The 71,621-nt window shown below is 33.8% G+C and overlaps 6 protein-coding genes across 16 annotated transcripts; 1 reads left to right on the plus strand and 5 right to left on the minus strand.

The window, feature by feature from the left end:
- Positions 1-10,573: 10,573 nt before the first annotated feature.
- On the minus strand, positions 10,574-16,820 carry LOC130966391 (uncharacterized). Of its 3 annotated transcripts, none has more exons than XM_057891187.1 (9): positions 16,412-16,820; positions 16,083-16,198; positions 15,899-15,965; positions 14,173-14,391; positions 13,782-13,846; positions 13,659-13,688; positions 12,592-13,567; positions 12,111-12,377; positions 10,574-11,161 (listed from the first exon to the last, which is right to left on the minus strand). In XM_057891187.1, exons 4-9 carry the CDS (start codon positions 14,233-14,235, stop codon positions 11,093-11,095), a joined length of 1,470 nt encoding a protein of 489 aa, XP_057747170.1. In that variant the 5' UTR covers positions 14,236-14,391; positions 15,899-15,965; positions 16,083-16,198; positions 16,412-16,820; the 3' UTR covers positions 10,574-11,092. The 3 variants fall into 3 exon arrangements, with proteins under 3 accessions (XP_057747170.1, XP_057747169.1, XP_057747171.1); XM_057891186.1 differs by having other exon boundaries at positions 16,409-16,820; XM_057891188.1 differs by lacking the exon at positions 14,173-14,391 and having other exon boundaries at positions 16,409-16,820.
- Positions 16,821-17,630: 810 nt separating this feature from the next.
- On the minus strand, positions 17,631-22,024 carry LOC130968920 (uncharacterized). Its single transcript, XM_057894423.1, has 6 exons — positions 21,711-22,024; positions 20,636-20,875; positions 19,605-19,716; positions 19,329-19,503; positions 18,588-18,828; positions 17,631-18,367 (listed from the first exon to the last, which is right to left on the minus strand). Exons 1-6 carry the CDS (start codon positions 21,892-21,894, stop codon positions 18,087-18,089), a joined length of 1,233 nt encoding a protein of 410 aa, XP_057750406.1. The 5' UTR covers positions 21,895-22,024; the 3' UTR covers positions 17,631-18,086.
- Positions 22,025-32,582: 10,558 nt separating this feature from the next.
- Positions 32,583-41,119, minus strand: LOC130969625 (pentatricopeptide repeat-containing protein At4g14820). Of its 7 annotated transcripts, none has more exons than XM_057895445.1 (6): positions 40,787-41,119; positions 39,323-39,462; positions 38,871-38,908; positions 38,424-38,546; positions 34,347-34,974; positions 32,583-34,246 (listed from the first exon to the last, which is right to left on the minus strand). In XM_057895445.1, the coding sequence occupies exons 5-6, from the start codon at positions 34,970-34,972 to the stop codon at positions 32,650-32,652; spliced, it is 2,223 nt and encodes a 740-aa protein (XP_057751428.1). In that variant the 5' UTR covers positions 34,973-34,974; positions 38,424-38,546; positions 38,871-38,908; positions 39,323-39,462; positions 40,787-41,119; the 3' UTR covers positions 32,583-32,649. The 7 variants fall into 7 exon arrangements, with proteins under 7 accessions (XP_057751428.1, XP_057751427.1, XP_057751426.1 ...); XM_057895444.1 differs by having other exon boundaries at positions 38,871-38,957; XM_057895443.1 differs by having other exon boundaries at positions 39,323-39,520.
- A 2,984-nt stretch (positions 41,120-44,103) lies between these two features.
- LOC130969222 (chlorophyll a-b binding protein 13, chloroplastic) lies at positions 44,104-45,114 on the plus strand. Its single transcript, XM_057894864.1, has one exon. The coding sequence runs from the start codon at positions 44,237-44,239 to the stop codon at positions 45,044-45,046; it is 810 nt and encodes a 269-aa protein (XP_057750847.1). The 5' UTR covers positions 44,104-44,236; the 3' UTR covers positions 45,047-45,114.
- A 623-nt stretch (positions 45,115-45,737) lies between these two features.
- Positions 45,738-57,182, minus strand: LOC130968272 (myosin-2-like). Of its 3 annotated transcripts, none has more exons than XM_057893455.1 (24): positions 56,257-57,182; positions 55,653-55,751; positions 55,398-55,541; positions 55,152-55,302; positions 55,022-55,049; positions 54,722-54,890; positions 54,451-54,514; positions 54,305-54,318; positions 54,130-54,214; positions 53,156-53,259; positions 52,909-53,047; positions 52,487-52,605; positions 52,243-52,395; positions 52,051-52,140; positions 51,481-51,558; positions 51,139-51,297; positions 50,321-50,518; positions 49,880-50,085; positions 49,670-49,805; positions 49,131-49,260; positions 48,687-48,794; positions 48,482-48,594; positions 47,541-47,735; positions 45,738-46,628 (listed from the first exon to the last, which is right to left on the minus strand). In XM_057893455.1, exons 1-24 carry the CDS (start codon positions 56,647-56,649, stop codon positions 46,167-46,169), a joined length of 3,537 nt encoding a protein of 1,178 aa, XP_057749438.1. In that variant the 5' UTR covers positions 56,650-57,182; the 3' UTR covers positions 45,738-46,166. The 3 variants fall into 3 exon arrangements, with proteins under 3 accessions (XP_057749438.1, XP_057749436.1, XP_057749437.1); XM_057893453.1 differs by having other exon boundaries at positions 55,653-55,754; positions 56,257-57,180; XM_057893454.1 differs by having other exon boundaries at positions 47,541-47,732; positions 55,653-55,754; positions 56,257-57,173.
- Positions 57,183-64,809: 7,627 nt separating this feature from the next.
- On the minus strand, positions 64,810-65,616 carry LOC130967901 (uncharacterized). The gene is made up of 4 exons (XM_057892944.1): positions 65,540-65,616; positions 65,325-65,381; positions 65,128-65,244; positions 64,810-65,047 (listed from the first exon to the last, which is right to left on the minus strand). Exons 1-4 carry the CDS (start codon positions 65,612-65,614, stop codon positions 64,868-64,870), a joined length of 429 nt encoding a protein of 142 aa, XP_057748927.1. The 5' UTR covers positions 65,615-65,616; the 3' UTR covers positions 64,810-64,867.
- Positions 65,617-71,621: the final 6,005 nt, after the last annotated feature.

Raw genomic sequence — 71,621 nt, forward strand, 5'->3', positions numbered from 1 at the left:
TACGGTCACAAGACTGAGGACTGTATTGATTTAAAAGATGGCTTGGAGCAAGCAATCCAGGATGGAAAACTTCCTAAATTCATCCAACACGTATGACCGCCAAGACGGCATAACGAGGACGAAGATCAGGAAACAAGAAACCCAATGAGCTCAAGGCCTTCAGAGCGTACAGAAGGCATGACTCAAGTTGTAGTCAATGTGGTGGTTGGGAGGAATGGATTGCCGAGATCCAACAATATTGTTAAAAGGGACGTTAAATCTGTGACCTCCGAAGTTCTCAAAGTAACCAGTATCCCGGCAGTCCAGTTCACAGTGGAAGACTTCCGAATTGCCACATCGGATAAGGTTGAACCCTTGGTTATCACAGCCAGGTTGGGTAATGGCATTGTAAAGAGGATTCTCATCGACACCGGCGCGGACTCGAACCTTCTCTTTAGAAATGCATTCGATGATTTGGGGTTGAAGGATCAACATTTGAAACCCAATTTCCCGAGGGTTGTTGGCCTGGGAGATCACTATATCAAACCAGATGGGGCTGTGGACCTCCTTTTCACTATAGGGGAAGATATGAACATAAGGGCAGTATAGACCGAGTTTGTTGTCCTTCAAAATTCTATAGCCTACAATGTAATTCTGGAGAGGAAGACACTCAATGATTTGTGCGCATTCATCTCGACCAACTTTTTGTTCATGAAGTTCCTGATAGTGAAAAATCGAGTTGGAACGATTCAAGAAAATCGGGTGTCTGCAGTAAAATACAATAAATCTAGTCTTACACTCCGAGATAAGCACAAAGAGTCCATCGGAATCTTTCTTGTTGACTTAGACTCCCAAATTCAAGAGAACATGAGGCCAAAACCTAACAGAGAACTTGAAAATTTTCAGATTGGGAACAAGCCAGAGAAATACACCTTAATCAATAAAGAACTGCCTTAACCCTTGAAATTGGAGTTCAGAATTTCTTGAGAGGTAACGTATATTTATTTTCTTCGGAACCTGTCGATATGCCTAGAATAGACCCTACATTCATGTCCCATCAATTGGCTATTAAGCCCGACTTCAAGCCAGTTGCGCAGCGACATAGGAAGATGTCGCTCGACTGGGCAGCCGAGGTCAAAAGTCAAGTACAAGGACTATTGGATGTCGGGTTTATCCGAGAATTAACTTATTCCACTTGGTTGTCGAATGTGGTAATAGTGAAAAAGACTAATGGGAAGTGGCGAATGTGTGTAGACTACACTGGTTTGAAAAAAGCCTGTCCAAAGAACTATTTTCCTTTGCCTAACATAGATAACATGATTGACTCCTCCTCGAAATATCGGATACTAAGTTTCTTGGATGCTTACAGTGGTTATTATAACCAGATACCGATGCACAAAGCTGATGAAGATAAAACAACTTTCATTATTCCTGAGAAAATTTACTATTATACGACGTTAATGCATGTTGGTTTAAAAAATGTGGGGGCAACATACCAAAGGCTAATGGCAAAGGTTTTCAAGCAACAGATTTGAGAAGAATATGGAAGTATACATTGATGATATGCTAATAAAAACCAACAAAGATTCTAATTTGATCAAAGACCTCAAGAAAGTATTTGACTGCCTCTGACTTCACAGATGAGGTTGAATCCAGTGAAGTGTGACTTTAGAGTTTAGGGAGGTAAATTTGTAGGGTTCATGGTTACCCAAAGAGGCATAAAAGCCAACCCTGAGAAATGCCAGGCAATCTTAGACATGTCGAGTCCTCAGAATCTTCAAAAGGTTCAGAGGCTCACAGGTCGGTTGGCTGCCATATCAAGGTTCTTGGTGGCTTCCTCCACTAAAGCTAAACCATTTTTTAATTTAATGAAAAAAGGTGTTGACTTTTCTTGGATAGAGGAATGTGAGGCTACTTTTCAGCACTTGAAAAACTTACTCTCATCTTCTCATATTTTGGAAAAACCCAAACATGACTAGCCTCTATACCTATATTTATCCGTGACTGAGGAGACCATGGCCTCAACCTTTAGTCTTAGAAGATCAAGATAAGCATCAACGTCCAATGTATTTTTTTATCAAGGTTTTTCAAGGACTTGAGCTACGTTACTCAAAAATTGAAAAACTTGCTTTTACGTCGCTCATGTCAGCATGTCGGTTACACCAATATTTTCAAAGCTACTTAATAATTGTGCGAACCGACCAACCGATCAAGAAGGTTTTGCAAAAACCGGCCTAGCAGGTCGGATGATGAACTAGTCCATTGAGTTGTCCTAATTTGATGTGCGTTATGAACCACGCTCAGCCATCAATGCTCAAGCGATGGTCAACTTCCTGGCTGAGATGATGCACACAGATTCCGACATACCAGTATGAGAGCTTTACGTGGATGGAGCTTCCAATGTCCGATATGGGGAGCATGCCTCATCTTAACCAAAGGATAAGACGTGGTGATTGAGGCCTCTATAAAATTTGATTTCTCTGTTTCAAACAATCAAGCTGAGTATTGAGGCTTTGCTTGTAGGATTAGCACTAGCTCAGGATGTTGGAGCAATGGAGGTGACCATGTTTAGTGATTCACAGCTGGTGATCTCTCAAGTTAACGGGGAGTACCAAGCATGTGATTCATTATTACAACAGTTCTTGAAAAAAGTACAAGAGGAAGTTCATGAAAGTTGCTGTGGACATCACTTAGGGAGAAATCGCTGGCACAGAAAGTCGTCAGAGTCAGATACTACTAGCTAACACTCATCAAAGATGTCATGGAATACGTGAAAAATGTGATAAGTGTCAACAACACAGCAACCTCCATGAAGTGCCTCCCCATATTGGGACCTTTCTCACAAGGACCCGGACAGGTAAAATATCTTATAGTTGCAATAGGTTATTTTACCAAATGGATCAAAGTTGCACCATTGTCTAGCATCAGCTCCGCCCAATGTCAGAAATTTGTCTGGAAAGAAATAATAGTGAGGTTTGGAATTTCTAAGTCCATTGTCATAGATAATGGGACCCAATTTATAAACTCAAGATTTTGAGAATTGTTGTCCGACCTAGGGATCCAGAAGATATTTGCCTCGGCGGAACATCCGTAGGCAAATGGGCAAGCCAAAGCTATGAACAAGATAATTTTAAATGGATTAAAGAAGAGATTGGATGAACATCTTGATTCTTGGGCTGACAAGGTGTGGCTCGGTGCTGCGGTCATACTGAACTACAATGCACTCCACCACCAATAAACTCCATTCAGACACACATACGGTGAAGAAGCAATAATCCCAGTAGAACTCGGAGAGCCAAGCCCAAGAATGCTTTTAAGGACATCGTCAATCCATGAAAGCTTGGATTTAATTGACGAAGTCAGGGGTATGGCTAACCTAATAGAGTAAGTTCTGAAACAAAGGGTTGCCAAGAGATATAACACAAAAGTCCGGCCTAGGAGTTTTAAGCAGGGGACTTGGTTCTAAGGCAACCTAATGCCGAGGTACTGGGAACACGGGATAAGCTGGCTCCAACTTGGAAAGGACCCTTTAGAGTGAAGGAAACGTTGGGGAAAAGAGCATACAAGCTAGAAATCTTGAATGGCACCGAGAATCTGGAATGCAGCACATTTAAAGAGGTACTTTTCTTAGGAGATGATAGCACATGTGAGTAACTTTCTTTTACTTTGTCAAATAAAAGGCACTCTTTTCCTAGAGAACTAGGTTTTTGACGAGGCCTCACTTGTATTATTCAAAAAATTTTTTTTGCAATCTTCTACTTAATATTTGAATTATTAAAAGGTCTTTTTTATGAATCCGATGTTGCGCGTGAAAAACATCACTTTATTCGTCTGAAATCGAAATCGAGCTAAAATTAAAGCTCGAAGTAGAACAATCTAACGAAGAAAAAGGACATATGATGAGTGGTCATAAAAAAAATAAAATGCTAAGTATTCAATGAGTAATCCCAAACATAATGGGAATAAATAAACGATAAGCCCCGAATATAACGGGAAAGATACTGTAAAAATGTCACAAATCCTGAAGCACCAACTTCAAAAAACTTAGAAAAATAAGTTAAGTAAATTGTATATGCAAAATTACAATATAGAAACAACCTTCCCATCAACAATCTTTTTGAAGGCATTGACTTCGAAGACGTCCAAGTCGGGAGCCTTCAATTTGATTTGTTCTAAAATATTTCTCTTGGCATAAAAAACGCCATTAATGGCAGCTTGCTCGGCCCTTCTCACTGAAAGTTCAAATTTTTCAACTTTCTTCATCAGCTCGAAAACCTGCTTCTTCAAATCCCCTTCCCTTGAGTCGGAAGTAGGTTGAGCTGACTTAAAAATTTTCACTTCATTTTCCAAAGAAGTTTGCTTGCCTTGAAGACCAATAACCAAGTTATTGAGATTTTGGATTTGAGAGGTGACCTCAGCAATCATCTTGTCCTTAGTAAGGAATTTCAAGCGGAGACTCGTGATCTCCACATCTGTGTCCTAGACATAAGTCGCAGAACGCAGGAGCATCCTCTGAACTCGGGGAAGAGTATCCTCCAAAGGCATCTTAGTAAGAACATCCTTGGTGTCTTCATCCATAAAATGTTTATCCACAAATTCAGGAGCGCGGAATTTCTTGTCCAAGACATGCCTGAAAGTTGAGGGAAGAGAAACAGCAGCATCATCTTGGTCAACATTCTTGGGCTGTTTCCTGGACGGGAAATTGGCAGGAGAATCCTCCCTCACAATGTGAATCTCGAGACCTTGTCCCTTTCCAATCCCTTTGACCCCCCGAGTTTGTGGCTGACGACTAACAGTGGCAGAAGAAGAAGCCCTATCACCACCAACGGTGATAGAAGGTTGGGTTGCTAGCCTCCTCTTTATCTCGGCGATAGCTGTGAGTCCCCCATCCATGTCAACTGGGAAACAAAGACAGAAATTAACTCATGAGATGAAGAAGTCGAAAATAAAATGAAGATGCAAAGAATTAAAAGCTTACAGATGGCATTTCGAGCAGCTTGCTCGTTTATCAAGATGTCCCTCAGGATTAGTGGATGCTCATTCCACAACATCATTAACAAATTGATACCGAGAAGTTCATTGGCATTCACATTGGAAAGTCGGATTTTCGGCAAAAAATATTATAATTCTAGTAGAGATTACATCTCTTAGCACCCTCCAAAGTCAAGAAAAAGGGAGTGGTTTCCTCCACCCCCTCGATCTTAAAAAATTTTTCTTTGAATTCATGATAGCATTCCTTAAACAAAGTAAAAGATCTTCTATTCGGGACACCTCGAAAAGAGAGGAACTCATGATCTTGAGACCTAAACGGAACGGTTAAAGTAAAAAAGTAGAAAAAGACCCTAAGAGTAGGTTCGATATCCAGGAACGAGCACATAAGTTCAAAACTTCAGATAATCACCCAAGTATTAGGGTGAAGCTGCAAAGGAGCACACCCGGTGTGAGTCAAAATACTCGCTTGAAAATAAAAAAAGGGCAAACGAATCCCAATCCTGGAAAACAAAGTTTCATACATCCATCGCAAATCCGGGACAGTACCGGCATGCTCTTTTATATGGCACAAACGGTCCTCGAATTTCGGCACAGAAAAAACATACAAATTACTAATGTCGGAATAAAAAATAATCTGAGCTTCTCACAGCTTATCAAACTCTTCTTGGATAATAGTGGAAGGTGTGGTCTGAATCTCCTTGGACACCCGTGTATAGATGTCCACCTCGAGTTTGCTATTCATCCTTTGAATAGGAGTAGGTTGGGGCCTTGGCAAATTGGCACCGCCACGCCTGCGAGTCGCAATAACCTTTTTTCTAGCCATCACCTACAGGGATACCACCACTACGTCACTACCACTACCAGGAAGCAAAAATCCTAAACACTATAAAATCTTGGCCAACTTAAAAATGCAAAACAAATCCAGGAAGCACAAACAGTGGGGACAAACAAAATCATCGGTTATTTGGAAAAAAAACTCAAACAGTGGTTCCCCAACTACATTTGGCATAATCAAAAGAAAACGAACAAAAGTAAATGCAACAGAAACTTCAAACGGCATCAATGAACCATACAAAAAGAATGCGTAAAAGATTCAAGCACAGAAGAAAAACTTCGAAAAAGGAAAAACTACATGCAAGAACAGAAGAGTACCGAGATCACTAACCTCAAAAATGGTGTCAATGCTGATAGAAGGAGTATCGATGACAAGAACTTCGATAGAGAAGAAGTGTAAACAAAGGAGAAACGCACTGAGAAAAGGGAAGAAACTGTTTGTGTATGGAGAGAGAAGAGATTGTTCGCGTGTGGGAGAGTTTTGGTAAAAGATGGAAATAAAAGGTAAAGTAAAAAAACTATTTAATTTTAAACTATTGTTACATTTAATGCAGAGAAGAGTAGAACTGACGATTTGTGGAATGAGAGAATTATAACCGTTTTGAAATTAAAGAAAACTGTTCAATTTCCTTCAATGAACCCCTCGAAATTCCTATTTAAAATGGACCTGACTTCATAAACTCGAATGCCCCTGACCCAAGGACTCAGGTCCAGGAATCCAAATTGGAGACACTGTTCTGGACAAAAAGAACATAACTGATGAAGCAATTTAGGCCATAACCGATTTTTACGAAATAATGGCCAGATACTACAACGACTATGTTGCCGAATCCTGTAACTGCAAATCTCGAAAATAATGTGCTACAGTAAATTCTAAATGCCGAAAAAATAGTAGTCTCACAAGGCAAAGCTAAAAAAAAAAAGCTACCAATAGATAAAACACACGAAAAAATAATTTTATTACTTAGCACCTTACTAACTTTAGTATTAGAATATCTTATAAATTACTCTTTCAATCTGATTCTTCACTTGATAAAATTAGAATTTTCTATCTCTACCTGTTTAGGTCGTGATCTCGTTCCGGATACTAACACCATCATTATTGTAGTATAATCATGCTAAAATGATGTTAACAAAATAGACGAGTTTTGGTTTATAAATTACAACATACCTATCTTATTTGTACTAGTATTTCAATTCAATGCACCACTAACCGTATATATAAATGTAGTAGTTAAGGATAAGAAAGAAATATCTATTATCTATCGTTGTCCGAATTCGCGAAAGATATGATTATTCGAAGCAGGAGAATAATCATTGGTTGATTTATGTTTGACGTCAAATAATTTTTTAGGATAAGAAGTCAGAGGTATGTTAATACTACTTGGCTTCGAATTCCTAAGTGGCCACACTGGCCATACATAACCATGTCACGCCGCTAGTGTAAGTAGTCATTATGAAAATTAACAAATTAAGAAAAATATTATTTAGCCAAAAACTTTTCAAGCTAACCTGATTCAATTGGGGGTTAAAAAACTTAGTTTAACTAAACTGAGCTGAAATTAAACTAACCCATTTTAAATAAATCAATTTGTTTAGTGAAAAAATTAAAATAAAATTGTTTTGAATTATTTTTCTAAGCCTATTATTTTTAAAAACTAAATTTAAAAATATCTAAAATCTAAAAAAATCAATTTGATAATTATGTGTTGTCTCAAATTTTAAGATGTTACACTTTAAACGAATAAATCACAATAATAATTTTTTAGCAATCTATTTAAATTTTTATCGCTCAACTCTGAATTTAATAGTAATATTATAATTATTATTCCTTTTTTAAAGAGAAAATTACAATATTAATTATCTATAGACTTAAGAGCATCATATGAAGAGGAGATGTTACAATAAGTTATCAAACATAAAATAACTCATAAGAAAAATAATTCATTTTCTTAGATCAACTAAACCTAAAAGACCATTTATAGTCAGAGAATGACATAAATAAATAAGTTCATAACATCATATTCTTGCGATATATACACTATTTTAAGTACGTGCATTCAGGTACGATATCTAACTTAGTGTTCTTCATGATTCATCCTAATAACTTGAGCATCGAAATCTTTACAAGTATACTCAACTATTGAAGATTTAAAATAGAAAGAAAGTAATTTTATAAATATTGTTTAAGTAATTTCTAAATTACGAGGAATAAAATATACTTTTAATACAACTTGTATTTTTTTTTTTATAAAAGCTAGTTTATTAAAAATCGATTTTTTATAGATTGACTTAGAATCAAATAAAACTAATTTTGTTAAATAGTATTTTTTTTCTCTTAAATCATTAGGGTTGACGACTTCATCGACCTAGCTAACCGTTCTGACAAATCATGTACGGCTGATCCCACCAATTATTCGAGCTGATTGTCAAGTTATAACTGGTTATTTATATATAAATCAGTTAAAATTATTTTATATTATAAAAAAAATATTTTTTATACAAACGAGTTTGAATTGATTTTTTACATTAAAACAATTTTATTATTATGAATTGAAGTAAATTGGTACACCAAATTGACTAATTTCTTTTAATATGAGGTTGACATGTGAGTTATGCTGAGTTATGGAGTATTGGGGAGAATATATATATATACGGTTGTGACGGCGTTCAATTTTTTGTTTTAGTGGGAAGAAATCAGACCGTCCAATTTCATTGCAAAGAGAGACACACAAATCGGACCCAGGATTTTCTGAAATCGGACTCAGGATTTTCATTGCAGAATTTCGTGGATATTGAAATCGAACCCAGATTTTCTGCCAGTACACAAATCGGACTCAATATTTTCTGCCAATACACAAATCGGACCCAGAATTTTCAGTACCTCTAATTGAACGGTTCGATTTCTCTTGAACAGCCATCATACGCTAGTAAATCACCATACACCCCATAACCCAGTTATACACCATTCCTTTCATCATATTAAAAATAAAAAAGTTCCATCAAATTATGAAATGGTTTAAAACCATGAATACTCCTACATCTTTATACACACCTCCTAGTATATAATTAGGCAATTCATGATAAACGCTTGATAGTTATCAAAATGTCCCAATTAAAATCACACAGTTGGCTCAATAAATTTGTCAAATAGCATAAATGATTTATTTAACAAACTTATATGTCAAATTGCCAAAAATAGAGTTTAATAAGAGGTTAGGACGCCGTTCTGACGGAAATACAATCTGCCCCTTACATATTACGTGCATGTGCAGCACACGTCTTATGACCCTTAACCTGTGACTTGCGCTGCAGCTAGTATTTACATTTTCTCTCTTTCTCTCACTTTTAATTCAAAAATTCTCTCTTCCATAATATCTCAACTCTCCTTCTTTTTCTCTTTTGAAATTTAAAATCCAAACCACTCTTCCAAAAACTCATCTTTAGTACTACCATCTTTATTTTTGTCTCCATTAACATTACAAATTTCATTTAACATATAAGTATATTTTTTAATATTAGCTTTTTACTTAATTAAGTTGTTTAATATCGGTAGACAAAAATTATGTTAGATTTTTTTTTTGTAAAATTAATGTGTCAATTAATTAATTGATAGTAATAAAAATGTTAAACTTAGTATTACTTAGTTACATAGTATTAGTTAGATTAAGGTATTACTAAGTTATATTTTGAGTTTGTGAAAAAAAATAATACTAAATATATATCTTGTTCAAATATGTTAAATATAGTTTATATATATATTATTATAAATATATTTAAATACAAATATGTATATTTAAATATGTATGAATATATCTTAAAAATTTAAACATATATAAATATATTTATAATTTTAACATACGTATAGATTTTCTCTAAAATTGAAATATGTTTAAATTCAATATATTTAAATATATATTTTATGTATTACTTAAATATATATTTTATATAATATAACTCGATAACTATTAACTTGTATTCGTGTTTACTAGTAGATCAAAAGCATTTCTTGCATACTTGTTTCATCAATTACATACATTATTTAAAATTGAACAAAACCACTAAATACTAACACGGACTATCTATAAAAAATATTTATGACTCTATTTAATACTTAATTATCAACATATTAACAAAATATATTCTTAATTTTTTTATATGCTACTACAAAAGAAATAACATCACATAGATTTTCACATACAAAACTTCTCCTCTAAAAGAAAAAACATTCTCACACTCAACCTAACAAATCTGTTCTTCGTTTAATAATACCTTAGTTATATTTTTTTAATCAAAAAATTACAATACGTCCTCATATAATGTCAATATATCCCATGTATTGACAACATGCCACCTGTATATTGTATATTTAATATTAAAATATAGAATATGTGCTTTAAATACGTGCTTTAAATATTAAGGATACAATATACCCCTGCATATTCAAAACAAAAAAAAATAGTTCTGCTATTGCAATTCATCTTCTGCAAATTATTTTATTCTAAAATTTTAAAAAATACCATAAAATTCAATAATTGAGTAGTATACCAAAATTTGGTCAATATCTAAAAAAATCAGCCCTTAAAACACATTTTGGCTAAATCTAATAAGATAAATGCTAGAAGATCATTAAAATTCATTCTTTTTGGCAATCATATTTAGTCATTAATTTAATTCTTTTAATTTAATATTCAACAATATACTTTAGTCTAATATTTTTAAATATTAATAGCTAAATTGATGACAAAAAACAATAAATTCTGATAGTTGTCTAATATTTCTCATCCAATAATATATACTGTTCTAAAATTTCACGGAATGCGTGTTTTGCTTAGGCGCCTCGCAGGCAGCACACGAAAAAAAAATATACGAGGTGCTAACTTGGCAAAGCGATGGCACCTCGGTAAATTAAAAACGATGGTATATTGGAAAAAATGCAGTTTATGTAGGAGCACCTGGGTGCATTATATGGTATAATGAAAGTGCTACTACAAAAAAGAATATTGCAAGAATCACGGAATGACTGTAAGCAGCACCAAAATGTATACCATGTCACTAAAATAAGAAATGGTGCCAGCTTTGCTGCATAGACATGATACTAACAGTAGCTTCTTCATGCTTTATATACAAAAGTTACCACATACCACGGTAAGGCCTTTCTTGATCCCTTTTTAATGACACGAAGTAATAAAGGCTTCATGAACATGAAAAAATTTTCTGTCCCTAAAAAGAAATTTGAGAGAGACAGAGAGATTATGCGGAGGATTAGCATGAAGCTTTAACTCACTTATCGTAGGTAAATCCTTCGAACTAGATTAGTTCGATTCTTTGCTTCAGGTAGATCATTGTCTTTTCCCTGCAGTATTGAATCTAATTAGAGTAAGGTTTGATAAACTTGAAGCGGAAAAGAAATCCAAAAGAGAGAAGAAAATGCACTTCCACTCTAATATGCTCATATTAATAACATAGAACCTTCCCCATAATCTTAATTTTTGCTTATCGATTATGAGGTTGTAATATTCAGAATTGCATTATGATCACTTGATTGTATAAGATTGTCATTAGCACATGGGAAATTCACATTGTTAACACTCAACCAGAACCTTAAAGAGTTATACACTCCCTATTAAATCATAATGAAAAATCTACAATATTATTTCAACAGCACGTTTTAGAAAAATATAATGTAGTACACTACAGTTATTACGCTCCCTATTCACATTCTTGTTTGCAGTGCTTTAACCCTTTATGGTACTTCCTCACCCATTCTAAGATATATTAACACCGTATTCAACTCCCTGTTGGAGTTGAATTTCCATTCCATAAAGTGAACCACAATGGATCCAAGTATCCAACTGACACCTCCGTATCAAATACTCTAGTGTTATCACCCTCTATATTCTGGTTTCGACCAAATTAAATGATTTGAATGTTCTTTTCTAATATCAAAACTATCTACATTCACAATCTGTGAAAGTTCATATGCCACCTGGGGGTCATCCCTCCCAGATTTTAATCACCTAAAGACAAGATTTAATCACTCCTTGGCAAACAATTTTAATCATGTGATTGGTTATGATTACTTCGGCTAGTAGGTCTGAGAATAAATCCCATTGTTCTTTGCTTCTGTTAGGTTAACAGGGGCACTAGAGAAAGGATTGGGATATTAGAGATTCAGAAAGTTCATTTGTTCATAATAGTAGGCTGTAAACAAAATATTGACGTGGTGGCGTGAGAAACAAGTGTGTGAGGGTAAGGATGAGAGAAACAAAATAAGAGTGAACCAAATCAGTTGATTATAATACCAGTTTATTTGCCATAGCAGCTGAGCCTGTGTTGCCCTTCTGCAGATGACAGCGTTCCGTAGTTCTAAGATCTTTTAACATGCGCCCACTAGTAACACCTTTTTCAATGCACTTTGGATTTGAGGTCACAGTATTTGCAACATTCTCTTTTCCCTTGCCTGTCAAACTATTTATCTTTCCAAGTTTCTTCTTAGCACCAGTACAAGCATCTTCTTTGTTGCCGTTAACAGGCATCAAAGATGTCTGACGTATTGACCGATATTGGACCTGCAAAAATGTTAAATCGCCTAATTGACATTATAATCTCTGAGCATTGTTAATTATGTGAAAGGGAATAGCAGGGGGAAAAAACAGCCTATGGGAACATGCATCGATGCATCCATAATCATGTGGTGATAAACATTTCTTGTATGGATCAGAATGGCAGAAAATAAGAATTTTCATACAACACAGGTGACTTGAGGACAGTGCAGCTTCTTACCAATGATTTTGTATTTCTAAGGCATGCTGGTTTTGCACAATTGACACTATTTCCCTGCTTGTTACTTGATTTTGCTCCCTTAACCGTAGATGTCTGCCTCTGGGATACATTAGCAGGCTTCCAATTATTCTTATCTGCAAGATTCATTGTAACGGCATCATTCCCATCTGCAATTTCCTTTCTGATGTGTTTTGATACAAATTTAACTTCATAACCAGGGATTGAAGATGATCCAACACTAGAGTTCCCATAAGAAGATTTACGACCCCTTGATTGCATTATATCACCAGCAACCTCCATTCTGGAGGTTCTTCTAGTAACACAACTTTTACCAAGACAAACACTTGCAGCCGACGAACTTCCACTTTTACAAGGTTGACTAGATACCTCCATTGATTTCTGTTGTTGCTGAACTATCGAGGCTCTGTCTGTTATACAACTTTTCCTAAGACCAACACCCCTATCTGACAAACTTCTACCATTTTTATCACAAGGCTGAGTAGGTTCCACTTTACATTTCTGCTGTTGATGAGTGTCCTCCGACGTGATTGTGCTTCTTGTACTGCTTTCACCACTCCTTTTATCAACAAAATTTGTTCCAATCACAGGCTTACTGCAACTGGCCGAAGACTTAGCTTTTCCTCTTGCCTTGCTTTCAAAGTTCGGTCCTAAATTTTCACTCAACATTCCTTTTGGGTGGCCAACATTAGATTTTGTTTTGGGCTTCACCTCATTACCAAAACTGGAACTTGCTTGGAAGCATCTCTTACTCAAACCCTGTTGCTTGTCTAACAAATTGTTCAGATTCATAACTCCCCATTTCTTGCTATTGTAGTGTTTGCCCCTCGACCTTGAGACTGAAGAAGGAACCTGCTGCGAGTCTTGTCCATCTGAGTCAACTACTTCTGATGTCAATTTCTCCTGTCCAGGATGAGAGAACTTAGCCTTCAGCTGCCGAGCAGACCACTGGTGGAACCTAACAATGATTTAACAAGTGACACCAATGTCACATTCGTACATGGTTTTCAAAATGAACAATCCTAATATTGAAAACCTGAGGTTCTTACGGGTGGCTTGTGTTGAACCAGTCATCATTTCTGCAACACAACATATAACAAAATAAAAACGTGCTGGTGGTGAATGTAATTTAAAAATTAAAATGAAACACAGAATTTTATTGGAAAACTCACATATCTTCACTAAAAGAGTTAGCTTCAATAGTCAAATCTACCCACATAGGTGCTTCAATATGTTCCTGTATATCACCATATCAGCACACACCAAAAGAAAAATCAAAATCAGAAACAAATGAACAACACTTTCAATACCATAAGAAAACTATCAGAAAAAGCATAATAACCGATTATGCCTCATCATGATTCTGGACTTCAAAAAAACGATTGATGTTATCTTAAGAATCATCAAACTCGATTGAACCTCAAATGCAAGAAAAAAAAATCAAAGAAACCGACATAGAGAATATGAGAAAATGACAAGAATTCAACATCTGCACGCCGGAACCCTAAATTTGATGAAAATGAATCGAATCAATGACTAAACGAGATTAAAAAGGATGATTACCAAAAAAGTCCAGTGATTGTTGGCCTCCTTGATGATAATCTCATTCTTTTTCGAAGCTTCCATGATCGCGAAAGAGTAAAGAGCTAACCTCTGAGAACGCTCTGAATCTTTCGGAGTGTTGATGATTCAGTGGGAGAACGCCCAGAGCGGAAGGGTACGGTGCTCTACGTTGGGTGGAATTATGGAGAACGCAGATAAGTGGGGGCATGGCGCGCTAAACTAAAAAAAAAAGAAGAGGGTTGTTCAAATACGACGGCGTTTCAGGTTTGTGCTCCTATCTTATTCAACATGAGATTTAGCCCCGTTGGATGATATAAGGGAGCCCTAGTGTACGATCGAGATCGTTCGTTTGGATGGTATGGAATATTTGACCGTTGGCGTAGCATTCAAAATAGAATTGAAAAGACATTTTAACTTGTTAACGAATGCCCTTTTCAATTAAAATATGGGTTAAAACTAAAATTTCAGGTTAAAAGATCATTTATTTTTAAATTAATTTTTAATTAAAGTAGCTATAATAGTTCTTAAAATAGTTAAATTAATTTTTTTATCATTTATATAATAATATATCACATTAAGTATTACATGATTTTATAATATAATAGATTAATTTTCACGTATCACAAAATAATTTGGTTGAGGTGAGGAATTATTGATACATGGTATGACAAGTATTATCTAGCTTGTCATAACATTATTTACAGTTAAATTAATCTCTTAAAATATTTTCGTTTCTAAAATTAAAAAAAAATAATCAAATCATTTTTTATATAAATTTTTTTTATTATTTTCATAATATTAAATTTTTAATATTTTTTAATCTTATTAATTTTAATCTCATTTTTTACACTTTAATAAACAAAAATATTCTTCACATAGAATAGTAAACATAATTAAATTATTACAAAATAGTTTTTTATTCATATTTTTAAATTTTTTTTGTAGTGAATTCTTTTATTTAAATTATTTTATCAAACTATTATAATTATATACTAAAAAATGTAATTTTTTAAATTTTTAAATTTTAATATTTTAGATCTCACCCAAAATTTAATCCAAACTATCACTAGTAGTCCATTTTCATCTTTTTGTATTCGTTTTGGTTTAAAATTCTTTTCAAGAAATTCAGACTCACCTCTTTAGAAGGAACTTATCAAACTATGACCCATGTTTAAGGAGCACTCAATTAACTTCATAGGAAATGGGCTTAACACCATTTTTGGGCTTGATCCCTGGGTAAATGATACTAGAAACCTACTGGAATTAAATACCAAAAAAAAAAAGAAACCTACTGGAATTTGCAATCCAAACAATAATAGATTGTGAGTTCAGTCTGAGAATGGACTAATACTACCTACGAGAAGACTATGTGTTGAAGATTCTAGCTTCACCAGCACTATCACATGAAAGAGAAGAAGACAGAATTGGTTGGAGACAAACAGAAGCTGAAAATTTTTCTATAGGAGCCACATAAAACCCATTCCACTTTTACCCGCAGATAGTAAAAAGTTAAATCTTTAAGTCGTTTTCACGAGGTATTTGCCTCTATAATTATTAAAATCTAATAAATAAAATTAAATTTTAAAATTTATATAATCATAATTACATATATAACATAAATTAAAATAAAAATTTAAATATGATACAATAATATTAATTCTTTACATATATTATATATTAAAATTATATATATACTGGATTGAGTTTATCCGCCCCAAGTACTTACCCTGCTAAAAACTCGCCCCGAGCTCTGCAACCAATTTGGAAGTGTTGTCATCCCTACATATAAAGCTCTGCAACATTGGACAAAACCCAATCAAAATCATTTGACAAAAATTTGGAAGTAGAAGGGAGCCCAAAAATCCAAAACGGTCATCTGTAGAATTATGCATGGGAGAATTTTAACTTACCAAAGAAGAGTTTGTCTATTTGGGGGTAGTGAAATCTTCCCAATTTGCAATGTAAATGAGCGGGGATGCAGCTTATCAAACCCAAAAGTGCAATGAAAATCTTCAACAATAATAACCTGCAACAATGGATGACTTTCAATTTAGATAACCAATTGGGTCAAAGCCAAAGACACAATTAGCTAGATATCTTTATCTTTACTTGCTGAAAAGTAAAGATGAAGTAAATGAACAAAATTATCAAAGATCTCCCCTCCCAACCCACAAGTTAATCCTAAAAGTGTGGAAGAATCAAAAGAAGCATTCAATAAGAGGAGGAGAAGAATTACCACCAAGAAAAGAGAGGAGATCCACATTAGTTAGACTCCACCACCACTAGGGTGGACAGCGCTAAACACAGACGACTCAAAGGACGGAAACGCACCCAGCTGCTGCAAGACGCAAACGAAAGATGGGCAGCAGGTTTCTCTCATTTTGGGAGTTGTTTGGCGTACAAGCCAGAACTTTGGGGCATCGAGAAAGGGATTGAACTTGCATGGACTATGGTAGTGCAGTGTGACTCTCAGACGGTGATTAGCAAAATTAATGGGGAAGGAAATTTTAGCAAAATTCTAATGCCCTTTTGAGAAGTATTAGTTGCTCGAAAAAGAAAACTTGGGATGTTCTTTTGGTAATAGGTGTGTTGACTATCTAGTTCAGATTAGTTTAGATCTTGAGATAGGATATAATTTGTTGAATACATCTTTTAGAGAGGTTACTAGAATTTTAATTGATGTTGAATAAAAGACAACCTTATCCCGTTTAATTTATAATTAGTAGTCTTTGGACATCTCTTTAGTTACCAAAAAATATTTTTTTGATTATTTTTTAAAATACTAATAGCTTCCTCTCAAAATCGAAATCTAATTATTAGCAACAGGTTTTTCTCAAAAAGATGAAACTTTGTAGAATTGAGGCAATTGCATTTGTTGATGGATTTGGTGCTGATGTTGAAGTTGATAAACAAAGCAAACTATTCCATCCAAATTTTCATGATAGCTCCATTGATGAAGCTCTCCAAATTAATTAGTTATCTCAGATAATTTTTTTGTTACTTGTAATCGGCCACCATATTGCTTCTTTTTTCCAATTTTGTTAATGACTTTTTAAAGAGTAAATAACAAATAAACTCCTAAAAATTTACATGAAACATAATAACCTCTAAAAAATAAAAAATACCAATAAAATTTTCTAGAATAACAAATATAGATCCATTACCTTCAAATTAACTCCTATAATTATGATAGAAAATCTTAATTTAAACTAACTTGTCCACGCCTGCTATCGTAGAAGATTCCATAAGTACTTTTTTTTTCTTTAAGAATAAATATGTTCGAAGTATAAATCTTTAAAAGTTTATTTATCACTTTACTCTTTCCTAAATTAAAAATTTTCCCATCCCTCTTCAAAGCAATCATTTCATACTGGTGTATCTCCCCAATGGTTCATAAGTTGAATCAAACCACAAAGTTAATATTTTTTGCCCCAAAATTAATGAAGCAAGTAGGAATCTGAAACTGAAATTCCAACCACATCCATGGCAATACCAACGTTTAAAATATCACAATTCATGAGAATATTTATAATTTTGGATAATAGATAAAGTTCAAATCATAATTATTTTTGAAAAGGCTATCGGCAACCTTCCTTTAAAGAGGGCTACTAAATCCTTAGCCGACACAGAAACGCAGATATGGCCCTTTCGCATGCTTTGATTAGAAACTAGGAATGGCGAAGGATGCTCGGAGACATGCAGAGTAATTTTTCGGGGTACAAATATTTTCACCATACCCACCCCATTCAAAGTTGTCATTCATAACACACGTTTCTCCCGTTATGTTGACGTAGATGCATGCCATACATATAATTTAATTACAGATAATGAAGGCAACACATCTGCAACAAGTATGTTAAGTTACACACAACCTTCCCCATAAACCTTGAAACTGGGGAGAACGGCATTTAGAGTTAAAACTCCCTTTCTGGGAACATAATTGGCGCCATAAGTGACCATAAGTAGAGCAGAGCAGTAGCCCAGCAAGTGACAATCCGAACCCACACAGAAGGCCACCCGACATCAACCAACTTCCCAGTCTCTCCAACAGAAGTTGACCAACCTGTCAGAAGCATTGCAGAATACATGCTCGCAAGAGAGAAAATCAAGTGGAAAAAGGCATATGAATATGTAACCGGCTTTGCTTTCTCATTCTCAACTTCCTCCTTTCCATCCAGCGGAAGCAAAGGCTTCCCTGCATAATCACCATAATGGCGGCAGATATTTAATATCGTGGGGAATTGATGCTCATCAAGTACAATATTATAGTTACATTCTTCATGGCATCAACATCAAAAAATAAAATTCAGCTTCACGGCTATCATATATCCATATGATTGGATTCCATGTTCAGATATATACTTATGAATATGAGTATGGCATATCATGACAAATATTAGATTTTGAGAATTTACCAGCACGAGGAGAGCTTGGTGGGGAAAGCACTGTGGCAGAAGATCCAGCACGCACAGCAGAATACACAACAGATAGAACTGTCGTAAGCAAGCCCAAAGTAAGGGTGCCAGTTGAAACGGCTTTTGAGTGTTTGTGAAGGCCATTGCACTCGTAATCTCGGGGTTCACTAGACAATGCACTATAGCAGAGATAAGTACAGTATAATGAAATTACTGAAGCAGGCAGAATGCTCCCATTTACCTGTATACAAAAAGAATTCAAAGACCTCAATTGCAGACACATTTACATCTACAATCATGAATAATTGTGCATATTTGTTATATAGCATAAAACTATTTTTGCATACAAGATTATGATCCAATAATTAATCCTTCAACCAAATCTAAAACTTCAATAGCATCCTAAGCCAACAGGAAGGAACGTATGTCATCTTCATGAAATTCTCAATCCATAAAAAACATTGAATTGAATCGATATGATAAAAACAGCAGATAAGACCAGGTTTAGAACATAACACCATAACAGAATAACAGATTACATATGAACTTGCACAGGAAAATATTTTTCCCTGTTTTGAAGTTAAAAGTGAAAACGGAAACAGTAACCTTTAGAACCTCCCAAGTTTCAAGATGTGATATCAAATATCATAGGAAAAGACAACTGACAAACAAGCATTCAATATATATTAAAAGGAAACCAAATTAGAAGTGGTTAACTGCAATGAGAAGTCAATAACTTACCGCAGGGTGCAAAGCAACAATAGCAAAAACAAATGCAAGAAGGAGGGTCATTGTAATAAAGAAGGTATTGATTCCACAGTCTTGTCCAGATGGTGTGAAGAAGTGAAAAAGAACTCCCGAGAACACAAATGAAGCCACATAACAAACAAGTGAAACCACAAACAGAGCAACATACCTGTATGAAAAGAACATTTATATACTGAAAATCCTCATGTAAATAATAATGTCAAGAAAAGCCATAGCTATCACAGATGTCAAACAACGTCTAAAACTAACCAGAATTGTTCATCATATCCAACCCAGGTGTCATTCCATCGATGAACAAAATCTAACAAGAGCACAACTTGAACTAGAAGAAACATACCCGAGCCAAACTTTGATATGGTTTCTGCAAAGAGAACATACTTCAAGATAATCATAAACAATGAAATAAATTACATACAAAACCTATAGGAAAAAGGCTTGTCAAACTAGGCAACAACTACGCCTTGTCCCAGAAGGTTAGATCAAATGAGGCCATAAAGCTCTATTAAGAATCATATTCATGCTTAAATAATTAGCATATAAATATTTAATAATCCTCCCTATACTTTTTTGGGTCTCTCTAGCTATAGAACTCCTTTGTCTAGTCCAATCACCTTAATAGGAGTATGACCTCTAAAGGTCTTCTCCAAATAGATGCAAACTACTTGAGAGGAGACTTTTCCATCCCTAAAATTGGCGTTGTCCCACTTTGTATGGTGTACTCATTCATAATCCTATCTAGTTGTCTTCCCACTAATCCATCTCAAACAACCTCATTTGCAACATTTAGCATATTCTCTTGTTTCCTTTTACCAATCAAGTTAAGATTTATTCAAAAGCTTACATAAGCAGTCTCAAGGTGGGGTTAAAAAGGGGGGCCGGTGTGACATTGTCAACAGCAAGTTTTAAAAATTGGGTTATCTTTACATGGATCAAAGAAGGAATCACTAAGCTGGGAAATTAAAGAAAGTCATAGGATGATTTAAGCATTCATATATTAGTTATGGGAAAAAAAATATTCAGGACTCAAACCAATAATTGATAGTATTCCAGTTTGCCAAACAACTTAGAAAATCTTTATCTACATTTTCCACTTTTCATTCAAGATGCAGTGTCCATTTTCCAATAACCTCAGGCTCTTCAAACCAACATTTTTAAGTGTGTGATAAGCCCTCATATATGATATCAATCAAGAAATTTAGTGTCGCCTGGTAGTCAAGTTGCTTAAGTATAAGGAATCAGCTCAAGTAAATAGATGAAAAAAAATTAGAAGAAACACTTACCATAAAAGCTGATGAGCTCATTTGGAAGGAAAAACATAAAGATTACCAGAAGGAACCAACAAATTATTTTCATCATCCAACCTCCGTGATGCAAACCATCACGAGGATCCTTCTGGTTCTTGACGCCAATCATTAGAACTGCTAGAATAGTGAAAAAGAGAAAGTTCCCCAAGCTAACTCGCAAAACTGCATCTGTTTCAAACCATTCTCTGCTAGGGGTATGTTTAAAGTGATTGATCCCTACAACAAGTATCAAGTACATTAGTTTTCTCATCACATAATAAGGAGTTAGAACATCGTCATCATCATATCTGACCATCCAGTTAACCTAAGCAAAATAATCAACCCAGTAACCACTTATTTGCTAGCACGTCAGGAGATGAAAAACGAAGCCCAAAAAAGTAAGCATTTGGGTTCCATAAAATAATAGAGATCATTGACAAAAGCTAATTTCTAAAGAATTACTAACAAAAGAAACACAGATTCAAAATCCATCTCAGAGATAAATTGATAATTTTTTTTCAAAATGATCCAACTAAATACTTTCCAAACTATTTGACTTTGACAGTAATCAATCTCAGAATTCATAAATAAACCAAAAGGATCAAGCTCCAAGTGAGGAGGTTGGCAAGGTGAAAAAGTTATTCTAATCACCTTGAAAGATATTGGGGTCAGATATGATGGAAGTTATAAATTCAAGGTGATTTAAACCCTCAATTTCTCACTTCATCAGTTACCAATCAAGTGAGTATATCTTGTTTCCAACTATACGTACTGCCCAAAAATTGCACATGCAATTGCCACAACAAACAATAAAACTAAAAATGAAAGACAACAAAATTTCATTCAAATCCCAAAAAGTAATACACATATCAGTAATGTGTTCAAACAAAACATAATGTCCAACAGAAATTGCCAAAATCAGGAATAATTCAAAGTTTGCCACATCTTTGGTACATTCGACAAGCGAAACAAAAAAAAAACATAAAACAAATAAATTGTAAAACACAAACACGACTGGAAAGAAATAAAGAAAAGAGGGGAAAAAAGTGAAATTGAAGAAGCGAAGAGTTACAAGGAAGAGACTCCATCAAAGGAGCAGCGACTTCGCGGAGGATCCATGCGACGACGAGGGAGAAGGCGAACAGGCCGCAGTAGGCGATCCTCGCTGAACGGCGGCTGATTCCCGAAACGACAGTCCGGCACGCGTCGCATGCGCACGCGGCACAGCATGACGCAAGGCAGGAAGCTGCCCACATCGATCTTCTTGATTCGGTGATCAAATTAGGGTTTACGAACTGGGGATTTTGGTTAATGGAATTGAGACTTTGGGGGTATTTGGCTTGGATAGGGCATAGACCAGGCGATGAGTGCAGAGCGAAAACGGAAGGCAATGTTTTTAGGGAAAAATACATATAGGTACTGATTTTTTAAATTTTTTATAAATACATCTCTGACAAAATTTAAATACAAAAAAAGTTTCTGATTTTAACAAACGGAGGACAATTTAGTCATTCCGTTTATTTGTCTCTCATACACCAAACGGAACTGGCTGACATGGCTGAAACGGCGTCCAGGTGTCCGTTACAGTGCCACGCCGGAAGGAAAATAAAGTTCGAAGGACAAATAAGTCATTGACGTCATTTTACAAATAAAATTCGAAGGACAAATAGGTCCTTGAGAATTTTTTTTTCAAAATTAATAAACTCCTTTCCTAAATTCTCTCATTTACCTCTCTCCATTTTTATATTTCTCTCTACTATTTTTACTCTATATATAATTATATTTTATATTAGTAATTTGACAAATCAAAATATGTCATTTGATATTTTTTTACAATTAAAATATTTTAAATGTAAAAGTATACACATTAAATTATTTTAAATTTTAGATAACGAATGTTAAAATTAATTATTAATAAAAAATTAGACTTTTTCATATAAAAATAATAACTAAAAATCTTATTATTTAATTTTTTATCTGCGGATATCTTGGTCTTCTTAGTCATAAATTTTTGTCAATTTACGACTTTTTTGTAAAAGTAGTTTGATTTTATAAATCTTTTGTGTCATGCATAATTTATACTGTTAGAACAAAGTGAACTATAATTTAAAAAAAAATTATTCTCGTAATGTTATTATGGATAAAAATACTAGTTCTAATATAATACACAAATGCATTAATGCTAACTTAATACATGAATGATGCACAAATGAACTAATGCTAACTTGATGCATAAATGAACTGATGCTAACTAATGCCACTGATATGATGAAAAATGAACTAATGCAATTTAACAAATTCTAATATAATACACCAATACACTAAAACTGAACTAATGCAATTTAAGAAAAAAAGTAGAAACAGAACAAGCCCGATTTCTGTAATTTTAATACAAATAATTTAAAGAGTAAAGGACATTTTCGTCCCTGACCTTTTTTTTCACGGACATTTTCGTCCTTAAGGAATGGAAAATACATTCAAGTCCCTGACCCCTGAAAAACGTGGACATTTATGTCCTTCCGTTGAATTCAGCCGTTTGCACTGAACGGAAAAGGATGAGCTGGCAGAGGTGGCGCTGAGGTGGCCGTAACGGAGGACAGGTGGCATGGAGCATTTCGTAACAGGACATATAAGTCCCTAGAGACAAAAACGACGCCGTTTTTATAACCTCCCCCAATTTCTCTGTCTTTTCTTCTTCCTTCGTCATTTTTCCCTTCCATTCTTCTTCCTCGGCCCCTGCCTCCATCACCGCCGCACAGCGGCACCTCCGTCAGCCACCATCAACGCTGGCGAAGCTACTAGAAGCTTAAGCAACTAGAAGCTTCCACCACCATAGCCACTTTCACCTTCTCATGTCCCTATCATCTTTTCGTTCCTTTGTACCCATTTGGCACCACCGTGCTCCCAACCACCGGAGCTTGGGCCTCTTTGACGTCACGCAGCGTATGAGGTTGCCGCCGCCTCTCAAATGCTCCGCCGCAGAACCCGACCAGGAAACCAAGGTTCCCGCCACTTGCCTTCTCTTGAATGTGTTGCAACTATTCGATGGTGCTTGCAATTGAACTGTTCTATGATTTGATTCTGTTAGGGTTTTGGCTTGATGTGTGTGTTTGCCATATTGTTGTTTTATGTGTGATTCTTTTTGGTCTATGGATTTTGTGGTGTGAAGGGTATTATTTGCAGGCAATGTGTTTGAAAGAATGTGTGAGTGACATTTTTATGATTTGTGTTTGATAGGTGTTCCTCTTCCTTTGGTTGGGATGGTGGCGTATGGCTTGGTTGCGGCGCTTGATCTGCAATTGGCCACAAAGAAGATGTTGCTTTTGGGATTGGTAGGTCCAGCTCCCAGCTCATGATGTTCCATTCTTTTTTACTGCTTTCTCAGGTTTGCAGCAGCATTTATTAGTCAGAAATTTGACTGCTGGTGGCCTAACAAACATGTGAATTTCTATGAAACGATACTGAACTCTCTCTTGTTGGGTAGCTCATGTCCTTTATCTTTGTACAAGGGTTGAAGAAGTTCGTATAATTTTAGGCTTTTAGTTATTGTGCGTTGGAATAACGCTATTCTTTTAACTGTTTTTACATTTCCAACTCTTTTGTTCCTCTTAATCTAAACGTTGTCTAATCCGTTTATGATGATGTACAGGAATACATACATTTATTCTGAACCATTATGGGCAATGGTCCAGCACCATTTTCTGATATTGGCAAAAGGACAAAAGGTAAACCTGAACTTAACTTCATTCCACACATCTTTAAGATTATTGTCCGAAGTTATTCTTTATATATAGTTGAATATATTCATGATTATCTGCTAGTTCATAATATGTTATCCCATCTTATTTCTTGTGTTGTAATTATAGTGCTTGACCACATCGCATGAAGATTTATAGTGATATGGGATTATATTAAAATCAAATGTTTCTTGTACTCTTTTTTGAGTATGGGAATGCCTTGTACTCTTTCTGAGTACTTTAAATATTGAAACCCATCATGATATCTTAACTCAAATATCATAATAAGTCTAGTATACATAAAGCCTACAATGCTACATGTTTGGAGACTTTATAAGTATCTGTGGTTTGAAATCCTTTTGATGGTTGGCTTCTTATCAAGCCATGTCTAAATTTGTTATAATATATTTGGCATTAAGTTGTGAACGTTGCAATTCTTATGTAGATTTTTTGTACAAGGATTATAACTTTGATAAGAAGTTTAGCTTGTCAATTGCTAGCACCACGGGATTGGTAATGTTTATCCTTATTTCTGCTATTACTTTTTTTTGTTTAATTAGGTTAATTTTTAGTTTTTCTTTTTAATTGATGCTTACTAGATACAAAATCTCATAGCTTCAATATGACATAGTTTTAATATCACAACTACAATTGTGTGAACACTACATAATTTCAAATAATATGTAAATTCATGACTGTTTATTTGATTTTTTATTTTTATTTTATTGGATTATGAAACATTTATTATTGTTATTAATTCGTTAAAGATACTCATGATATTTCATTCTTTTTGAGTGCTTTCTTAGGTTTGCAGCAGCATTGATTAGTCAGAAATTTGACTGCTAGGTTATGAATATTGTTCCTGTTAGTAGCACAAATTTCATATACTGAAAGAGCCTCTATATCAATTCCCCCAAATTACTTTTACGATTTTGTTAGTGTTTTGTAATATTCTGCAATTTTTATAATTTAGGTGTGAAGCATTTGACACCTACCCAAGAACCTATGATAATGTCTATGTGTTGGATTTCAAGACATTGCCAAGGCAATGGGGTGGCAAGTCACATTGAAAGATACATCTGAGGGGTCTCATGCTAGTTATAGAGTATTGGTGTGTGACAAGCACCTGCTACATGCTTGAAACAAAATGGGAGGGTTAGCTTAGCAGAGAGAGATGAGAGAAAGTGAGAAGAGAGAGAGACTAATGGGAGTAAGGGAGTGAGAAAGGGAAGAAGACGCGAAAAGAGAGGAAGGATGAGGTCGCCGGCGTTGATGGTGGTTGACGGAGGCGCAGCTGTGCGGCGGTGATGGAGGCAGGGGCTGAGGAAGAAGAATGGAAGGAAAAAGGGACGAAGGAAGAAGAAAATGGCAGATGGGGGAGGAGACGAAACGGCGTCGTTTTCGTCTCCAGGGACTTATACGTCCTGTTACAAAATGCTCCCCAGGGACTTATACGTCCTGTTATGAAATGCTCCATGCCACCTGTCCTCCGTTACGGCCACCTCAGCGCCACCTCTGCCAGCTCATCCTTTTCCGTTCAGTGCAAACGGCTGAATTCAACGGAAGGACATAAATGTCCACGTTTTTCAGGGGTCAGGGACTTGAATGTATTTTTCATTCTTTGAGGACAAAAATGTCCGTGAAAAAAAAAGTCAGGGACGAAAATGTCCTTTACTCTAATTTAAATTGCAGAATACAACAAGTTATCATAATAGAAACATAATAGAAGCATAATGAAAAAAAATTTAAGGAACTATTTGTCCTTCGAACTTTATTTGCAAAATGACCTCAAGAACTTATTTGTCCTTCGAACTTTATTCCCCTTCCAGCGTGGCACCGTAACGGATACCTGGACACTGTTTCAGCCACGTCAGCCAGTTCCGTTTGGTGTATGAGAGGCAAATAGACGGAAGGACTAAATTGTCCTCCGTTAGTTAAAGTCAGGGACTTTTTTGTATTTAAATTTTGTGAGTGATGTATTTGTCAAAAGTTTAAAAAGTCAGAGACTTATTTGTCTTTTTTTGAGTTCTTTCTAAATTGGCCAACTTATTTTTATGAATAAAAAATAAAATATATAAAATAAAAATAAAATATTTAAAGTTTGTTAAATATTATTTATTTATTTATTTTTGGTACATTAGGCACAATATCATAAATATCATAATATTTATCATCTTTTATTTATTTACTTTTTATTTTTTAAAAAGGCGATAAGATTTTTTATCACTCTTCTAAAAGTCATTTATTACGAAGAATTAAAAATGAGTTAATAGTCAAAATCATCTCTGAAGAATTATCTGATTTCTGTTTTTGATTTCCAAAAAAAATCAAAGTAATTGCTAAAAGATAACTACGTTGGTCAAGTTCGTCCTTCCGTCATCTCAATGTTAAGTATTAAGACATATTCCAAACTTTAGTCACGTTGATGCTGGGCAGATAAGTTTGTTAAATTAACTCAAATCAATCCCAATGTTAAAACACTAATCCTAAATTCATCATCATCTCCTATAATTGTCCCTCATTCAATTTTTCCTAGGCTAGGGTTTTTCACTTTTTCACCTTCTATACGACAACGTTTCGAGTTTCAACAAACTTTTGTTGTTGCTCTTCTTCTTCACTAGCAAAACAAAGAAGAGAAAACGTGTGTGAATGGCTACAATATCATTGAACTCTCAACCTCTTCACAGCTTCACTTAACCGTTTCTGAAATAGGTCCGATAACCGCCTACCACGTGTCGGATCGCGACCACCAAGGACCAACCGCTACGCTATTTTCCCTTCCAACCACTACAGCAATAGCCACAAGCCCACAACTAAAACCAAAACAAAAACCACACTCCTCTACTTCATAACCACATCAGCAACACCAATAACGAGCATGAGGCCGAGGAGGAGGAGAAACAGAATAACACCGACGTAGCTGAAGTAGCCGGGACGAAGGAGGCGATGTAGAAGCCGTGGAATGGTGAAGGAGTGGAAGCGGCGAATGGTGAAGGAGGGACAGTGCTCGAGGAAGTTCTGGATCGTGCTTTCAAAAAAAGAAATCGAGGATTGGTGATGGGGAGAAATGCTTGAATATTCATTCTGGAGATCAAACGACGTCGTATCACGACTAGGTGAAAAACAACAAAGCTACGTCGTTTTGGGATTGCTACGCTATCGGTTAATATACCAAGTTAGCAAACATTAGCCACATGAGCCACTCAAATGACGAAAGAATGAACTTAACCAACGCAGTTATCTTTCGGGGATTACTTTGATTGATTTTATCTTTTGGGGACCAAAATGAAGATCGGGTGATCTTCCAGAGACGATTTTGACTATTAACCCAACTAAAAATTTCTAAAGTTTAAAGGTTCAATTCTAATTATTGAACTAAATATATTAAAAAGATTTTTTTATTTAAATTAATTAAATACAATATTGATTAAAATGTATAAATAGTCAAATATTTATGTTATATATTACTTGACCTATCTCGGATACTATATTCGCAGTAATTGCCTAACTAAAATATGACACACGCTTAATATTACATATTTTGGGTGCATCCGGAATATGACATATATGCTAAAAACGAGAATTGAGCACTTGAAATATGTGAGTACTAGTGTTTGTGTCTCAATACCAGAGATATATTCAGCTCAAATATATATAGGAAGCAACCGAAATGTTTGTTTATTTGAAGGGTTTAGTTCGTTTTGGAAAGTTGGGAAACCATATATGTCTAAACGTCGTGATTACATGCGCTCAGGAAACATTAAACAGGCTAAACGCGATGTGGCACGTAACCGAGGTATTAGATTTTAAGATCGGTTTGTCTATCTTTTATTTTAATTAGTTAATTAGTTAATTAGTTGACATGTTAGGATATTTTGATTTATTTAGTTTTAGTTGATACGTTAGTATATTTTGGTTTTCTTTTTTTTTTACGGTATCTCTTAATCCGGCAGGTCAAGGATTAATCCGTCGCAAGGGTTTGTCGCTAGCTAATAGGTTGCTGCATGCACAAGGCGGGATTCGAATTCCTGACACTTATTTAAGCGGACTAGTGAGCTAACCACTTGACCCACCAAACTTGGTTAGGATATTTTGATTTAATTATTTAGAAAATAGTTCACTACACATCCAACTTGGTTAGAATATTATTATTATTATTATTATTATTATTATTATTATTATTATTATTATTATTATTATTATTATTATTATCGAGTTCGATATCCACTGATATAAGTAAATATCGGTATTTCTTGATAAATTTAGAATTGCTAATGCTTTATCATATATTTTAATTTATTTTAATTCTTATGTTACTAATATCATTTATATTAGTAACTTATATATATATATATATATATATATATATATATATATATATATATATATATATATTATTACTTGTGTTTTAATATATTTACCTTGATAATTATCTGTTTAAGATATTTATAATTTAAACTGCTGACTGAGCAACCCTAAAGCTTGACATCTAACGCCCATTCTTGCCACCTAACCACCATTAACCCACTAATCATCATTTAGCCATGCATGAATTTATTTTGGAGTAAAAGAAAAGAAAGAGAACCGAGAGAGAGAGAAAGGACGTGAATTCCATGGCCAACCCCTTTTCGCGTTCGATTTCTTGAAATTCGTAACATCAACAAAAAATTTAATCCGATTAAAGTATTTGTATTTTTCTCTTCTTCAAGTTGACGTCACTTTTATTCGGAGAAATTGACGGTAAAGCTTTTCCCCAAGCTTGCATGATTCGGCAAAAGTGACGAGAAGGTGGGGTAACCAAAATCATACTTTAACTCTAAAAAATACATAAATAAAAGAATATTGCCAAGAAAAAATTAAGAAAATTTCATGATAAATTTATAAAAGGTATATATAAGTACAAGACATATGTTGAAAATTATATTAATTGACTTGACTTATGGTATATGAAGAATTATAAAGATGGCGTTTTATTTTTTCATCTTCAAAATTTTTTTAGTACATATATGTGCAATGCATGAAAACTTTTAGAGTAATTATTTAAATTAGTCCCTGAAAATTAAAAACGAACACTTTAGTTAAATTCATCATCATCTCCTATAATTGTCCCTCATTCAATTTTTCCTAGGCTAGGGTTTTTCACTTTTTCACCTTCTATACGACAACGTTTCGAGTTTCAACCAACTTTTGTTGTTGCTCTTCTTCTTCACTAGCGAAACAAAGAAGAGAAAACGTGTGTGAATGGCTACAATACCATTGAACTCTCAACCTCTTCACAGCTTCACTTAACCGTTTCTGAAATAGGTCTGATAACCGCCTACCACATGTCGGATCGCGACAACCAAGGAACAACCGCTACGCTATTTTCCCTTCCAACCACTACAGCAATAGCCACAAAGCCCACAACTAAAACCAAAACAAAAACCACACTCCTCCACTTCATAACCACATCAGCAACACCAATAACGAGCATGAGGCCGAGGAGGAGGAGAAGCAGAATAACACCGACGTAGTTGAAGCGACCGGGACGAAGGAGGCGATGCAAAAGCCGTGGAATGGTGAAGGAGTGGAAGCGGGGAATGGTGAAGGAGGGATAGTGCTCGAAGAAGTTCTGGATCGCGCTTTCAAGAAAAGAAATCGAGGATTGGTGATAGGGAGAAATGCTTGAATATTCATTCTGGAGATCAAACGACGTCGTATCACGACTTGGTGAAAAACAACAAAGTTACGTCGTTTTTGGGATTGCTACGCTATCGGTTAATATTCCAAGTCAGCAAACATTAGCCACATGAGCCTCTCAAATGACGAAAGAATGAACTTGACCAACGCAGTTATCTTTCGGGGATTATTTGATTGATTTTATCTTTTGAGGACCAAAATGAAAATCGGATGATCTTCCAAAGACGATTTTGATTATTAACCCAACTAAAAATTTCTAAAGTTTAAAGGTTCAATTCTAATTATTGAACTGAATATATTCAAAAGATTTTTTTATTTAAATTAATTAAATACAATATTGATTAAAATGTATAAATAGTCAAATATTTATGTTATATATTACTTGACATATCTCAGATACTATATTTGCAGTAATTGCCTAACTAAAATATGACACATGCTTAATATTACATATTTTGGGTGCATCCGGAATATGACATATATGCTAAAAACGAGAACTGAGCACTTGGAATATGTGAGTACTAGTGTTTGTGTCTCAATACCAGAGATATATTCAGCTCAAATATATATATAGGAAGCAACCGAAATGTTTGTTTATTTGAAGGGTTTTGTTCGTTTTGGAAAGTTGGGAAACCATATATGTCGTGCGCTCAGGAAACGTTAAACTGGCTAAACGCGATGTGGCACGTAACCAAGGCATTAGATTTTAAGATTGGTTTGTCTATCTTTTATTTTAATTAGTTAATTAGTTGACATGTTAGGATATTTTGATTTATTTAGTTTTAGTTGATATGTTAGTATATTTTGGTTTTTTTTTTTTTTTTACGGTATCTCTTAATCCGGCAGGTCAAGGATTAATCTGTCGCAAGGGTTTGTCGCTAGCTAATAGGTTGCTGCATGCACAAGGCGGGATTCGAATCCCTGACACTTACTTAACCGGACTAGTGAGCTAACCACTGAACCAACTCAACTTGGTTAGGATATTTTGATTTAATTATTTAAAAAATAGTTCCCTACACATCCAATTTGGTTAGGATATTATTATTATTATTATTATTATTATTATTATTATTATTATTATTATTATTATTATTATTATTATTATCGAGTTCAATATCCACTGATATAAGTAAATATCGGTATTTCTTGATGAATTTAGAATTGCTAATGCTTCATCATATATTTTAATTTATTTTAATTCTTATATTACTAATATCATTTATATTAGTAACTTTTATATATATATATATATATATATATATATATATATATATATATTCATATGTATTATTACTTGTGTTTTAATACATTTACCTTGATAATTATCTGTTTAAGATATTTATAATTTAAACTGTTGACTGAGCAGCCCTAAAGCTTGACATCCAACGCCCATTCTTGCCACCTAACCACTATTAACCCACTAATCATCATTTAGCCATGCATGAGTTTATTTTGGAGTAAAAGAAAAGAAAGAGAACCGAGAGAGAGAAAGGACGTGAATTCCATGGCCAACCCCTTTTCGCGTTCGATTTCTTGAGATTCGTAACATCGACAAAAAATTTAATCCGATTAAAATATTCGTATCTTTCTCTTCTTCAAGTTGACGTCACTTTTATTCGGAGAAATTGACGGTAAAGCTTTCTCCCAAACTTGCATGATTCAGCAAAAGTGACGAGAAGGTGGGGTAATCAAAATCATACTTTAACTCTAAAAAATACATAAATAAAAGAATATTGCCAAGAAAAAATTAAGAAAATTTCATGATAAAATTATAAAAGGTATATATAAGTACAAGACATATGTTGAAAATTATATTAATCGACTTGACTTATGGTATATGAAGAATTATAAAGATGGCGTTTTATTTTTTCATCTTCAAAATTTTTTTAGTACATATATGTGCAATGCATGAAAACTTTTAGAGTAATTATTTAAATTAGTCCCTGAAAATTAAAAACGAACACTTTAGATTTTAAAAGAAATTAATACACAAAAAATATCTTTAAATTTTTTTTGACAAATAAATTAGTCCCGACATATTTTTCTGTTTGTACTTAACGAAAAATGATGAAATGACACTTTTAGACACCCACATGATCCATGATGAAATGACACATTTTGACACCCACATGATCCATGACGTGTCCGAGGACTCAGATAGACAAATAAGTTCTATCATCGTTCTGTATTTATTTTAAAAAAAAAAACCTAAGCCTTCCAAGTCCCCTCCCCAATTTTCTCTCTCACACAACATTCAAAGTCTCAACTTTCTTTTTCTTTTCGGTTTTGCTTAACTTCGAACGAATGGAAGGTTAGCTAAGGCCTAAGTTTGCCTCCAAATGACCAATATTTAAATGACCCTCATATTTATAAAGAATAAAATATTATTTCAACAATACTTTCTTGAAAAAATAATATCACACGCACCGGAATATATCAAAGTCAGTGTGTGGTGGTTTTGACTCAAACAACCATAGACTTTTGACGAGTCAATCTACATGAATGCTGTTGCATTTGCAAGATAGGTCTATCAATGAAGATGAAAATATGTGATACTATAGTTTAATTTACAAATAGAAAAAAATGATATAAAAGTCACCAATAGTCTCTACAAGAACAGACACCACCTTTGCAATGGTGAAACCTAGTTCTATCTCTCACAACAATCTCTATTTGATACACTTTCGAAACCAACTTCATGAAGGTATGGCAATCCTCACATATTCTGAGATTTTTAACTATGCGAATACATGATGACTCTTTCCTCCCACTTATTAGCCCATAACATAATGCTAATTTCTCACTATGCCAGAGAACTAGTTCTTTCTTCTCTTCCTCTTCTATATCAACCAAAATGCCTGAGGTACTTGGTGTGTAGCCAATTAGCTTCAATTCACTCACTACCTCACCTAATTTCTCATATATTTGATCTGATTTTTCATGATATTTATCGGCCATCATGAACTCGTGCACCTCATTATTCATTTCAATCCTACTGCATGCCCTCTCCTTGGAGATGCCTCTATGACTCATCAATTTCCTTATCAATCCAACATCATCCCATCTTCTTTCTTTGGCATAAATGTTTGACAAAACTACAAGGGCTCCATCATGATCAGGTTCTATCTCAAGAAGTCGTTTGGCTGCAAATTCACCTAATTCAACCTCACCGTGCACTTGACAAGCAGACATAAGGGATCCCCAAATGATAACATTTGGAGCGAACGGCATTGTCTCAATAACCTCAATAGCTTTCCTCAAGAGGTTGGCTCTACAATACAGGTCAATCATGCAACCATAGTGCTCAAGCTTGGGAGAGATGCCATGCTCATCAATCATGGATGAAAAGAAGTTCTGGCCCTCTTCAACCAAACCCGCATGACTGCATGCGTAAAGTACACCAATAAATGTAACACCGTTGGGCGTAACATGTTCTACTTTCATCCTATGGAAGAGGTTTATGGCACTATGAGCATCCCCATGCATGGCAAAAGCATTGATCATACTGGACCAAGATATCACATTTTTTCTTGGCATGTTCTCAAATACCTCTCTTGCTCTGTCCAAGCTCCCACACTTGGCATACATATCAATTAGAGCATTGTTGACAGACAGAGCTCTTCCAAATCCATTTTTATCTACATATGTATGAACCCATTTTGCTTTTTCAAGCGCACCAACATGAGCACAAGCGGAAATGACACTCAGCATTGTTATCTGATCAGGAACTATTCTGTGCAGCTGCATTTCATCAAACAATTTAAGAGCCTCGTGAGGCTGATCACTCTCAGCATAACCAGATATCATTGCACTCCAACACACCAAGTCCTTTTCAATCATCTCGTCAAATATCATACGAGCCTCTTTAACCATTCCAAGCTTTGCATACCCTGAAAGCATTGCAGTAGAAACAACCAAGTGTTTTGTGGAGAATTCATCATACAGCTTCCGAGCCAAATCCATTGCACCACAGTTTGCATACATGTTAATTAAGGCCCTCTGTAAGTGAGAGTCAAGAACCAGATCTCTTTTCCGAATGAGCTCATGGATTGCTTTGCCATAGCTCAAATTCCCAGCATGACCACAAGCAGAAAGCACAGTACAGAAAATCACACCATCTGGTTCCACACCAGAACTCTTCATCACCTCATATAGCTCCAAAACACGATCATAACCACCATTTTGGCAGTACCTGTATCATAACACCAGAGTGAAAAGGTTGGAATTTTATTGAGCAAAGTAGCAGCAAGCAAAAAATTCACCCAAAAACTATTTGCGGCATACATCCATACCCATCAAACATAATATTCCAAGCAACAACATCCCGATGAGACATTTTGTCAAACAGCAAGCGTGCATCCACAATGCGGTCACAAGCCGCATACATACCAATCAAACCCGTTTGAATGAAAGGGTCAGCATCGAAACCCAACTTGGAAGCAAAGCCATGAATCTCCAAACCTTGGTTCAAAGCAGAGGCTCTGGAAACTGCCTTAAGCAAAGGAGGGAAGCTGAAGTTGTCAAGAGCAAGGGGGACACATGTCCTGAGGGTGTAATAGAGCAAGAGAGCGTTGTAGGGTGTGGGGCCGCGAGAGAAGTCGCGGAGGAGTTGGTTGGAAAAATGGGTGGGAGGGTTTGGGATTTGGGAGAAGAGGGAGACGGCGTACTCGGAGGAGAAGGCGGCGGAGGAGAGGAGCAGGCGGATGAGGAGGGAGTGAGAGCGTTCCAGGTTGGAGCGCAGGATTTGAGCGTGCACTTGCTTTAGTTGTCTCAAAGTTGTCGAAGATGTTATTGCTTTCAGCAATGTATTCAACTTTTGGCTTTGGAACTCGCGGGGTTGGGCAACAGTTATGGTTGTCTTCGTCTGTGTAGGGCTCCACATGGACACGGGCATCGCCATGTTTAAGGTTGTAGCCATTCCTGTCGAACAGAATGAAGGAAGGATGAAGCTGCCGTCTCAAAATGGAGCAATTAATCAAACATATTCCGTTCGGATCAAGGTTGTGAGCATAGTTATCAGAACCGAACCGACAATCAACCCGGTCATACTGGTTCAACCGGTGGGTCACTGATTCACCTGGTTGATCCGGTCATAATTTAAAAAATATAAAATTATATAAATGAAATTAAAATTACGAATTAAAACTTAAAATGCAAGTCTTTACAAACATAATAATCAAATATTAATTTTTAGACATAACTAATGATGCAAAAAGAGATAATAAACTAGTTTCTAGTACAAAATATTTTCTCCATTTAAATAAACAAGAGCAAGCAAAAGATAACACAATCGATAAATCAAGTCCAAGTGATCTTAAAATCGACATCTATATTTTCATAAGACAAATTTGTAGCTTGATAAATCCTATGAAGATATAGATGTCGATTTTAAGATCACTTGGACTTGATTTATTGATTGTGTTATATTTTACTTGCTCTTGTTTATTTAAATAGAGAAAGTATTTTGTACTAGAAACTAGTTTATTATCTCTTTTTGCATCATTAGTTATGTCTAAAAATTAATATTTGATTATTATTATTAGAGTATATACTTATTTTGGTCCTCAAAAAATTTCAAACCAGACATTTTAGTCCTTAACTAAAATTAATTACTCGATTGGTTCCTAACAATTAATTCCGTCAGTCACTTAGGTCCTTGGCTCCGTTAACTCTAACGGAAGACAAAATGATCCCTAAAAACTCTAACATGGGACAAAATGATCCCTGACAATTCTAACAAGGGACAAAATGATCCCTGACCCCTTTATTCGAAAACGACACTATTCTTCCCCGATTTTTATCATATCTCGCATAACCCTAACATTCATACTTTCCTTCTTCACCTTCACAGTCTTCTTTTCCATCTTTTCCTTCCTCCTCTTTAGCTCCAAGATTAAGCCATGGTGTAATTGTCACACGTATCGCACCAACCTCAACATGTCATGGATCACACACTTTCTAAATCCTTGTGACTGGTACATTCACCTCCTCTGTACTTCACCCACCAAAAACATCTACTTCTACGTCTTTGATAACACCACCTCCAACTCTGACAATGTCCACGGCATCCTCAAGACCAAGTTCTACAACTATTCCAAGGGCACGCCTTTCTCTACTCTCCGACAAGCAATATAGATTGTTGGACATCAGGACATCATGAGAAGATTCTCCTTCGATATCATATGCAAATTCTCATTTGAAATAGATACTGAGTGCTTCATTCCTTCTTTTCCGGAGTCCAAGTTGGTAGACAGCTTCGACCTCGCATCCAAGCTATTACAACGAGCAATGTCGTCGTTGCCGCTTATATGGAAACTGAAACGATTACTGAACATTGGTTCGGAGAAGAAGTTGAAGAAAACGATCGGAGTGGTGGACAATGTGGTCATGGAGATGTTAGGGTAGAGGAGGAGGCAGATGGCAACAACAACGACTAGTCTTAACAAATCAGACTTGCTGTCTAGATTCATGGGATCCATCAAAGACGACAATTAGTTGAGAGACATAGGCATTAGTTTCCTGAGTATAAATTGGTTGAGAACAAGTTGAGAATTTTTTTCTTGTGAACATTAAATTTATAGAGTGTGCATTGTGTAGTTTGAAGTTACAGTGTTAGACTGTTAGTGTTATGCGAGATATGATGAAAATTTGAAAAGAACAGTGTCGTTTCCAAACAGAGAAGATCAGGGACCATTTTGTCCCCTATTAGAGTTGTTAGGGACTATTTTGTCCTCCGTTAGAATTAACGGAGTAAAGGACCTAAGTGACTGACAGAGTTAATTGTTAGGGACCAATCGAGTAATTAATTTTAGTTGGGGACTAAAGCGTCCAGTCTGAAATTCTTTGAGGACCAAAATGGATATATACTCTTATTATTATGTTTGTAAAGACTTGCATTTTAAGTTTTAATATGTAATTTTAATTTCATTTATATAATTTTATATTTTTTTTAAATTATGATCGGGTCAACCGAGTGAATCAGTGTCCCACCGGTTGAACCAGTGACTCTTGATTGCCGGTTCGGTTCTGATAACTATGATATATATATAAGAAAGAAGAAAAAACTGTGTTGACCAGCTATAGAAATAAAGCTCTCACTTCTAGTGCCAAGTTTCTTATTATTTACCAAATTCAAAACTGAAAAATTACTTAAACCAATCAATATAAAATTGTTTAGGTTTACTTATGAAGATATAGCATGAATGAATTGCATAAGGCAGGGTGAGTTTTGAATAAACTAGAAAGTAGCCTCTCTTTCTTCTTATCTGATCCCTGGAGCAAAAAACATATTTATATACTAATACTAATTGAGGCCAGGCATTTGTATTTAGAAAAATATAATAATAAAGTCAGCTATAGTATTAGTAGATAAGTATTCATTATTGTAATAACTAATAAGCATCTAAGCATACGTATACATATAAAATTTTAAATAAATAAGAGTTGCAAAAAACAGAGAATCAAATGCACTCAAAGTACAATCACATGCATGCAACAGTTTCAACTTTCAATTGAAAGTGATTTGGTACTTAGGAGATTTGGTCCCTTAGGCCTCTTTATAGTCCCACCCTTAACATGATTAATCAAATTCTGATTAGCACCTTCATAGCTCTATTTAAAGGTGGTTGTTGGTTCTGATCTTTTCCAAAAACAACACTAACTAAAAAGCAAGTTTTGGTCAGAGTTTGATTTAGAAAGAGAAACTTGAAATCCTTGTTACATAATCACACTTCCCAAAGACTAGTCACCGATAGAAAACACATGAACTGAAAATCTGGACGGTGGGTTAAGAAATTATTACATATGCCAATATTTGAGTAAATAGTTATGAACTAACCATGTAATTGAATTAGTAGTAGAGCAATGTTTTCAACATTTCCACTGCTAACATGAAAAGAGAAACATTCTCAACACAATTTGAATCAATGATAAAGGGAGTAATATAATTCTCAAAGCAATTATTTCCTAACCAAAATAATGCAATATAAAAAAGTTTGTGAGATTCAAAAAGGTGCATCATCAACAGGAGCAGGTAAATTGAGATGAATTAGGCATGGAACAACTGTAGCAGGAGCTGGCCTAATGACAAGTGTGTTGTCTTCAGATCCTCCAACAAAATGTGATCTTTTGTGACCCCCCAATTCTTATAAAAGTACACAGCAGTTTAATTCAGTCTTGTATTTCTATGTTTTGGAGAAACTTATTCAAATTGACTACCACTTTATAAGTTCTCTTATTCAAATTGGCACTCAGATAGAGAAACTAAAAACAAAGACTAGTTTTTACTATCGCTATACTAACCAAACTCAACCTAAGGCAATGAATGCTAATGACAACAATTGTGATGAATGATGAATATGACAACTAACCTCCTTCCAAGGTCCTTCAAGAAGAAAAATTGGAGCAGTTGGTATGTAACTTGAAGCCTTACTCATTGAAATAGTGCAGATCCTAGAATTCCGCAGAGAAGAAGGAACACATGAGGGGAAAATCTGCAAATGAAAAATGATCTAAGAAACTGCACTTTACTCAGCAACCAAACAAGAAAGAGACATTCGAAATGCAACAAGAACATCTTTTTCAAATTTTAAATGTCATAGAGAAATTCTGATACTACACTAAAATTTCGGAATTGAAAAGAAAACCGGAAAATTTACATTACTTTTATGAGGAATGGTGAGTGGTGACTGAAACAGTGACTAAGACAGTATGAGTGTAAAGAGTGCTTACAATAGCAACTATAATACTTCTAAAATCAGCATATACAGAATCATCCTCATCATAACATAAAAAATACACGTTTTCATCAAACTAACCTAACAAACTTGTCTTGCTGAGTTCTCATCTCTTCAGCCTAATTCAAAGACAATGCAGATCAAGATGAAAAATTCACTTAATAGTTCCTTCAAGCACCACAGAAACGACAATTAGATCATTCCACCAAAATAAGGCACAAGAAAACCTATGAGCAAATATATAATTAAAAATTAATCAAATTGATCAAACTTATTAAAACTCGTAAAATGATCAATGGCTGAACTCTGAAACTAGTTATTAAGGCTGAAAGGGACAAAGCAGTTATTAAGGCTGAACTCTGAAATTAGTTAAGAAGAAACTGTAACTGTAACTCAAATTAAAATTAGGACAAAACTGTAACTCAAATTAAACTTAGGGAACATTGCAAACCCTAAATAAAAATTACCAAAAAAATAGATTAACTAAAATTCAAAAAACATCGCAAACCGTAAGAGTTCATGAAAAAATTTACCGGCTATGTTGGAAGGCACGTCGAGCTGAAAGAAATGATGCAGAGGGAGGAATGCCAAGCTCAGAGTGATCATCGGTAGTGAGAATATCTCCAAGCAATGATCATCTTGTTCCGAATTGGCACCGCCGTGGTTGTTTGATCTATATCAAAGATGGAATTAAAGAAGATGACAACGGTGCTCGGAGACGACAATGGTATCTGATTGGAGAAGATGAGAATGGTGTGGGTGAGTTAGGGTAATTTAGATAATATCTTTTTTTTAACTTGCGACCGCTTTTGCGACTGATTAGTTTATAAAATCGGTCGCTAATTTAAAAACTAGCAACCAACCAAAAAACGTTAAGGATGATTCTAAATCAAAAATTATGTTGGGGACGGTTTCGATTCTGACCATCAACGTTAGAGACCAAAACAATACTTACCCCTTCAAATTAAAAGTATTAGATCAACCACAATGTCATAATATCATTCAAATATAAACTCAAAAATCAAATAACAAAAAAAAAAAAAACAACCAAGTATAAAATACCAACATCAAAATTTGCCATCAATCATCAAAATTCCCAAATACATAATCTAAGATCAAACAGCAATCCAATGACAAGAAGTCAAGAACAATGAATTAGCCAAGAATAATGAATTAAATTGATTGATACTATCATCTAGCCAATAACAAAATTTAGTTAACAACAACCAATGACAAACAACAATAATAAGATCAAGATTAAGAACAACAATCCACAATCACAATTTATCAAATTAACAAATTATAAAAATGTCAAAAACTGCGCAACATCCTAACAATCACAATTTTATCAAATTAACAAGTTAATAAGATGAACAACATAACAAAACAAGTTAACAAAAACAAGTTAATCTAATCGAAACAAGAACTGGAACTGAAACCTACTAATTAAAACAACAGCTAGCTAAAATAAGAACTGCAACCTCCATCCAGTCATCCTTTTAATATATGGTTCTGCACAATTATCCCCAATTTAACCAAATGCCCAACTAATTGATTACGCACCAAAAAAAACTAAGCAAGATCTTCAATGAATAAACTAAATCATACTGATCTAACCAAGCAAAGGAGGGAGGGGACGTCTCTGGATCTGAACATCAAATGAACAATAGAAAAAGCAAGGAAACAACCATTACTTTTGGTATGAGACTCTAACCAGTGAGCAATGAGCAGAGTATGAGGGATAGGGAGCAAGGTTCATAGATTATTCAACAATTATTCAACTCAGTAAAAACGGCAAGGTTCACAGATTAACTAACAATAATTATTCAAAATTATCCAAATCCTAAAAGAAAAATCACAGTTCACAGATTAACTAACAACAAAAAAAATAATAGTTCACAGTTCACAATTAACAACAAAAAAAATTAATAGTTCACAGTTCACAAAATTAATGAAAAATTATTCAATTATAGTTACAAAAAAATATTTTTGAATACCAGGGACTGAGGGAGCGCAGAACAGGACAAAGCTGACACAAGAGGGGGACAGGGAGCAGTGGAGCACGATCGATGGTTGAAGGTGGAACAGAGTTGGTGCCGGTGGGGCGACTGCGCGACGGAGGCTTCGACGTTGCGACGGTGGCTGCGCGATGGAGGGGAAGAAAGTCGCGACGGTTGCTGCGCAACGGAGGGGAAGGAAGATGCGACGCTGCAACGGTGGCTTCGAAGTTCGCAATTGCGTCGGCGGCGGTGGTTGGACGGAAGTGACGGAGGAGCAGGATATCGATGACAGGAGCTCGGACTGGCTGAGTGTGAGAGAGGCAGGAGCGCGTTTTGGTTAGGGGCAGGGGCCTTAGGGCTGGGGTTGGGGCTGGTAAAGCATAGTTGTCAAAATCAAACCGGTGATCGAACCGGTCAGGTTATTGGGTCACTGAGTCATTAATTTAACTGGTGAGTTATTGGTTGAACCGATAGAACCGGTCATACGTAAATAAAAAATATAAAATAGTAAAAATTTGAATAAAGTGACAATTAAGTCCTTAAAATTTTTTATTTTAGATTAATTAGCCCTTGACAAAAATAAAGTACAAATTTTGTCCTTTAAGATAATAAATGATGAACACATTATGTCCCCCCATTAATTTATCATGTGAAATTTAGTGGTGATACTTATATGTCTCTACTAATTAATCTTAAGTCGAAATCTTCGGAGATCTACTAACTCAATATTCTAAAAAATTTAAAATAAATATCTTTACTAACATTTTAATATGTAAATGTAAATATTAAAATATTTAATACTTATTTTAATAATTCTATAAATTTTAAAGAATTAAAAAAATTGAGTATAAAACTAAAATTAAATTAAATAAATATAAAATAATTCAGCTGTGTATGTATATAATATATAAAATAATTAGCACATAGATTTACAAACGAATACACCAACTTGGTGGTGCCCCTTGTTGGTGCCTAGTAAGGAGGCATGGGTTTGACACTCCTTGAATGCATTTTTGAATATTGGATCAATATTCAAATGCTGCTGGGCAAGACCTGCATTTGTTGGGAGCACTATAGGACCGGTTGGTTCACGAATTGCATTGAATTGACCGGTTTCGTCCGGTTTGTAATGAATCGCCCGGCTTTAAGCGGTTTAAATCCTTTTTTGGTCTAAAATTTTAACCGAATCGGCCAAACTACCGGTTTACCGATTTTTCAGTTGAATCGACCGGTCCGGTCCGGTTTTTACAACACTCAGCAAGGGTTACCTCCCGACTCCCGTGCCCTAATTTACTACAAAACGGCGTCGTCTAAGCTTAATTAAAAAAATCGGCCGAGTCACAGTTCGGTTTGATCGGATCGGTTTCTGGCCAGTTTGACTATTCAAGAGCGGTTTTGAATTTTTTGGTTTTCACATCTGATCGATTCGCTTTTTCTTTTGGTTTGCAGTTCGATTGATTCGATTGGCCTGTTCGAATTGGTTTTTAAAACCTTGCCATTTATATTCTAGTTGTATAAAACTAGTCAATTGCTAATTCGGTGTTAGTAGTGACTGATAATGTTAGTCACTAAAATCAGTCGCTAAATTAACAATTAGCAACTGATTTATCGACCAGTAATTTAGCAACTGAATTATTGACCAAACAATTGTTCACCCTATTTCATTATCAGTTGCAAAACTGATCACTAAAATAAAAAATAGCAACCTCTTTGTGACCAACAGTTTCAAAGACATTATTTTTTGTTTTGGTTGCTAAATCTGTCGTTAAATCAAAAAATTAAATCTGTCGCTAAATAAAAAAATAGCGACCAATTTTATTTTGGTTGTATTTAAAATTTATTGGTCGCTAATTCAGTTGCTATTAGCGACTGAATTTATCGGTCGCTAAATTTAATTTAGCGACCAGTATTGATTTGGTTCTGGAAATTCTATTTCAGTCGCTATTAGCAACCAATTTTTTCGGTCGCTATTCTAATATTTTTTTTATAGTGTTTGATTTAAGAATTTTATTAATGTACGGTTTAAAATTTGCTCAAAGTATGAAATGAATTAAGAAATTTTTTTTCAAATAAATATTAAAATATATTGCCTCAAAAATTAAGTATGAGTAAATAAACTATCTCAAAAGTAGTCTAGCTACTTCAAAAATAATATAGCACACTTCAAAAGTATGTCTTTTTTTTGTGTGCAAACTGTTGAAAATGCAAAATTATTTACTTCAAAAAAGTGATCTTATAAAACACATATTTTAATTCAACATTTAAATTTGAGCCAATCTAACAAATTAAACTGTTTAGAGAAACTTCTTTTTTCATCTATAACAAATACACTTTGAAATTTTTACGTATAACAAAAGGCACTAACATAAAAATCTATCTTTAAAGACTGTTAAAGATAAAAGATAAAAATAACTTTTTCTCGTAATTTTAAAACTACTTAAATAAAGTCACAAACAAAAGTATCATATTATTAGTAGCTCTGATAATATTAAGTGAATGAGTATGTGATAAATTTAGTAATTATACAATATACACGTTCACTTAACATTAAAAGAACCTCACAGATAACATGATATTTTTGTCCTTTAAACTGTTTTTTTGGAGTGTATTACAATATTTCTTAATCTTTAATGTAACTCTGGCATTTTTCCTTCCATCTTTCCCAATCAATTAACCTTCTTCTCACCTTTCTTTCAACTTCTTTTTTAAATATCTTTTAATTCTAATTCCCAAAAAAAAAATGGTGAGATAACGGATGCATAATGAAAACAAAAATAAAAAATAGTATACTTGTGTTAGGCTAATTTTTTTAGTAATAGAGACCTAACATGCGTTATGCATAATTAGAGTCATGGTGTGTTTATTATAGATTTAGAGATACTTTTTTTTTTTAAATTAAAATTTGTAAATTGGAAGTTCAGTTTTGTGTGAAATATAAAATTTAGAGTTTGATTTGTGACATGATAAAGATGATAAACAAATTTTAAACTTAATTTTGTTTAGAATACAAACTTAAAGTCTTTTGAACCCAGATACAATATATTAAAAAGCATATAATTTAACGAGTTGAATTAGGCCTCAGCTGCAATCTAATCTTTAAATAGAAAAAAAAAAAAAAATCTTTGAAAGCCTAACACCAAAATTAAAAAGCGCTTGTGTTAAGGCAAGAGATAAAATGTGGATAGAAAGATATGTGTGGAAGATACTAAAAATCTTTTGAAGCCTTCTTATTGGTTGCTCCAAGCAACACCCATCCCCACCACAAAAACTTGCAACCCTTCTTGTGTTCATAATCACACATTCCCTACGATTTTATTTCCTACAAATGATGTCACACTCACCGAGACCTCCTTTCTACAAGCTTCGGTTATCAATTTAATGTCTCCTATTTAAGCAAATTAATAAGCTTTCAATTTTTGAACTGAAGTACCTAGAAGCTTGGAAGTCATGGCAGCAACATTAATGGCAGCCACAGCTAGCTCTGGCACTGTCCTTAAATCAACCCCTTTCCTTGGTCAAACTAGGGGATCCAACGCTAACCCTCTTAGAGATGTTGTCTCTATGGGAACTGGGAAATACACCATGGGAAATGAATTGTGGTATGGACCAGACAGAGTGAAATACTTGGGACCCTTTTCAGCTCAGACACCTTCGTACTTGACTGGAGAGTTCCCAGGAGACTATGGTTGGGACACTGCTGGTTTGTCTGCTGATCCTGAAGCATTTGCCAGGAACAGGGCTCTTGAGGTTATCCATGGACGTTGGGCTATGCTGGGAGCACTAGGGTGCATCACCCCAGAAGTGCTAGAAAAGTGGGTCAGAGTGGACTTCAAGGAGCCAGTTTGGTTCAAAGCAGGAGCACAAATTTTCTCCGAAGGCGGCCTCGACTACTTAGGCAACCCAAATCTAGTCCATGCACAGAGCATCCTGGCAGTTCTTGGATTCCAAGTTGTCCTCATGGGCCTCGTCGAGGGCTTCCGCATCAACGGCCTCCCCGGCGTGGGCCAGGGCAACGACCTCTATCCTGGGGGACAGTACTTTGACCCTCTTGGACTTGCCGACGACCCTGTCACTTTCGCTGAGCTCAAGGTGAAGGAGATCAAGAATGGAAGGTTGGCTATGTTCTCCATGTTTGGTTTCTTTGTGCAAGCCATTGTCACTGGGAAAGGACCACTTGAGAACCTTTTGGATCACCTTGATAACCCTGTGGCTAACAATGCTTGGGTCTATGCCACCAAGTTTGTGCCTGGTTCTTGATACCCCTGTATGCTTAATGTGTATGTATCATGTGACATGGAAATTAAACTTGTAGATTATTATCATTATATATTTCTGTTATGGTCATGGATTTCAATCACGTAACATAAATTGATCTTCAATTAGGATTGAAGTAAAAACAAGTAACTAGGATAGAGTAAAATGAATAGAAAATTGGAAGCCGAAACTACCGTTGGAAAAGGAAAATATTTCAAATTAAAAGGATTTTTCACAATTCATTCAACGATTCTTTATATGCTAATCGCATACTACTAATTTGACGACTACAATTACTACCTAATATGTTTAGGAGAACAAATAAGAAGGCATGGCAATATAATAGTGGCGAAACTGTTGGACCAAGAATATGAAATAGTTGACTCTTGTATGTGCAGGAAATTGCTCATGGTCAAGAAAGACACTCTACTCAACAAAGGGATTTCTTAACTAGCTTGTAAAAGTGTGTTTAAGGGGATAACAGAAATTAACAAATAGTCAAATACAAATAAAAGGTTTTTATTAATGATGCTTAATGTACATGACTTTGGTTTGAGTAATTTGAAATCTAGAGAGAAAGGGGAGGGAAAAAACAAACATAATTTGCTAAAAGATAAAAGCCACTGATCTAAGAATCAGATCCGAACCAAGCATAGAGGCGATATTTGCAAGAAAATTTGACAAGAGAAGTGCATTGACAAACCGAAATAAGGAGAAAATTTCCTTAAATTCCAAGCTTACCGCATGGGGAGTTCATGTTACATCACATAAGCAACAGAATTTACATGAGCAGTACTGTTTTTTCACTCAGGATAATTAAAATAAAGGATTTACATGAACTAGACCATCCAATACAGGTGCTAAGCAACTCTACAAGTCTACAACTATGCACAATCTATAGGATATCCACTATGTAACAAAATTTGTAAATATACAATTTTCCGCCTTCAACTAGAAGAAGCATAACACTTGATAAATCAAGTATTCAGCAAAGATGATATGAAGAAGCATTTTTTAAAGGACAGAGTTCATAAGAACAATGTTTTGCCCTTTTTGCTAAATCTTGATCTTGTCTACACAATTCATCAAACGCTGAAAACAGATTGCTACCATGCTCTCCAACTCAATTTTTTAATTTCCCCCACCATGTCCTCCGACTTTTATCTGCTTCATGAAGCTTTGCTTTTGTCTCGCGTAACTTAACCTTGTATTGTTTCTTCCATCCCTCAAAACTCTGCTTAAGTTTACGAAATTCTTCAATGGAATTTGTGGTGGTGGAGTTCCCTGGTTTAACCTCATTCAGAGCTTTAACTTCGTCGTCGAAGTTCTGCCTTCGCTGGTCAAATTCCTTCATCAGACTGCTCAAAGTACCATTTGTCCCTCTTTCTCTGATCCCGTTAGCCTCTCTGCCTCCATCAGAGACACCGAAATTGCTAGAAAACTTTATCGGAGTGTTCACAGCTGTTCGAGATCCCACGCTAGCATCTTCAGAACCATAGTACCGAGGAGACAGGACTTCATTTCTTGTAGATTGAGTATTGCCACTATCAGAAGCAAGGCTCTTTCTAGCAGCAACGAGACTCATCTGCATTAGAAATTGCAATTAGAATCTTCCATGAAGTGTGGAATTCCAAGTTAAATATGAGCCCTTCTGCATCTGATTTTCCTACTAAATAGTGCAATAAACAACAGGCATACCACGTAATAATTATTTTTTTCTTGTTGGCAATGATAAACCAAAGGCTATACCCGACTCAATATCTAAGAGATCCTGTAATAGCACTTATGCTAATTCTTATTTAAGAAGACTGACACAAGTAATCCAAAAACTTTCTACTCGGGGAATACAAAAGTTACCTCCTCCACTTATAAACAAGTGTCATTTTGGAACCTTCTTTACTTCCATGTTTCATGTGTTCTAGAATATAAACAAACGACTAATTATTTTATGCCAATTTTACCCTTTTCTCTTATTACTCCATCAGGGCATTAATTCTTAAACTAAAATCTTTCAATAGGAAATTACTCATTCATACAATTATTTTCTTTTTACTCTGTTATCACCTCTTTGTTGACCTATCATAATCTTCCTTTTTCAATTTAGTCAAAGGGTAATTCAGTCTCTTTGATTAGCCCCAAAAACTACAAATATTTAATGATTCCTTAATCACATCGTGGCTTTAAATGACATTCATAAAGGAACAGTATTTGCTAAACCGAGCAGAGAACAGCAAGAAATTGTTTGTGACTAAAGGTAACTAAACAAGTTAAAAGATTCCAGTGATAATGATATTTATGAGTAAGTCGAAATTGAGGGCTTTTATAAGGTGGCTACTCACATAAGATGTTTTCATATGAAGATAATAGCTAAGATATTGCAAGTGTTATATTAAATAATTTAGTCAAACACGTCAAATCATCTAACAGTTCTCAGTTATCATCTTCACATGAAGACATCTTCATGTAATAGTCACCTTTTTATAAACTGAAAACTTACTTGCAAGGATGCTCTCTGTTTTTGCCATGCTTCCTCCATTGATTTCATCTTTGCCTCATATTCAGCCCACTTTCTCTCAGATTGTTTTAGTTGTTCCCTTAATTTAGCATTTTCCTCTTCGGCCTTGTCAACTCGCCTTTGTAGTTGGGCTAATGGTGAAGGTAGGTTCTGAACCCGCTCTTTGGATATATCCTGCTAAACCAAAAGTGATAAATAAACGAAAGTCCTTTGTTGTCACTTGACGAGGGTTTTACCAAATCATGAACAAAAACATTGCGATACTCCACACCCATGGAAGAAAACTATTTCAAATGGTGAAAGGTGAAAAACGTGAAATTTCTTCATTTCATCTGGTTTACCTTCTTGATAGGTATTTATTTAGTATCATGTTCAAATGGGAAATTATACTACCCTAAGAAAGTTAGAGCTAGTTAAAACCAAGACATCCTGATTTTCTCTTTTGGGTATTAAGAAGGGAAACAGTCTCTGCTCTATGATCCTAAAACTTAAAACCAAACCATGTCTAAACATCAGCCTTCATCTCATCTAGTTTGATTCTTCACAGGTTATATGATATTATATTGCATACTCGTGTAATATGTTTGCTAACCCATCATCATATTTAACATGCTAATTTTAAATCATTTTCAATTATCATATAAAACATTGAAATTTTAAACCCTAATACCATCCTTACATACATAGGAATCAAAGATTCCCACATACTCGTTGAGCATGTCTACCAAACAATATTAAGCATCAAACAAACAGATATAAATGTACTTAGGTTTGAAATCTCATATGCCACTTAAGTCAAATAGTAGCATGAAACTGGTGTTTTAGATGTAGAAGTTGAAAAGCTGAAAAACAACCAATTAGATGGATCCGTCTAAGTTAAAATACTGAAGAAAATAGGAAAACAAGTTTTCATTGTAAAATACCTTCACTTCCAGCATCTTAACAAGTGATTTCCGTCTATGTTTTGCATTTTCAGGATAACTCTTAAAACCGTTTGGAGTACTTGCATCCTTACGAGCCAGCCACCCACGAATTACTGCATGAAAAAAAAGGGGAGCAGATAATAAGTACAAAATATGCAACACCCATACATAGGCTTATCTGGACACAGAACAGAACCACACAAACCAGATTGCAGTTGTATAATTGCTTGGATCTCCTCAAGATTTTTAGAATAAATTGTTATAGAAGGCTTCATAACACCAAATTTCCTTCTTGTAATTTCTCCACGAACATCTGCAATAAAACCAAATTATAGGTTAGGACAAAAGTAGACAAAAGATGCACACAATTACTCGTAATTAGGATTGTGAAGAGTACACCATCAGTTAATGTTTATAAGGTTCTTCAGGGAAACTCAGATGTCGAAAAGGATTCAAGGAAAAGTAAATAGAATTTCTTTTGAGAATAGATGTCACTTATATTTTCATGAAAAATATTTTCCTTAACAAATATGCATTTAAAATAAAATAAAATAAAAGATTAAAGGAAAAAAGCGTTATTTTTTATGTGTGTAATGCCGCGAATAATAACAGTTCAGCCAAAATAAACTCATATCATTATTGACAGTACATGATTGTAATGTTGCCACTCCTTTCTTAAGTTCCTGGAAATAACTCCTTGCTTGATAACCACGGAAGTATTTTTGAACCACAACTATTCCTTGCAAAACCTGTTTTCTCTTGAGCTCCAGTGAACCAGTCTACAAAACCAACCGGGGTACAAGAATAACCAAGTCAAATAAATTTAAAGTATGAATCAAAACAACCCAAAACAAGACATAGTAAATTAAGAGAAATTAATGGTTCAAAACAAATTCTAAGTCAAACAAAAATATAACTTTCCGTGGAAAATCAACCATCAAAATTAACCTCAGCCTTTGCCTTTTAACTTGACATAATTAGTTTTTTTTTTTTTTTTTGGTGTCAGACATAATTAGTATATACAGAGTTCATGCAATTATGCAAAGTGAAAGCATAAAATGATTCCAATGCCAAACTATTTTGACAGGTAATTATATATTCAGCCAGGATCACTCAGGCAGAAACCAACAAAAAATGGAAGCAATAAAAAAGGATCTCCAGCCCTGCAATGGAAAGTTAGACATATACCTGCCCAGCTCGAAGATACAACTTAGTATAGCCGAATTGGTACATCTCAGAAGGGATATTAAATTGTTGCAAAATGGCAACTGAAGTGCTCAATGGATCCTGATATTTGTTGGCCTCAGAAAGCATAAACCCATACCTAAAGAAATGAACGAACATAAATCAGCCCTTCATTCAAGATAGTATGAAAACCATAATCTATTTCTCTACTACCTTGTGGAAAACTCTTGATGAGTCATTCGAGTTGGATATCCAGCCCTTGAAGTTCTAACAACCTCAAGAATCCCACTACACTTGAGCTGTTGTAGGACAAGGTCTTCATCATAAATGTCAGGCAGCTGCTTAGTATTTGGCCTTATGCATCGAATGAAGTGAGGTGTGGTGCACTCCAATTGGTCAATCAAATTGAACAATTGACCCTAATAGTAGAAAAGCAGTTAGATTTAAGTTGCTCAATTTGTGGCATTCCACTTCTTTGTAAAATCGAAAATTAATGTACTTTGTTATTAAACAACGTAATTTTGAGGATAGAGTTTATTGTCCATAATCACCTCGCCGCATCATGTCCAAATCTTTTATAATGAGCCATAAGAATAAGTTTCATCCAAAACTTATTGAAGCTAGAAGAATCTCAATAAACTAAAACAAGATTACCTTAAACTTTTTACAAACACTCTGCTCCTGTGAATCCACGGCACCTGTGCTGAAGGAATTTGAACACTTCAGAGACTGATCAAACATTTTGGAGAACAATGGCAGCAGTTCACATTTACATGATGCAAGGAATTGTACGGAATCGGAAGGCATAAAATCTCTGTTCTTTTCTAGAAAGCCATTCGTATCATACAGAACCTGATAAGAAGTCCAAATCTCAGTAAAATCACAAAACAAAGCACAAATTTGGTTTCCATATACATAGTCTACAATAACTAATGGCTCTCATACAGAAAATCATGAAATAATTATGTAACCATTTAACAGTAAAAACTACACTATAAACACTGCACATGCATCATAAATTGTTTAATACCAGGATGACATTGTATAAAAATGTTTCTAGTGTATGAATTAAAGGACTCAATATTTATGTCATTATTATATTTCAGGATTTCAGTATATATATATTGTTAAATAGAAAGACATAGGGTTAGAGTAAAATTGAGACTTCATCTAATTAAGAAACTCGTAAATGACCATATTCAGAAATTTGGCCTTTGCAAATTATATGCTGCATAAGAATTAGTGATACAGATTAGTGATACAGATTGCTGCATTCTCAATCCTGCAGGCTTATCAACATTAGTATCTAGCATGTATGCATTATATTATAGTCCTCTATGTCCAATATGGTAGGAAGGTATGCAAAACTAAATCAAGTAGATTAAACTATTAAAGGATTAATTGGAATTGAAAAAATTGCAATAAAATAGGTTCTGCAACAACTAGTTCCAAAAGAGAGATCAGTAACTAACCTCCCCTTCATAATGATGAACACTGAAAGCCCTGCCTCTCTCCCCTTTGAAGTAAGGATTAGTACTCAAGTGCTGCTTAAGTTTGTTTGCAAACGTTAGATCAGAAGCCTTAGGCAAATTTGATTCCTCGTCCAACAAGGTGAGTAGACTGTGAGGTTTCTGCACATTTTGCAGAAAATAACAGTTACATAATTACACTAATCAGAGATAATATTGTGAACACATCCAAACGGGTACCTGAATGCAAAACATTTCTATGAAAAAAACATAATGTCTAAAATGTGTGAAATCCAACCACAACAAAGGCTAAAGTTCCAAAACATGTATAAAATTAAATTATACCCTCTCAAAGAGATCCAAGCACTCTTGATTGTCCTTAAAATATATTTTAGTCCACTCAATCCCATCTGACTCGTAGTCCTGAAATAAAAAAAATGAAAATTATAATCTTGCTGTTGTGCATGTCAAAGCCTTTTGAACACAGGCTTAGCTCCTTACAGTACCGATGGTCAATGTCTTTTCAACGGAATTTGGCAATTTCTTATCCAACTCTTCTATTTTTTCCAAGGTAACATAAGTTTTAATACTTTTTTCATGAATTGTATCGTATCACACTATTGCATTTAAATTTTAAAATACTAATTGGCATCAAAATACCCAAAGCAATATTAGGGTACGTTTGGTTTACGTCTTCATTTTCTGTTTTCATTTTAAGTATTTTCTATTTTCAAAATTGTGAAGAAAAAAGAAAAAATAGTAAAAGCAATAAAAGCATGTTTTTTGTGTCCACCTCATGTTTCGTGGTTTTTCTTTTTCCTTGACAAAATTCTGAAAACAGAAAACACTAAAATTGAAAACAGAAAATGAAAACAAAAACCAAACACACCCTTAACAATTAAAAGAGGTACTGACCTCCTGCTCTTGCTTAAACAGATGCCGATTGAGATGATGTTGAAGTCTTTCATTTGCATAATTTATACAAAACTGTTCAAAGCTACTTTTCTGAATGAGACAAGAAACCGTTAGATCATATAGAAGAGATTGTCTGAAAACATATAACATTCTTTAAAGCACAGAAAACATAAATTGATACAATTTGCATACCTGGAATGATTCAAAACCAGTAATATCCAAGATATTTATGGATTTCCCAGTACATCTTTTACCCACTTGAAGTGACTTGTTGATTTGGTCTACAATCCAGTTAAACAAGTTTTCATACATAAATTTTGCAATTTCGTCTCTCGTTTGAATTGCCTGAACATAAGATGAGAAAAGAAAAATAAATATAAATCAATTAGGATGTGCAGAAAATAGAACATGTGAGATGTTCAAGTAATAAACATACCTGCTGCAATATCAATTTTTTTGCATTAGTATCCTTCTCAGGCTGGATTTTCTTGGTAGATAATGCTGCCTTCAATGCCTGGGAGCTGCAACCCATCAGCCGAGCAGCACTGGTAACAGCTACCCCCAAAAAAAGAAATATAAAATTAAAATATAAATAAATAAAATCAAATATATAAATTTCAAATTTCTGTTTATTTCAAAATAAAATATTTACAATATATTAGTCAAACTAAACCTCTTTAAAATCCTACTATATATAATACAAAACAAATTGTAACTCAGTTCCGATGGCATAGTAAAAATTCGATGCCAGTTCCCAGATTGCTTTGGGAAATCAATGACACTGATAGCATACTGAAAATAGCACCACGTTCAACTAGTTGATCAAAAGGAATATGATACAGATGCAATGCAACTTACCTTCATCATCCAGAACCTCAATGTCATTCTCACTGTCTGCAACTTTGAATGATATATTTCCCAGCCATAGTATAGCAGCCAGCACCTTAAAGATCAGCTCTTGGTCCTCTTTGCAAATTTGGACAATATCGAGTGCTTTCTGGAGAGACACACAGCAAAAGGAATGAATATAACATGAGATCGTAAGACACCTCACAAAAATTTAAAAAAAGTTATGGTGTACAAATTAAACTGTTGGGTGATATACCATCAGCTGATGAAATTTTTTAGCATCATCAATGCCATCAATCATCAAGCATTCACTCTGATTAAGATATTTATAATAGCTGGCTGCTCTAAGATTAAGTCTCTCTGCAGAGGAAAGAAAATGGTTAATATGAGCAAAACTATCTACAAATTTAATAACAAGCAGAAAACGAATTTGCATAAAAATCAACTGTCCGTTTAAAATTAGTATGTAAAATTAAGAGAGAAAATCGCATATACTTATAGAAAGATACCAATCAAACTTATTCGTTAGACAGGAAGTAGGGGTAGGGTATATGGAGAAGATGATAGATCACACTGTATCTGGTTTAGTTATGAGAAAAGAAGATATACCCCCAATGGCAATAGGTAAATAGAGAATACAATATTTAGAGGTAGGAGGGTGTTGGGGCCTTGGGTATTGGGTGGTGCCCAAAGTCCCACATCAAATAATATGAGATGCTTACTGTTATATTTAAATTGGGTGGTTCTTTCCCATTAATACCTAGATTTTAAAGTATGGTTTCCCACTTTGCTTAGGTATTTCACAGAGGGTATCAACAAAAAGCATATCCATATAACCCCAACTAATAGGAAAAGGCTCAGTTATCAATGTTGCTGTTACTGCATTAGTTGTTGTAAAAGAGATCCTACTAAATATAGATGGTGGATGGTCATAATTCAGTGTCAAAAAGCAGTGATGTACTGCAAACATTGAATGAACTGATTTGCAACAGTTGATGTTGTCATATTGGCACATTCTTTTGATGAGAATAAACAAAGGAATGGGATTAGTTAGCTTGTAAAAATTAACCAAATCGACTAGTTGGCGTGTGAAAATAACACTATGGGCATTGCCATTTTAATGCATTTTCCAATAAACCAACACATTAAATAAATATTTCAAGAGGATTCATTACGTGAGATAAGAATAGTATATAAGTATTCAAAGAAGTAGGTTCTCAGAAGATGCACCTTTAAGGCCAAATGAAGATCCAGCACAAAGTTGATAAAATATGTGATATGACCTCTCACCACTGGCCAGCTGAACAACTCTTGACTGTTCATATTGGACATGATTATTTCAGCAGTGATAAAAGAAGAGAATTACAATTCCATGCTTAAATTCAAATATGGCACTTCAAATTACCTTTTCTATCAAAACTGTTCAATTTATCACATGGGTTGGCATAGGACAAACAAAGCAATAAAATATGTCAGTTCAGTAATTGCAATAAAAATGGATGTCAGAAGAAAGCACATCTGCAGTAACATCTAAAGCTTGAACAAGCTTACATGTTTGAACTTTAGCCCCATAGATTTTACCCATTGTGCTGAAATGAATTTCAATCAGCTTCCCCTGCAACAAATAAAAAATGTATGTCAACTGATTCAATTCAACTACTAAATCTTTTGACATCATGTAAAAGGTGCTGCATAGCCCTAAAACATAAAGCTGCAAAAGAATATCTGCTATATATTTGATGGAAAACTATCAACTAAAGAGATCTAATAAAACGATCACATAAGTAATAACCATTATACAGGAGGACAAAAATAGACTCACAAATCTGCTAGAGTTTTCATTCCTAGATGTTTTTGCATTCCCAAAAGCTTCTAGCACATGATTTGTTTGAAGAATTTTTTCTTCTGTACCCCTATTACTACCACCAACAGCAGCTAAGTACTGCATAGCAATCTTTGCTGTTTCTGTCTTCCCAGATCCACTCTCACCACTGCAACAAAAATCCAATAGTTACTATGAAGTATGAACAAGTGCAGTAGTGATTATAACTTAAAGCTACCGAGTTCAGGAACATGTACTATGTGTGAGGAATAAAATGCAGAAATGTGCAAAAGCACAGACCTTATGATAATGGACTGATTTGCTTCATCTGCAAGATACAATAAACAAATAGAAAACCTTAATAAACATATCATTCAAGTTGAACATAAGGATCTCAATGGTAGAGAAGGAAAAGGAAAATTTCATTCACCTCTCATCATCTCTGTAAAAGCCTCATCCGCCACAGCAAAAACATGAGGACTATTGGTAAATTTCTGCTTATAAGCTGAAATACGATCATTTCCAAAAATCTGGAGATCTTTGAAGGGATTGACTGCAATTAAAACGGGACCTGCTTTAGTCTGCGTACACAAAACAAATGCAGCGTTCAGCAGATGGACACACATAGACAATCACCCAAGTAAAAGAAAAAGAAAACTGGGGTAGGCAAACATACATAAATCATGTCCTGAGAATGTCTGAACTTAATATTGTGAAGAACTGATGGCTCATTCAAATAACAGAGCTTCATAAGATCGTCTACACCCTCAAATATTTTAGGATTAGCTGGTACAAACTCTGACCTGGCCACGTTAATAACCTGAAGTAACAACTCATCAGAAAATCAAAAAAAAAAAAAAAACTGTCACCTTGCATACCCAAAATTAAATTTAACACTATCTTTGAAAGAAACCAAAAACTTTACACTTACATTTCCATTTGAGAGTGAAACAGATGCTTCCTCTCCCGAAGTTGACTGTATCGTACCTAGTTCCCACAGTCCACTTGGTTGTCTACACCAGACACAAAGCTTCTAGGGAGGAGTAACCAAATACCAAAAGTTAAATTAACACAAAAACCCATTCCAACGATGCATCAAAGAGCAAATACAATATTAATACATAACTCATAATATAAAACTGCCACAAACATAAACATTATATATATAACAAAGCATAATTTACAAGAAACTTTCCTACTCCATCCATTCCTTTCTATCAGTCACTCAAAACATGTCTACTTAATTGGATCCATGTATTTATCTGATTACATTAATTCAACGATGTACCAAATCTTCAGAGTGACCGCTAGAAAAAAAAAGGGAAAGAAAGGAGTATCTTTCAATCAACTAGCAGAGACTCCGGGGAGCAAGCTGCAGTTAACCAAAAACTAAACAATAGATCCACAAACTAATTACTAAGAAGTAAGAAGTTGAAATTTTCGGCATCTAATCTAATGCAACATCGTATCAAATATTTAAAATTTAAAATTAAAATACTAAGAATAAAAAACATAATCTCTTGCCATGTTCTTACCTTTTTGATAATGTAAGAAATGTTATCATCCTCCAATTCCCTAATCTTCCCAGACGAAGCTAAATAAGGTGAATCTGCATCCATCATCATCTTCACCTTCTTGCTCCCAAAACCATCACTTCTTCTCTTCTCTCCCAGCTCATCTTCCTTCCTCTTACAATCAAACCCATTCGGCAAGCACTCCGGCATGGCGTTACTGCCGTCTCCGACCTTAAAGTTATTCGGCAAAGACCGCCTCGCCGGAGGCAGCCGTGCACGGGAGGCCGGCCGTGCCGGCAATGCCGGAGGCAAGTCCTTCGGCTTTGCTTCCTCTTCCTCTTTCCGACGAAGAGAATCGAGCATCTCTTCCAGAGAGCTCTTCGCCAAAGAAGATGGCGAAGCCGATAACAACATCTTGATTCCTCACAGACCACAAAGCCTCAAAAAAAAAAAGAACAAAATTTCACAAATTTTGTCCCCCAAATCCACACTCAAAATTCAACAGAAGAACTGCATTTCCAGAAGCCACGAAATCGAAACCACACTCTTGACATTCAGCATCGAAGAAAAAACCAGTTCCCCGCTTTAACTCCGAGATTAGGAACAAACAACGGAAAGAAAAAAACCACCAACAGAAAAAAAAGGTTTTGAAAAGGTGAGGATCGAGAATTGATTTTGCTCGTTGCGCAAATCAATAGAATTTGATTTGATGAATAGAAAGAGACTCAGGAAGCGCTGGTTTCAATTAGTTAAAGCGTGAGTTACGAGGTTTCTGAAGAGTAAAGAAGAAGAAGAAGAAGAAGAAACAAGAGAAAGAGAAGGAACAAGGCTATGGTTGTTGTGCTTTGTGTGAGAAACAATTAAACAAAAACTCTCTTCAACAGAAGGGATAATGAGGAAAATTTCTGTTGTAAGTTGTAACAGTGTTCTGTTTTCAAAACCAAAAGTTTTCTTTTTAAAAATAAAACTTAAAAAAATAGACACAATGGAAAAACAAGTGGTTTCATAATCGTTTTCCTCTTTCTCTCTCTCTGCACCTCGGAAGATAAATACAAAAAAATTATAAAATAAAATAATTTAATGATAAATTTGAATTTAAAATTTTTTGTCGTGGTAGTAGGTTATGATATTTGCCTATATTTTCTCGGAAATTCAAATGTTAGAGGTTGGAGGTGGTGGCAACTCACTACTGCCTCAGAGACACTGCTTGGATCTGATAGGGGCAAGAATATTATTTAAAGCCACGAAAAAGAAATATAGGGGAGAATTCTTTTTTTTCTACCAAAACTAAAATTGAAAATAAAATACGAAGCATGAATTATGAAAAAGGGAAAAGAGTATTGAAGTGGGTGTAAATAAAGCTGACAGTTATGTTTAAAGAGAAGAATGTTATTGAAATGGGGTCTGTGTTCCGTCAAATTACATTACTAGGTCTTTACCATTTTTATTTTATATTTTGTATAATAACATTTTTTAATTTTTTTTTTTATGATAGACTAGTGTGGTAAAGAATATTTTATTATGTTTATCAAAAATATTTTTAGTATACTAAAATTAGTTATTAAAATTAGTCTTTATATATTTATATATATATTATTTAATTTATTTTTAATATATATTTATATTTTAATATATATTTTATATTAATAACTGATTTTAATATATACACAATATAATTATATTTTTATTAGAGAATGCTCTCTTGGTGACTTTAAGAAATAAAGAATTAAAGATAAAAAATTACTGTTTCAATTATTAATTTTTTATATATTTGTGTGCATATTTATATTTATATTTTAATATATATTTTATATTAGTAATTAATTTTAATATTCACATAATATGATTATATTTTTATACAGAAATATTCTATTGGTGACTTTAAAAAATAAAGAATTAAAGATAAAAAATCACTTATTCAATTACTAATTCTTTGTTAGTTTGTACGTAGTTTGTTTAATTAAATTAAGTTTATCAATTACTAATAATCAAGTTGTTATAATAATATAAAAATTTTAATATGATCATTCATACTCAGGTGTCTAAAAAAAATATAAATTAAATTTATCAATATTAATAAGAATGAAAAAATGGATAAAGATCTTCTAAAATAAAATAATTGGTAAAATAATAAAGTGAAAAGTTAATTATTTATCTACTAAATATATTAAAATTGAATTTTCTCCGGACTAATAAAATGAGATATCAATTTTTCATGAACTCTTTTTTTCTTTTCAAATAAAAATACTATTTTCTCTTCTAAATTTATTTTAAAATAATATTTTTATTATAATTATATTACAATTAGTATTTAATGAATAGTACATGATTATACTAATTTAGGAAAATATCTTTATTATAATTATATAAAATTAATATTTAATGCATTATCAACTAATGAAAGTGAGGTGTCAATTTTTCATAAATTCATTTTCTCTCTAAAATAAAAATACTATTCTCTCTTCTAAATTTATTTTAAAAATATCTTTATTATAATTATATTACAATATTACAATTATATTATAATTAGCATTTAATGAATAATGCATGATTATACTAATTTAGAAAAATATCTTTATTTTAATTATATAAAATTAATATTTAATACATTATTAAACTAATTATCAATCAGGAATATTTTTAATTATTTTAATTATATTGATACAATTCTAATTCTCATTTATTAAGCAATAATTTTATTAGTGGTAATTTATTACGTTAATGGTGACCCATTTATAATAATAATAATAATAATAATAATAATAATAATAATAATAATAATAGATATTAATAATTAAATATTAAAATAATTATCAAACATTGTCTACCTAACTTCAATTAGTTAACAAATTTAATTTTAGTTGCTATATTTTATTTTCTACATTATTATGTTAATTGTCAATAATTTTTTTATAATTATACATCAAATCAGTGTTTAATACATGATTATGTTAATTTTCAATAATTTTAATTTTCAATCATGGTAATATAATTTTAAATTAATCGTAATTTTCAGCAAGTTGATATCGATATCTACCTTAAAAAATTAAAACAAAAATCTATGATTCTAATCATGATAAAAATGCATATGATATGATAATGACTTATTTAATCACGGTAAATATATGATATATAACTTAAATAATAAAAAATTAACTTAAAAATAACTAATTTATATAATTATTTTTGTTCTTATAAATACTATATATAGTATTTTTTGTGGTTCGTGAGTCTAAATCTGAGAGTCAATTTATTTTTTTTAATTTATTATTTTTCATGACTACTTCAAAAAATAAGAATGTATTTTTTGTTTTTCATCAAAGTTGATCCTTTTAAAATAAAATTTATAATTTTTTATAGTATTTTTTATATACTCATTCTATTATATTATTATTTTGATAATTTAATGATTATTCTTATTCCAACTTATTCTTTTCGTCTAATGTTTAAGTGCGATTGTCATTTGCCGCAATCGTTTACAATGCACCACATCTCATATACTATCTCAAGTTGTCACTGATTTGGGTTCTAATTACACGGATGTAAGCATCCAACGAATGGGCAATAAACTCTATTTTACTAAAGGATGGTTGGATCACTCACATATTATGACCAACTTAATGGAATGTGGAAAAGTTAGTTTTCTTGGAAGGAGCTTGATTTTTTATTGAAAAATTTTTCTATGGAGTTTTGTAGGCCAAGTTCAAGTTCCTTCCCCTCCATACTTTCTATGTCTACCCAGAAATTTTCGAAATGGAGTACATAATGAGATTGAATTTCTTTAATTTAAGTTCAGTTTTGGTAAATTCGTGTCAAACTCGGAGATGTAAGTTTAACGATTGGTAATATATTTAAATTTTCTTATTTTAAGATTTTCGTAATTAAAATAATTTTATAACATATTGTGATTTTTTTTTTAGAAATTACTGGCCTTCTTTTACATCAATGCAATGCCATTGAGGAGAATAAATGTTAGTTTAGTTTCTCAGTGTGGCAATTCTATACCTTGCCGCATTGCATGGATAGCAGATGATGAAACTTATTTAACAAGGAGATGATATGAATTTGCACGAATTTTAAATGTTCAAACTTATGGTGTTATTTCAGTTAGTTGTTGTTACGAGAATGACTTTAATTTATACGTGTCTAAGGACTAAAATAGATTAAATATTATTTAAATAATATAGTTTTAATATTGGTATTTGATTAAATTAGTTTTAGATTAATTTAAATTTAAATTGTTGCCTCAATTTATATATTATGACTATTTTTTTTAATATGTTATTTTTAAATTTTTAAATATGAGATTTCTTTCTTTCTTCGGTTTTTAAGTTATTTTTATTTCTGCTTTTATTTTCTCTCAATATAACTAAAAAATAATTAAGTTAAAAGAACTGCAAGTAATAAATATTATTTTTTATATGACAATTATTTTAATCAATTACGTAAAATTATTATAAACAAATAATTAAATAATTAATAATTGAGTATAAATAAATCAACAATAATATTTATTAAAAGTTTTACATGTTCAATAATATTCTTAGTTGTCTTTAAATTTTGATAAAGTTTAACTTACTTATTTTATATAATGAATATATTAGAAATTATATCATTTTTTATAGAATACGAAATTTTTATTCTATATTATTTGACAATTATTTATTTATTTAGTATTATATCTTTTTTCTCTTTCTTAACTATTTAGATAATATATATACGGAGTAAGTATCTCCATTGAATTAATCATAAAGGTTAATAAAACATAATTTTTTTAATTTTCACCTAATTGTAGCAAGTATCTCCATTAAAAATATTGCCTAATCATTACCGTGTACAATTAGTGTGTGTGTGTGTATATATATATATATAATAAGTAATAGTGATGTTTTACAATTATTTATCATTTAGAGGATTCATAATTCACACATAGTTCCTCTTCTATTTTTTATTTTTCATACCTAATGGCTACTAACTATGATTATATCAATACTATCTATGGTAGATTATGTGATGAAAAAGTTTGAAAAATAAAGGCAAGAATTATAAAGTTATGAAAAGTCTCATCCAAATTTGACAAGAGTAAGACATCTTACATAGAAATGGTTCTAATAGATGATAAAGTTAGTTGATTATTTTTCATAATTCTTTCAAGTGATGCTAGGTCCAATTTATAAATATTTTTAATAGCTTTATAAGTACTAATAGCTTTTATATTTAATTTGTTTTACAGTGTGATAAAATTCATTGTTCAATCAAGAGTTATTTGGCAAAGATGTTTGAGAATGAACTATCGAGAGGAGAGTTTATGTCTTCTCAAATTTTGTGATTGAGAAATCAAGCGAAATTTATTTACAAACTGCATTACACCTGTGTAGAATAACTTTTAAGAATGAGTCACGTATAGTAAATACAGTCCATGATCGTAAAATTTTTAACAATCATTTCAATTTTCTTACATTTGCTGATATATTGAAACAAATAAATGAACAGTCTAACTTATTTGGTACGTAGTTAATTTGTATTAACCTATACAAATTTTTTTTATTTTAAATTTTGCCAAGAAATTATATAATAGCATCATTTTATCGATAACAAAAATTTTAATATTTAACTTATGCAAATGTTTGAAATTGTATTGTAACTTTTTTAAAGGTATATCCTTTTATTAATATACTGTTAGTTTTATCGTTTAGTATAAAATAAATTGATAAATATCTCTTTAATTTATAAGTAATTTATTATATTATTCTATTTGTCCTTAATTTATATTTTTAGTTTAGTCTTTTTTTTCGACTAGATGTTATTAGACTCTCGACTGAAAAAAGAGAGCTTATATCATGGTCAAAAATAGGGAGAAGTTGTCATTACATTGTTGTTGATCTTCATAATTTGCAGTATGTGAAATTTTAATATTTCACAACGAAATTTTATTTTATAATAATTATCTATTCTTATGTAAAATCTTTTATCTTTTCCATGATATATTACTACTTATTTCTCTTCATTTCTACTTTTATTTAGAAATGAGGAAAAATAAGGTGTATATGGTAAGTACATTGGTTTAACCTTTTATTTAATATATTTGTTTATATTATATTTGTAATCATATTATATCTATTTTTACGTATATATTTTTTAAAAAAATATTATTAGTATTAACACATGGTGTATTAAATAAATATTTTAAAATTAACTGTAACATATAATAAAAATAAAAATTAATCTAAATAGATATTATAAACACAAATACAGACACAATCTATTTAACCCAATTTCAAATATAATCACAGTAAAGAACTTCCTAATTCACCCATTTAACTACCTCACGTATTTTCATAAATCTACCTAGCAATTCTCCTCTTCTCCTGACCAAGATCATGAAACTCATCATAATTGGGATCTAACTGCTACCTGTTATAACGAAACCCACAAACAACCCTAAACCCAAATAAATGAACAAACCTAGCAGCCACTCAGCGACATAAAGAACAAACCGTCGCGCCACCACATGCTCGCCATCGCCGCCCACCTGTCGCACCATTACGTGCTCACCATTAGAATAGATTAATAAAAATTATTAATAACTACATTAGAGTTGATACACTTAACAACAGATTAAAAAAAAAGAACAACGCATGACGTGTTACTTTTTTATTAATCAAATGATTATAATTCAAATTAATTTTAACAAAATAACTTAAAATTACAATTTCAATTTTATCACATGCATGACACGAGTTATTACACTTATTCTTACTATAGTGTGGGTATATATTTTATGAAAGTTACAATTTTAATAATGATTAAGCATTCACTTTGTCATTTACTAACTTTTACACTCTAGAGAATCTAAATATAATTCTAAAAAAATTATAGAAGTGGATATGTTTGACAAGTCAAAGCATATCCAATTATCAACTCAAGATTTTAATCAATTTAAACTCTATTGCTACAAGTAAAAAGCATCATCTTATGCATATTAAAAATAAGATGAACCAAATAGAAAAAGTAACTTAAATTAAAGTCAAACATGAGTTACAATCTTTGACTAATATTAAAGAATATGAAACCTTCAAGAATTTGAAAGGAGTAAACACCCAATCCGGTCCCTGTCCAATTTTCATAAGGACATAGCGATCCCTGTCCAAAAAAAAGGTACGTTCCGGTCCCTATCTTTGTATACCGTGAGACATAGCGGTCCTTCTGTGTCTTCCGGCGTTGAAAACAACCGGAATAAGCATACGTGTCACTTAACGGTGATGAGCTGGCTGCCAAGTGTCCTTGAAGTGCCAAGCTGTCAATTTAAAAATGGACAGGGGTCGATCTGTCCCTTTCTCCCAAATAAAAACGCTGTCGTTTTGTGTGGGATGGGAGGTTCAAATGCTGCGCTGCTTCATTATATACTCTGAAAATGTATCACTGTGTTCGACTGTAAACCCTAGAACAGCATGGTTCATAGTGAAGAACGTGGGTCGACATCAAATCGGCAAAGTGGGAGAGATGAAAACGAATCAAGTTGGAGTTTGAATATTACTGGGAGTGTGGGATCAAGGTGGAAGAAGAAGTGGGTTGTCCCAGAGTGTAATTGTAGAATTTATGCAATTTTGTTCATGTCTGGAACCGATATGAACCCAAACAGACTATTCTTTCGATGCCCATATTTCAAGGTAGGTTTATTAACATTTAAAATTTTGTTCACTTTGTTTCTCATTGATGGTCATATTTCAAGGTAGGTTTATCAAGAATTAAAATTATGTTCATTCTGTTTTTCAATAGATTCATAATAAAGAATATTATGTTGTAGACTCCAACACCTCATTGCAAATACTTTTATTGGCTTGATGATTATGTTGCATCATTCAATGAGGATGCTGCGAAGACTCTTTTGTTCAGAGGTTTGAAGCTGAATCAGAATCATAAAGAAGATCATTCTTCTGCAGATGATAACAAAGTTAGGGAGCTAGAGGAAAGATTGGTTGGCTTAGAAATTGATTTGAAGAAAGCTAGATTGAATTTTAGTCAAATTAGATGCAGTAGTGTTGGATGTGTTATGTTGGCATTTGTTGTTGGAATTGTAGTTAGAAACCTATTTAGTGGTGTAGTTTAGAGAGATCAAATGTTACTTCTGGAGTACTGTGAAACATGGTGATCTTGGTTGTTAAGTTGGTTAGGGTATGGCATTTGTTGCTATTGATTACTTTTGATGAATGAATATAAATATAATTAAGCTGGTTTTGTTTTTATATGTTCGTTTATTCAATTTTAAAGACTGCAGTAGTATACATGATTTTGTAATAAAATAAGGCATTATGAATTTGTTGAAGAAAGTAAGAAGCCATCTGTTGAAAATTGAAACTTAAGACATGATACCATAATAATAGAATAAGAGAATCATCATAACAGCCCTTAATAATATAGTTATCCAAAAGAGTATTCAACCAACTATATCACTGGTTGCATGTCTTAGCATCTAATTATATAATAACAAAAGTAAGGGCAACACAAGGTCCCTAATCAACATAGTTGTCGTAGCAAGTAATCTGATAACCAAAATAAACACAGTGCCCACAAGTTATTGTCCAAATTATCTTTTCTTCCTAGTTCCAAACTTTTAAACTATATCAACTACTCAATTCTTGTCAGGAGGCCTAATCCCTGGAGTGGGGATGAACTTAAAAAGTCTTGATGCAGTTCCTGATGTTGCTGCAGCCATGGTCTCAGCTGATACTCCTGTTGATACACCTTGGTTTGTTGGAGCAGTAGGTCTCACAATTGGTTGCTTCTCCCTAAAGCATGGTGCAGTTGCAGGCTATCCTCAGAGAAGATCATAGCAAAGGTCATAATTAAATTAAATAGAGATTACTAATTTAACTTAGGACCATGTTTTACCTCATCTGCTTGGGGTGCAGACTGGGAGACATTAATTTCCTCCCCTTGACCACAGTTCACTGATTGTCCTGTTGCAGATGTTTTGGGTTTCTTCTTTTTGTTCTTTTTTGCCTTAGCCTACCATAAATTGTAACTGTTAGGATAATAAATAAATTAGTGTTATGCCAAATAAAGACCCTAAATTAGCATAAACTCACAGCAGCATCTAATGTAGTTTCCTCAGCATTGGCAGTTGACTTGTTCTGTCCTGTTTGCTGAACATGTTTAATTATCAAATCACAAGATTGGAACACAAGAAGGCTCAACTAATTAGGACACTTAATTCCTTAACTATATATATATATATATATATATAAGACAATTAGCATATTAAATATATTTTGAAAGTGAGTCATCACTTGTTGGATTATACCTGCTGAGTGTTAGCTTGGCTTGACTCTACAAATTGCAAAGGCACTTTCTTTGCCCTTCTCTCTTTCTTTGTCATAGGTTTCCAATTCGGGTCTTGAGGTGCATTAGTACAAGTCTTGTAGTAGTGTCCTAACTTACCACACTTAGAGCAAGTGACCTGAAAGGTTTTTCTACATTTATTTGGATTCATCTCTTTCTCAACTGGGTCTGATCTTCTCTTCATCTTTGGCCTATGAGCAGCTCTTTTGATTGGAGGAGGAAGAGTCTTAGCAGCATCCGATTGTACCCAGTACTTTTCACTATTAACCGGTTTGATGCAATGTGAGTATGTAGCTCTTACTGCTTCCATTGTTAGCCACTTATGCACAAAATTTTCAGGCCTAAGGCCCATCTTAGACATGGCTGCCACTGCATGTCTACAAGGCATACCTATAAACATGAATTCAATTTACCACATGCAATCAATCCTCTGTAACAAATATACAATTTTACAAGTACAAAACAGTATTCAAAACAAGTTTACCAGTTAGCTGCCATAGGTTGCATGTGCATGTTCTTTCTTCAAGATTCACCCCAACCTTGTGATTTCGACAGTGCACTTCAAAAAGAACTCTCTTATTATCTCCAGCCCAGATAGCTTTCCATTTTTGGCTTTTTGGCTTAATGAAGTCATCCAGTCTTTTTTGCTGCACTGGAGCTAAAGCGCTAACATGTTTCTCTAGCTTCTTTTTGTGTGCTGCCATCTTTCGCATTAGATAACATCTTAAGTCCTCGCACATTGTCAATATTGGCTTACCCCTGTATGCCACTATCTTAGCATTCCAAACTTCGCACATATTATTGGTGATATTGTCAACCTTGGGTCTGGGACTAAAAAACGCCTTTGACCAAGCAGCTGGATCAAACCTATCAAGATATTCCCAAGCTGGAACACTGATCTGTTTCAGTTTTTCCATAGCTGCCTTGAACTCAATTTGTGTGGTGCAACGTGCACAATCCCATACAAGTTGCTTGGTCTGTTGGTCCTTAAATTGCTTGATAAAATTCTTCCAAATGTGTAGTACGCAGTTCCTATGAAAAGCCCTTGGAAATATGTCCTTTAAGGCTAATGCCAATCCCTACCAGAAAACCAACAATGCAGGCCAATAACCCAATTTGGACCAACAATGTATATCAATAAATAAAAAAGGCCATCAAACAAGTTCAGAGAAACAAATCATATCAATAAAGAATAAGGTATGGGATTCTCATAATTCAGACCAGCAATGCATATCAATAAAGAATAAGGCCATCAAACAAGTTCAGTCAAACAAATCATATCAATAAATAATAAGGTATGAGATTCTCACAATTCAAACCAGCAATGCATATCAATAAATAACAATGAATGAAATGAAACAACTATTTTTTAATACCTTTTGCTGGTCCGATATAAAATTCCAGCCCCTTTCCGTGCTATCACCTAAGTCATGCTGAAGTTGTGTTAAGAACCATTTCCAAGTGTCTTTACACTCATTTGGCACAACTGCATATGCAATAACAAAGAAATGGTTATTGCCATCTTGACCCACTGCAGATAGTAGCTGACCGCCATAATAGCCCTTAAGAAAACAACCGTCTAATCCAATCAAAGGCCTGCATCCTTCTATAAAGCCCTTCTTGCAAGCATCCAAGCTTATATATAGTCTATCAAACAAAGGGAGAGACTCTGGCTGAGGTATCACGTCTAATCTTGCGGTTGAACCAGGGTTTGTCCTATGCAGTTCCATCAGGTAATCCCTAATCTTACCATATTGTGCTCCTTCGTCGCCAATTACCTCCTCCCTAGCTGCCTTAAGTGCCCTGCTTATCATTTTACCACTCAGTTGGATGTTGTAGTCTTCGATCATGTATTCCATAGCTTGCTTTGGCTTCATGTCTGGCTGAGTAAGAAGCCTCTTAACTAACTTTGAAGTTACCCACTGCCTATCAGCAAGGTTGCTGCTGAAATCCCTCCCACAATTATGCTCATTGAACAAAGTTTTTACCTGATAACATCCATGTGCACTATTCCATGATGTCAATATTAGCCATGAACAATTTTCACTTGCACAGGCTGTCCTGACCCTCTGCTTCTCATTCTTCAGATACATAACATCTTTACCCTCATATACAAAATAATCCTTCAGCGCACTCTTGAATGCTTCCATTGTAGTGAAGGTTTGTCCAACTTTAAATTCAACCTTCCCATACTCAGTTTCTTCATTAAAGGCATCATATGCAGTCCTCCCTTCATCCTCAGATGACACTGGGCTGTTGAAAGCTTCACTTTCATAATCATATGGCTTGTCATAATCCGAATCCAATTCCTCAATAATTGGCCCAACACTCCCGGATGTGCCACCCAAACTAGTTCCAATGCTACTTAAACCACCACCTATAGTGTCATTCTTACTTCCATTATACCTTTCATCTCTCAGAATATGTTTTCTTCTAGTGCCCTTATACTTCTTAGAAGGCCTTTTTTGGACAGAATTTTTCTTAGCTGTGTCCATACTATTCTTTCCACCTGAACCAACCCCAACCTCCACATTTGGGCCAGTCTTATCTTTAACTTTTGGGCCATGTCTAGCTTTCTTTTTAGGTGAAAGTCTCTTCTTCTTCTTCTGAATATTTTTTTCCTTTTCCAAACTCTCATCACTGCTGTCTGTATCCTCAAAACCAGAAGGAGGAGGCTTATAAGGCTCATCTTCTGTGGTCTCGTATCCATCATCTGAAGATAATGATGATTCACTCAGCACAACATTATCACGCTCCACACCATCATCAACAACTTCAGGGACATCTATCGGGTGATCAAAGTAAAGATAAAATTCATTATTACCCTTATTTCTCTTTTGAGCATTCCTCAGTTCGTTTATCTCAGCATCACCTTTAATTACATGTAGCCCAGTTTCCATGTCATCAGCAGTGTTGTCAAACCAATACATCTCCTTATATGTTGTATACCCTAACTCCTTAAATAAAATTTCTAGATCAAAAAAGTTAATATAGTCTAAATCCATGGGTGGATATTTATGTACTTTTCCATTAACATAACATAATACCCCCTCTGAATTTCTCTTGAAACTTCCTCCATGATAAAATACAGGAACAACCATAAAATCATCCATCTGAGACAAACAAAATAAATGATATTTTATATTACAACCTCTATATAAATAATTGTGATTTTAATTGAGTACATATATATTTTAATTGAGTACATGTAGGTATATATTTACTGGTTTGTTGTTTCACGGAAAAATCAAATTTTAATAGAGTACATAAACATTTGCTAAGGTATATATTTGCCTTAAACTTTAATAGAAAATTGCTGTGAACTCTTTTATAAACACTAATCATAACAATGTTTATATATATATATATATATATATATATATATATATATATATATATAATGTTTATATATATATATATATATAATATTAAAATTTGAATAAAAATAATATATCTGTCAGATTTGTTGTTATATACAGAGTTTGTGATTTTAATACAAGCAAATCGATGCATTTTAAACCCACTTGCAAACTGTATATGAATGCCATTGAACCCTATTTTCTATATGAATTCCATTGAAGGAAGGGAAAACATGTATCTCTCTTGATGGCAAAATCCCCCAAAATTAGCAACATTGAGCCCTAACCAAACTCTATCTTTGTTAGGCGACACCAAGCCAGAAAACAAAAAATGCAAACACTCAGAAACTCAAAACTAATTAAACAATACACAATGTAATTAATATTTTATTTGAATAATCTGTTACTTACCTTGAAGACTTGCACAAGAAAGGTCTGTCAACGTCGTCAGGGAGTCCGTTAGTAGTGCCGTCTGAAGCTTCACTTGGAGAGTTGTCAGCAACACTGTCAGCGTCTTACTCAGCTCCACAGCCAGGTAGAACGTTGTCGTTTTGTTGTCTTCAGAGAGTCTTCAGAAGGAACATGAAAAGATTGTGGGTTTTCTGTAATTAGGAGAAAGGGAAGAAGGGTTAAATGGAAACCCAAGGCATGTACTCTACGCACCATTTTAATCCCCCACACAAAACGACAGCGTTTTTATTTGGGATAAAGGGACAGATCGACCCCTGTCCATTTTTAAATTGACAGCTTGGCACTTCAAGGACACTTGACAGCCAGCTCATCACCGTTAAGTGACACGTATGCTTATTCCGGTTGTTTTCAACGCCGGAAGGCACAGAAGGACCGCTATGTCTCACGGAATGCAAAGACAGGGACCGGAACGTACCTTTTTTTTGGACAGGGATCGCTTTGTCCTTATAAATATTGGACAGGGACCGGGTTGAGTGTTTACTCAATTTGAAAGCAAATATCAAACTAAATGCAAATTGTCAACCACCAGTTTTATTTTTAAATTTTTAGGATGCTAGGCAATAGATACTGATGTTCACATATAAATAGAGGTTTGCATATGATATAATTCTTAAGTGAATTATATAAAAAATATGAGTTTAAATTAAGAATTTTCAATTTCTCTCTATTAAGAGAGTTAATAGAGAGTAAAAATATGTATTATTGTTGTAGTGTTGTTCCTCTTCCTAATATATTGTTATGTTATTATTGAGAAAAAATTATATTCATGTTAAGTTGTATTGTTACTAAGGCGTTTATGTGAGTACTGATCTTGAGGTCATTCAATTATGAGACTATACTCACATTTGGTATCAGGATTGGTTTATTATAAGGACAAATATTTGAGATGTTTGTAAGGTGTGAAAGAGTTCTTCCATAGTTGTTTGTTTGTAAAATGTTTTATTAAGCGTTAATTAGTGAAGAGTCGGAGAATTTATGAGAATATACAGGTTACTTATTTAAAGTATTTGTGAAAATAGAAATGTTCTCGTTAGTCATTGTCAAATAAGAGTTCTTGTTAAAAAGGTGATGAGAATCAAGAGTATTCTTAAATCTGCTTATTATAGTCATTATAGTGAAGTTTTCAAATTAACAGAAAATTAAAGAAGTTGGGGATAATCTCTACCCACTAAAAGACTTACAATCTTTGAAATTTTGTTGATACAACTTTATAAGAATTGATATTACAACTCAGAAAAATGTTTGATTGACGCTATAGTAAATTATAGTAGAGAGAGTTCTTCAAATTATGCTGATAAATACACAATAAAAATTTTTCATTTTTTCTTTTCTCATTCTTTCATAATTTTATTATGGTATCAGAACCATGTTATCCTCTTTGACGAGGACACATACGCTATCATTTTTTCGGTGAAAAATCATCATGATTTTTTTATTGATAAAAATAATTTCATTCTTGCTACTTATTTAATACTTTCCCACCTCACCAAATAATCCGTGATTTTCGTCATATCATTCCGATTCTAATGGACCCAAATTACCACGCTCTATGCGCCCCCTCTCTTATCACACCCATCTCTCTTACGGCGCTCTGCGCGCCCTTTCTTTTATCGCGCTCTACGCGCCCTCTGAATATCACTCTTATTGCCCTTTACGCGCTCTCTGAAGATCCCTGCTTGCTCTTTCTACCTCAAGTACAGCATGTCCTTCTATGTTTCTGCATCACCGTGCCACACGTGTCTTCCTCAACCATTTCATAGGAACTTATCCAAATTGTGAATTATTGACATCTTCCAACCAACAGCTTGCGAGGGCATATTAAATTCTTATTTTATTTTTATTTGTTATCTTATCTTTTTCTTCAAAAAACAAAATTTGTTATGCTTATATTTTTCTAAGTTAGTTATACTTATCTTTTTCTAACAGAATCATCTAAAGATTCTAGTTATTTTAATTTATTTTAAAATTTAAAATCAGTTTAGTAATTAGTATAAATAGGTAGTATTATTTTTTCACTAAAAAACAACAACAATATACAATAAAAAATTTTCATCTTTTTTTTTCTCATTTTTTCACAAATTTATTATGGTATCAGAGCCATGGTATCCTCCTTGAGGAGGATATATAAGTTATCATTTTTCAAATGAGAAATCACCATGCTTCTTTTTCAATCTCCTCCCACAATAAATAATTAATCTTCCAATTTTGCTCAGG

Source organism: Arachis stenosperma, chromosome 3 (genome assembly GCF_014773155.1).
Source record: "Arachis stenosperma cultivar V10309 chromosome 3, arast.V10309.gnm1.PFL2, whole genome shotgun sequence".
Lineage (NCBI taxonomy): Eukaryota > Viridiplantae > Streptophyta > Magnoliopsida > Fabales > Fabaceae > Arachis > Arachis stenosperma.

What these genes read in the sequence shown, in the direction of transcription:
- LOC130966391 (XM_057891187.1), bottom strand. Translation starts at nt 14,235, where the DNA reads ATGGAAGCTTCGAAAAAGAATGAGATTATCATCAAGGAGGCCAACAAT. An exon ending in AACTCTTTTAGTGAAGATAT is followed by an intron (nt 13,689 to 13,781) that starts GTGAGTTTTCCA and finishes GTTGTGTTGCAG; the next exon opens with AAATGATGACTGGTTCAACA. An exon ending in TGGTTCAACACAAGCCACCC is followed by an intron (nt 13,568 to 13,658) that starts GTAAGAACCTCA and finishes AATCATTGTTAG; the next exon opens with GTTCCACCAGTGGTCTGCTC.
- LOC130968920 (XM_057894423.1), bottom strand. Translation starts at nt 21,894, where the DNA reads ATGTGGGCAGCTTCCTGCCTTGCGTCATGCTGTGCCGCGTGCGCATGC. An exon ending in TTTGATGGAGTCTCTTCCTT is followed by an intron (nt 20,876 to 21,710) that starts GTAACTCTTCGC and finishes TACTTGTTGTAG; the next exon opens with GGATCAATCACTTTAAACAT. An exon ending in TTGTTGCTTTGCACCCTGCG is followed by an intron (nt 18,829 to 19,328) that starts GTAAGTTATTGA and finishes TTTTGTATACAG; the next exon opens with GTAAATGGGAGCATTCTGCC.
- LOC130969625 (XM_057895445.1), bottom strand. Translation starts at nt 34,972, where the DNA reads ATGGCTACAACCTTAAACATGGCGATGCCCGTGTCCATGTGGAGCCCT. An exon ending in TGGAATATTATGTTTGATGG is followed by an intron (nt 34,247 to 34,346) that starts GTATGGATGTAT and finishes GTTATGATACAG; the next exon opens with GTACTGCCAAAATGGTGGTT.
- LOC130969222 (XM_057894864.1), top strand. Translation starts at nt 44,237, where the DNA reads ATGGCAGCAACATTAATGGCAGCCACAGCTAGCTCTGGCACTGTCCTT.
- LOC130968272 (XM_057893453.1), bottom strand. Translation starts at nt 56,649, where the DNA reads ATGTTGTTATCGGCTTCGCCATCTTCTTTGGCGAAGAGCTCTCTGGAA. An exon ending in AATCAGTCCATTATCATAAG is followed by an intron (nt 54,891 to 55,021) that starts GTCTGTGCTTTT and finishes TTTTTGTTGCAG; the next exon opens with TGGTGAGAGTGGATCTGGGA. An exon ending in CATCAAGAGTTTTCCACAAG is followed by an intron (nt 49,806 to 49,879) that starts GTAGTAGAGAAA and finishes TCATTTCTTTAG; the next exon opens with GTATGGGTTTATGCTTTCTG.
- LOC130967901 (XM_057892944.1), bottom strand. Translation starts at nt 65,614, where the DNA reads ATGACAAAGAAAGAGAGAAGGGCAAAGAAAGTGCCTTTGCAATTTGTA. An exon ending in AAACTACATTAGATGCTGCT is followed by an intron (nt 65,245 to 65,324) that starts GTGAGTTTATGC and finishes AATTTATGGTAG; the next exon opens with GCTAAGGCAAAAAAGAACAA. An exon ending in CTGCACCCCAAGCAGATGAG is followed by an intron (nt 65,048 to 65,127) that starts GTAAAACATGGT and finishes CTCTGAGGATAG; the next exon opens with CCTGCAACTGCACCATGCTT.